The 72,089-nt window shown below is 42.9% G+C and overlaps 1 protein-coding gene and 2 pseudogenes across 9 annotated transcripts; 1 reads left to right on the top strand and 2 right to left on the bottom strand.

The window, feature by feature from the left end:
• Positions 1–11,216: 11,216 nt before the first annotated feature.
• LOC120065300 (arginine-glutamic acid dipeptide repeats protein-like) lies at positions 11,217–28,720 on the bottom strand. Of its 9 annotated transcripts, none has more exons than XM_039016187.1 (17): positions 28,570–28,720; positions 27,192–27,240; positions 26,761–26,885; positions 26,158–26,257; positions 25,802–25,900; positions 25,371–25,451; positions 22,937–23,090; positions 19,447–19,527; positions 19,041–19,234; positions 18,612–18,779; positions 18,268–18,381; positions 16,725–18,025; positions 16,350–16,551; positions 14,954–15,674; positions 14,372–14,530; positions 14,031–14,211; positions 11,217–12,355 (listed from the first exon to the last, which is right to left on the bottom strand). In XM_039016187.1, exons 1-17 carry the CDS (start codon positions 28,593–28,595, stop codon positions 12,322–12,324), a joined length of 3,789 nt encoding a protein of 1,262 aa, XP_038872115.1. In that variant the 5' UTR covers positions 28,596–28,720; the 3' UTR covers positions 11,217–12,321. The 9 variants fall into 9 exon arrangements, with proteins under 9 accessions (XP_038872115.1, XP_038872119.1, XP_038872113.1 ...); XM_039016191.1 differs by having other exon boundaries at positions 14,372–14,509; positions 28,570–28,719; XM_039016185.1 differs by having other exon boundaries at positions 14,031–14,229; positions 28,570–28,719.
• A 393-nt stretch (positions 28,721–29,113) lies between these two features.
• LOC120065303 lies at positions 29,114–35,997 on the bottom strand (annotated as a pseudogene).
• Positions 35,998–50,519: 14,522 nt separating this feature from the next.
• LOC120065304 lies at positions 50,520–54,399 on the top strand (annotated as a pseudogene).
• The last annotated feature ends 17,690 nt before the right edge of the window (positions 54,400–72,089 follow it).

The raw sequence follows: 72,089 nt of genomic DNA on the forward strand, positions 1-72,089 counted from the left end.
GGAGATGTTGTTTCCTACCCTCACCACCTGGGGGCGGCCCATCAGGAAGTCCAGGACCCAGTTGCACAGGGTGGGGTCGGGACCCAGGGTCTTGAGCTTAATGACGAGTTTGGAGGGTACTATGGTGTTAAATGCTGAGCTGTAGTCGATGAACAGCATTCTTACATAGGTATTCCTCTTGTCCAGGTGGGTTAGGGCAGTGTGCGAGTTTAATGACACCAACCTAAGTGTATGTAAACTTCTGACTTCAACTGTATATAGAGAGCTGTGTGCCTTTCCAAAACATGTCCTATCAATTGAATTTACCACAGGTGGACTCCAATAAAGTTGTTGAAACATCTCAAGGATGACCAATGGAACAGGATGCACCCGAGTTAAATTTTGAGTTTCATAGCAAACGGTCTGAATACTTATGTAAATACGTTTTCTAAAAACCTGTTTTCGCTTTGTCATTATGGGGTATTGTGTGTAGCTTGATGAGTTGTTTTTTTTATTTAATACATTTTTAGAATAAAGCTGCAATGTAAAAATGTGGAAAATGGGATGGGGTCTGAATACTTTTCCCGAATGCACTGTATATATATATATATATATATATATATATATATATATATATATATATATGTATATATAGACACACTGCCATTTTATGAAATAAGACACAAATGACTCATGTGAGCCAGAGATCAAGATAACCTGACTGACCTCCTCCCACTGCTGCTGGCTTTCGCAGATTCAGCCATTACTCGCCTTAAGTTGACATTAATAAGCTACATGAGGAGTCGGCAACCTTTCTCACGTGGAATGCCAATTTATCTTAACATTTCTACCGATCTACGTGCCAGTTCTATCCAAATTAAAATGATACAAACCTAAAAAGTAACTTCTATTGCCATTGCCAACTATGTAAAAATAGCCTACATAAAGCCAACAAATAAAAACATTGCAGCCTGCAGGTAGAAAATATCCTGATGAAAATAAATATCCTGATGAAAATAAATATCCTAGAAATCACATTGGCTACGCATGGTCTGTCTGCAACAAACTTGAAACATTGTAAAATATTCTGGGCAGTCAGAGTTTCCCAAGCCAGTGAGATCGAGACAGACACAGCTGTAAGCTATTTTGTGCAAGAGATAAGAGCTCATCAGGTAGACCTATTTTATAACGTTTCAACTGGATCAGAGCATGACATTTTTCCCTTTCACACTGAGTGGTTATCGAAAGGGACAGAGAGCTGGGAAAAAAATTCTAATACATTGAGGAAAAATTGTCATTCTCAATGGATGTAAAAACAGACTTTGTTTGCTTGCTGTTTGAGGTGAAGAAAACATTACTTTGAGAAGCTGCACAGCTCATTAGTGGTGGTGTGTTAAGCCAAACATAAATACTATCCGATCCCCAAATGGGAACATTTATATACCTACATTTGCGTGCAGGCCAGGTAGCCTATAGGCAAACTTCTGTGTAAGCAGGTGCGCGTCCTTACTCAACATTGACAGAAACGCTCCAAACAAAAGACAATGATTAAATTGACAAAACTTGTAAATGGAATGAAATAAACCAAAACTTGTTTCTCACAAGTGCATCATAGGTTGTGCACTCTGCAAACAGTTTCCACTTTGACAATGAGAACTGTAAAAGACTGGAATAATAGTATATTGAATGCATTAACAAAACTTACCATAACCAAACAAACATTGTAGATTAGGAATTAATGGTAAATGTAGGCTACTACTGGTGATATATGTAATTGGGAATTGATAGACAGTATCAAGGCAAACAATTCACACAATGAAGTTATGAAACAATGAATGTGCACAAATTGGTTGGAGACCGCATTGGAAAGAGACTTGCATTGTGCATTTTATCCACACCCCTTCTTCTTGGCCTGTTCTATCCCCACGGCTTCCGCAATGGATTAGTTCACTGAGAAGGGTGCGAATCAGACAGGTGTCTCTTGTGCCATATATATATATATTTTTTTTGCAACAAAAAAAAGCTTGGTTGACCAACAGCCTTTCGACTAATTGGGTTCAGCCCTAATCTATACCAGGGCGCATTGAATCTGTTCTGGTGGCTCGTAATGGCCCTTATTCAGGCAGTTACCTGTAGGAGAAGGCTACATGGCGAATGGAACAGCTGGATAGGGAAAAATGCTTGAGTCGCGCAAAAGAGAATATAACATTGCGGATAAAGTTTGGAATGACACAATTTCATGTGTACAACATCTTAAAGACCTATATCACTATACTGAGAGCTTTGCCGTTTCTAAAAGGACGTATTTGGGTGCTTTTGTAGCCGTTGTTTGCCCCCATACCAAACAAGGATAAGGAAGCATTTTGCTGTTTGGGTTAAGTTTCTCAAAAACATGTGAAATCACAAAAAAGGTGTCTGGACCCTTCTATAATATACCATTTACATCGAAAATAGAGATTTGGTTGAAAAAAGAGAACTTATACTTTAATGATTAATCTGCTGGACATGAAATGACGTCTATTAACTTCCATCTGGGCTGTTAACAAAGACTTCACTCACCTGTTAGCTACACTTAAGGACCTAGATCAATAAGGAAATGGGGATTTCTGTAACACTTTCCTTTGTCACAGTTGACAACGTAAAGGAAACAATGACAAGAACAGACAGAATGCGCAAGACAATTTAAATGTCTAATGTAGAATAACGTAAATGTTAACACAACCAAACGTTCAACCACAAAACAAAAACCAAGATGGTAATGTTTAAGGGTTGGTTGGCATAGTTGAATCAATGAAATTGAACACATGTTCAGTAGAAGATTAGAGAAGCAAGTAATGAAGAAAGTGAACAAATAGTCTTATCGGTAATGTGTATCTCTATGTAATATTTGAAGAGCGATGTTCGCCTTGGTATTGTACTGACCTCAAGGAATCAATGTGCCAAAACCTTTTGTCAAATTGATACAGGCTAATCGGACACGTAAGCCTATCCTTTATCTTAAGGGTGTGCAAGCAAAACAGAATACCAACCTAAACATTTTCAAACGGTCACCCTATGTTTGAAACCGAAACATTTATCGTTGGCATCTTTTCCTGTAGGTGCATAACAGAACCAGAGAGAGGTCTGGCACACACAGGCCCCGGATCCAGTGCTCGAAAAGGAGATTGACCCTTCCTCCGGCGAGGACAAGCCAGAGTGCTTAATCTGTTTCAACACCTACGACAATGTCTTCAAGACGCCCAAGCTGCTGGACTGCACCCACACCTTCTGCCTGGAGTGTGTCACCCGGGTCATGGCCGTGTCTGTGGAACAGGAAGGGGGCCAGATCCCTTGCCCCCTCTGCAGGCACCCCACCTCCCTCCCCGCCAGTGGCCCCCCAGCCCTCCTCACAAGTCTGGAGGTGCTGTGCCGGCTGCCCACCCACCTGCAGCAGGAGGAGAGGGTGTGGCTGGATGGGAAGAAGCTGTGTTACTCCAACCCCGGCAGCCCTGACCTTCTCCATCCGGACGGCTCCTCCACCTGTATTTGTATCAACATCGGGATAATCCAGGAGGAGGCTGCGTCCAGACAGACTGAGGCTGGCAGAAGGAGACTCGTCTGGGCCAGACGATGCCTCTGCAGCCTCTTCTCAGACTGGAAGCGGCTGGTGCTGATCGCAGTGCTACTGATCATGCTGGTGTGTGTCATGTGGCTGCTGCTTTGATTAGGTGTTCAGGAGTCTTATGGCTTGGGGTTAGAAGCTGTTTAGAAGCCTCTTGGACCGGTACCGCTTGCCGTGCGGCAGCAGAGAAAACAGTCTATGACTAGGGTGGCTGGAGTCTTTGACAATTTTTAGGGCCTTCCTCTTACACCGCCTGGTATAGAGGTCCTGGATGGCAGGAAGCTTGGCCCCAGTGATGTACTGGGCCGTTCGCATTACCCTCTGTAGTGCCTTGCGGTCGGACGCCGAGCAGTTGCCATACCAGGCAGTGATGCCACCAGTCAGGATACTCTCGATGGTGCAGCTGTAGAACCTTTTGAGGATATGAGGACCCATGCCAAATCTTTTTAGTCTCTTGAGGGGGAATAGGTTTTTTCATGCCCTCTTCACAACTGTCTTGGTGTGCTTGGACCATGTTAGTTTGTTGGTGATGTGGACACCAAGGAACTTGAAGCTCTCAACCTGCTCCACTGAAGCCCCGTTGATGAGAATGGGGGCGTGCTCGGTCCTCTTTTTCTTGTAGTCCACAATCATCTCCTTTGTCTTGATCACGTTGAGGGAGAGGTTGTTGTCCTGGCACCACGAGGCCAGGTCTCTGACCTCCTCCCGATAGGCTGTCTCTTCATTGTCGGTGATCAGGCCTACCACTGTTGTGTCATCGGCAAACTTAATGATGGTGTTGGAGTTGTGCCAGGCCATGCAGTCATGAGTGAACAGGGAGTACAGGAGGGGACTGAGCTGCATCTGTTTAGATATATGCTCACTATTATTGTGTAAGGCAGTACTGGTGTAAGGTAATGGGTAATTATACAATTGATCCTGTCCTACCTCTTCCACTTCAGAGTGGCTTATATTTATGGCACTGAAATGTTACAAGTGTGGAAGGGCGCCCAGACCGTGGCCCGTGCAGGGCCCTACATGTGACCAGCAGCCAGAATCACTGCTACAGGTCTATTTATAACATGGGTAATGGCCAGGCCCCACTCTGACTCTGACACACCACTGGCAGGAACACACACACACACAGCATGTCACTGCTGCAGGACAGTCTGGACCTGGATACTTTATATTCATGCTACAGGTAGGAGTCCGTTCTTGCTGAATAGACACTACACATTAGCATGGAACACCTACATCACACATACTATAGCCTACAATACAGTTCCCATACTAACTGAATGGTAGAGGTGTGGGCCTACTTATGGACTGGTGTTGTGCTTATGACAAATGCTTCCACTAGCTTAAAAGGCATCACAGTGCACACAACAATGCACAGAACATTTGAACAGACAGCCCATTTTACTTACATTGCAAAAAGAATGATGGAGGCCACTGTGTTCTTGGGGACCTTCAATGCTGCAGAATTATTTTGCTACCCTTCCCCAGATCTGTGCCTCAACACAATCCTGTCTCGTAGCTCTACGGACAATTCCTTTGGCCTCATTACTTGGTTTTTGCTCTGACATGCACTGTCAACTGTGAGACCACTTAGACAGGTGTGTGCCTTTCTAAATCATGTCCCATCAATTGAATGGACTCCAATCAAGTTGTAGAAACATCTCAAGGATGATCAATGAAAACAGGATGCACCTGAGCTCAAAACCTGTTTTCGTTTTGTCATTATGGGGTATTGTGTGTCGATTGATGTGGGGAAACATTTAATTTAATCCATTTTAGAATAAGGCTGTAACGTAACAAAATGTGGAAAAAGTGAAGGGGTCTGAATACTGTATTGTACAGTCCAGGTGTGTAAAGCTCTTAGAGACTTACCCAGAAAGATTCACAGCTGTAATCACTGCCAAGGGTGATTCTAACATGGGTTGAATACTTATGCAATCAAGATATTTTAGTGTTTCATTTTTCATGTATTGTATTTTACAAATGTTAGAGTTTTTCTTCCTTTTTGTGTAGATCGTTGACAAAAAAATTACAAATCAATTTTAATCCCACCTTGTAACAACAAAATGTGGAAAAAGTCAAGGTGTTGTAAATACTTTATAAAGGCACTGTATGGAGGGAATGGTTCAGAATATTAGGGATCAATGAAAGAAAGCCATATAAATACACGCATATTCATCTCCTTTTCAGCACCAATTGGTGGTTAAAAAAATACTCTGATCTTGTATATTTATTTAGGGCTAGGAAAGTATTTATGAATAATAATAAAAACAGGCTTTCTCACTAAATATATTGGTGAATCAAAAGTACAGTGGTTTGATTAATCCTGAAAGTTGCCATATTCAAATTGTTCAACTCATTAAATATTGGAAGGTGAGAAAAGTGAACAATAGGGGTTGAACAGTAGTCCTATAAATCTTCCCGAATAATCCCGATTCCTCACTAATCATGGAACTGTGATGACAATGGTCCAGTCATGGTGAACCGTGCGCCAGGTTTAAACTGCTAGTATGGTCTGAATTCCAGAATGATTCAAATAGGCTACACGTCCCAAATGATTGCACAACTTGTAATACGTTAGCCTAATATGATCCAATATTGCTTGCGATCCTCAGGAACAACCACACAAAACGTGACAGGTGAATAAATGGTAAACAAACAATGTAATGAAATTATGCTAAAGTAAGGAAATCAATTCTAAAGTCAGTGACACTTATAAATGTATGTGCGATACAAATAGAAAAAAATACAGTGAAAAGTTTGCTCATATAATTAAAACATTCTAGAAATCATAAACCAACTCAGGTAGGTTTGATGCCATACTGTCTTTTGCGCCTGGCTACAGAAGCCTACAGATTGGGTCTCCAAATTTCATCCCAAATTATAAGGCCAGTATTACATAAACTTCACTGTGGAAAAAGGTGATAAGTTGATATGCTTCAGTTTGCAGCCAAATGACTGGTTTCACATTTGTCTACAGCGATCATATGGTAAAATAGATTTAAAGCAATTGTCATCTATAATTACAATCCCCTTATCCAAACGGTTTACTCATTTACCTAGGCTCTTATCAATAGCTCTTATCCAGTTGTAAATTACAGTGCATGGAGAATGGTGTTATTTCTATCGGAAAAAATTAAGTAGATGTTCCACTTGGAACCGACAAGTTGCTCGACCTTATTCATCGTGCGCAAAAGTGGTGGAATTATGAGGGAACTAAATCCAAGTCAGAATATGGCGTATCTGTAGACACACCTCTGACACATCTTCATTTCTTTGATCTCCATCCCCAACAAGTAGATGGTGAATAGCATGCTATTCTCATGGTTAAATTCAAGGTCAGAATATGCATAGAGAGAAACGTGCATAAATAGCGTATTACGTTCCATTTACGCGCACTTAACTTGGGTTGGAATCCCCCTTAGTGTTTATAGTAAGCAGAGCATGTTATGATATTGTAGATAGGTGGAAGGTTACAGTAGTGTGGCTGCCCAACTCTGATCACATGACCGGTTTTCCAGGAGAGACTGCTGAGCAGATCACAGAGGAGATCTCAAGGAACCAGGATGTAACAAATGATCTGGGTTCAGTTCCAGAATCTTCTAGCAACAGGTGCATAGCTAACAGAGACCCCTCTGGAGCCTGTGATGTCTCATATAATGTCTCATATATCAAAGGATTCGATGGAGAGCTGTCAAGAGAAGGTGGCACTGGTATATTAAATGCCATCTCAACACCCCTCACTGTGCCACTGCCACCCCAGGACCTGTACCCAGGACAAAATGTCACCCAGGAGCAGCTGGTCTGCCACACCGAAACAGTTATATTATGCAAGAGGGACGCCATAAAGGTGCCAAGGGGAGAGAGAGAGCGCTGGTTTGTGACCGTGAACGACAGTCCAGCGCTCATTGTTTTTTAAATATTTTTTTTTGTGTATTTATTATTTTCTTATGTATAAAAATTGCATATAGATAAGTTGACACTATGTCTTCAACAACACATGTATAATTGTAGCCAGGATGCCAGTATGTTTCTGCTCCTGCCAACTCCTGCCATGCCAGGACAAAAACAGAACTGGGACCAGGCTAGTATAATTGTGGGACAGATTCAAAATACTGTAAATAACTCTCTCTGAACTATTGTTCAGCTCTGCTGGCAAATGTGAGTACCATATCTGCCATCCAGTACCTTTGATGCTATGTGGTGAAGAGAAGGGAAGCTGAAGACCTGAATGATTCAACTGAGGACGAGGCATGATATGTAGCTATTGCTTCTAGGGGAACATTTCCAGACATTTTCACTTGGGGCCATAGCAGTGTCAACAGTTTCATACAACGAAGTAACACTAACAACCATTTATATCTCAATCACAGTAGTAATTGCCATATCATAACATAGTATTTACTGGGAGTACAGTAGTAGTAAAGTTCACAAGTATTCTAATCCACATGGGGTGGTTTTCCGGGTACAGATTAAGCCTAGTCCTGGACTAAAAAGCAAGCTTAATAGAGAATCTCCACTGAAAGTGCTTTTTAGTCCAGGACTAGGCTTAATCTGTGTCTGGGACACCGGCCCCTAATGTTTTACTCAACGGGAAACTTGAGCTGGTCAATTATATATGTTTTGACAGTGAGATATGTTATAATTTAGTGATCATATGTTCAGTGTGCAAACATTTCTCAGATTGCATTAAACACACCTACATAGCAGGGCTAACATTTTTCTGTGATAACAGAGGACCATAGAGACGATTAGACTGTACAGTATGTCGATGTCACTTTACAGCAACATGGTAAGCATGACTATGTGGTGTCTTCATGTGTGTAAAACAGAGTATTTGGTTCATGTAAAATGCATTTGTAGTGATTTAATTCAGTCAGCATTTCAGTTATTTAGTTTTATCAAGAACATTTGGAAGGCAACCAGAGAGCCTATTTTTGATAAATGTGCAAAGTAAAATCAATGCCATTTGAATGTAGAAAGTCTATGTGGAGAAAATGGATTTGTCAGGGTTAAGTGTAAGTCAAAGATGTCAGTCAAGCAGGTAGTTTATGTTAATGCTTGGAGAGAAGCCACACCATGCCTTTGCTTTGTCATGCATGCAAATGGCAGAACTTTGTAAAATATTGTGTGCATGTAAAAGGGATTCAAAAAATTATGTGAATGTACATGGTCAACAAACATAGTGTAGGCCACTTCTATGCAAAGATCATATCAAATACACTATATATACAAAAGTATGTGGACACCCCTTCAAATTTGTGGATTTGGCTATTTCAGCCATACCCGTTGCTGACAGATGTATAAAATCGAGCACACAGTCATGCAATCTCCATAGACAAACATTGGCAGTAGAATGGCCTTACTGAAGTGCTCAGTGACTTTCAACAAGGCACCATCATAGGATGCCATCTTACCGACAGAAGTCAGTTCGTCAAATTTCCGCCCTGATAGAGCTGCCCCGGTCAACTGAAAGTGCTGTTATTGTGAAGTGTAAATGTCTAGGAACAACAACAGTTTAGCCGTGAAGTGGTAGGCCACACAAGCTCACAGAACGGGCCCGCCGAGTGCTGAAGCGCGTAAAAATCGTCTGTCCTCGGTGGCACACTCACTACCGAGTTCCAAACTGCCTCTTGAAGCAACATCAGCACAAAAACTGTTAGTCCGGAGCTTCATGAAATGGGTTTCCATGGCCGAGCAGCCCATGATCACCATGTGCAATGCCAAGTGTAAAGCTCGCCACCATTGGACTCTGGAGCAGTGGAAACGCGTTCTCTGGAGTGATGAATCACGCTTCACCATTTGGCAGTCTGGCGGACGAATCTGGGTTTGGCGGATGCCAGGAGAATGCTACCTGCCGCAATTCTTAGTGCCAACTGTAAAGTTTGGTGAAGGAGGAATAATGGTCTGGGGCTGTTTTTCATGGTTTGGGCTAGGCCCCTTAGTTCCAGTGAAGGAAAATCGTAACACTACAGCATATAATGGCATTCTAGACGATTCTGTGCTTTCAACTTTGTGGCAAAAGTTTGGGGAAGGCCCTTTCCTGTTTCAGCATGGCAATGCCCCCGTTCACAAAGCGAGATCCATACAGAAATGGTTTGTCGAGATCGGTGTGAAAGAATTTCACTGGCCTGCACAGAGCCCTGACCTCAACCCCGTCGAACACATTTGGGATGAATTGGAACGCAGACTGTGAGCCAGGGCTGATCGCCCAACATCAGTGCCCGACCTCACTAATGCTTGTGGCTAAATGGAAGCAAGTCTCAGCAGCAATGTTCCGACACCTTGTGGAAAGCCTTGCCAGAAGAGTGGAGCCTGTTATAGCAGCAAAGGGGAGACCAAGTCATTAATGCCCATGAGTTTGTAATGAGATGTTTGACGAGCAGTTGCCCACATACTTCTGGTAATGTTGTGTATGTTGTACATGTCATGACTTGCATGACGGATTGTACTTCCAAAGCGTTACGTTGAGTGAAAAGAAAAACATTGGAGAGTTAAGTCCAATTGAAAGAATTGATACAATTTGTTATGTGCTTGTTGTTGTGTAATTAATTAATTATCTAAATGATGGTCAGCCCAAACAAATCATTCAGCTGTAGTAAATTACCATAAGATCTCAATTACATTTCCACCAAGGGCTCTGTCGTTTACAAAACATAATATCATATTGTGCACCTATTAAAGTAACAATGTATTTCATCATTATTCTGCATGATTATTAAAGGCTAATGTTAACATGGTCTATGCAAGGCTCTGAATGGTTTTATCAGCAGTGGAAAGAAAGGCCAAATAATATCTGCCATATTTGACAAATGTGAAATCAATATCAAGAGCAACACTAGCACTTTTCACCTTAGACAAGTTTAATGAACCTCTATAATATACAGTATGGTGTTGTGTGCAAATTGATTGAATAACTTCAAGAAGCTATTTGTCATTGTTAAGCAATTCAACTTACCATACATCTCTTTGACTCAGTCTCCATTTATTATTGCACAGGTCTGAATGTGGGGTCTACAGTCCCATGTGCTTGGGACTAGGGACTCTATTCAATCAGATCCACTTTAGCTGACACCCGCATAGCGAATGTTTTGGTGGTGTCAGAGATTGAACTGTGTTAAAGCGGTCAAATCCACAAGCGGCTCCTGGAATTATACCTTTGCCATTGGCAAATGCACAAAGTCGCATAAAGAGAAATCCCATGCAGTCTTGTTTTCAAGTTCGAACACTGGAATGTGAGAACACTGGAATGTAATCTACACCTCGATTAGGCTGATAGAAACCCTCATTATTTTGTTTAATGATTTTAAATTTGAGCGTCATTATTTCTTTATAGCCTTCACTTTCTCGTTCTGAAATTCTAACACGAGTAGGATGGGTGTGGCTTCGTGACAATGATCAAGAGCAGCTGCTCACTGATTTGACAGCTCCAAAGCAGCTATACCACAGACACCGCCGGTTAACGCTTGATCTGATTGATTCGAAAGTGATCCTACTGAAACAACAGTTTCACTAAGGAAGGGTGAGGATTGCCCCCTATTGGCCTATTACTGTTACCACATAAACAATTCCCCAAAAGGTCCATCCATCCATCCATCCATACATAGAGGGTATAGTTTGAACAATACATTTTATCATGTTATTGCAGAGTTATTTATTCAAATAAATATGCAATGCATACACTTTGTTTTTCCATATTATTTCACATAAATATTCAAACAGGGTTTGTCCATGGTAGAGATGCCAAGGTTTAAATGCTTTTTCTGTTTTGTCTAACCAAAACAATATTACTATCTGGATCCACTGTTCTAAACACCGTTTTATGTCAGGGGTGACAATAGTGATACTCCAATTTATAATTGTCTGTGTTAACTCACTTTACTTTATAACGCTATATACTCTGTGTGTATAGCTAAATAATGTAACTTTATTGTGCCAGCTTCCAAGTCAAGAATTCACTAATATTCATAATAATCATAGTTAATAATATAGAATATTGAACATGTATTATTTACAATCTAAAAAATGTTACTGTGTGTCAGACGTAGGTTAAATTGTGAAAACATCTTGAAATATATAAAACTTTAGGGTTTAGACAAATATTTTGCAGATATAGAATAAAATTAATCTACTATGCTTTTTTTGTTGTCTAATCACACATTAGCAACGCTACTCTAAGTTCTGATGAAAATCGAAGGGAAACAGGCATGCAAGGTTATTACAGTCAATCATCCAAACATATAATATCAAATGGCATTCTGTACAAGGAGATCAGTCAGACTGTTTAGAAAGTAAAAGGATAGTCACCCCCTAATCAAAGTTTGTCAGATGTTTTCATAACTTCAAAGGTGAGCTATATTCCACACCATCTATTGTGTAGATCCTGCCCGCTATATTGCATTAGGAGAAATCTAAAAGCTACAAAATCCATATTAAGTGGAAAAATGTGTAACGTTTTTAGACAAAAAATGGCATGGAACTGAAACTATGCTAATCTTTTATAACAGACCATTATTGAGATATGAAATACTCTCACAAACTTTCGATGATTTGGGAGTAAACTATCCCTTTAAGTGCTGAGCAAGAAACAAGCCTTATGAGCCACAAAGATTCTTAACTCTCAATTACATTTAGACTAATAAAAAAAGATCAACTAAGATTAGTTGTCACATAATGTATTTCAAAAGTACACAGCATTACTATCTCTTTATGCATTTCCATGGTGACTCACATCGTCAGGTGTCTCACGATGGTTTGTCACCTTCTTTCTTCAGACGGCTGTGGAGGAAAATAACATTAATAAACTAAACTCAGCAAAAAAAGAAACATCCCTTTTTCAGGACCCTGTCTTTCAAAGATAATTTGTAAAAATCCAAATACCTTCACAGATCTTCATTGTAAAAGTGTTTAAACACTGTTTCCCATGCTTGTTCAATGAACCATATACAATTAATGAACACGCACCTGTGGAACGGCCGTTAAGACACTAACAGCTTACAGACGGTAGGCAATTAAGGTCACAGTTATGAAAACTTAGGACACTAAAGAGGCCTCTCTACTAACTGAAAAACACCAAAAGAAAGATGCCCAGGATCCCTGCTCATCTGCGTGAACGTGCCTTAGGCATGCTGCAAGGAGGCATGAGGACTGCAGATGTGGCCAGTGCAATAAATTGCAATGTCCATACTGTGAGACGCCTAAGACAGCGCTACATGGAGACAGGACTGACAGCTGATCGTCCTCGCAGTGGCAGACCACGTGTAACAACCCTGCACAGGATCGGTACATCAGTACATCACACCAGCGGGACAGGTACAGGATGGCAACAACAACTGCCCGAGTTACACTAGGAACGCACAATCCCTCCATCAGTGCTCAGACTGTCCGCAATAGGCTGAGAGAGACAGGACCTCACCAGACATCACCGGCAACAACGTCGCCTATGGGCACAAACCCACCGTCGCTGGAACAGACAGGACTGGCAAAAAGTGCTCTTCACTGACAAGTCGCGGTTTTGTCTCACCAGGGGTGATGGTCGGATTTGCGTTTATCGTCGAAGGAATGAGCGTTACACCGAGGCCTGTACTATGGAGCGAGATCGATTTGGAGGTGGAGGGTCCGTCATGGTCTGGGGCGGTGTGTCACAGCATCATCGGACTGAGCTTGATGTCATTGCAGGCAATCTCAACGCTGTGCGCTACAGGGAAGACATTCTCCTCCCTCATGTGGAACCCTTCCTGCAGGCTCATCCTGACATGACCCTCCAGCATGACAATGCCACCAGCCATACTGCTCGTTCTGTGCGTGATTTCCTGCAAGACAGGAATGTCAGTGTTCTGCCATGGCCAGTGAAGAGCCCGGATCTCAATCCCATTGAGCACGTCTGGGATCTGTTGGATCGAAGGGTGAGGACTAGGGCCATTCCCCCCAGAAATGTCCGGGAACTTGCAGGTGCCTTGGTGGAAGAGTGGGGTAACATCTCACAGCACGAACTGGCAAATCTGGTGCAGTGCATGAGGAGGAGATGCACTGCAGTACTTAATGCAGCAGGTGGCCACACCAGATACTGACTGTTACTTTTGATTTTGACCCCCCTTTGATCAGGAACACATTATTCAATTTCTGTTAGTCACATGTCTGTGGAACTTGTTCAGTTTGTCTGTTGTTGAATCTTATTATGTTCATACAAATATTTAAACATGTTAAGTTTGCAGTTGACAGTGAGAGGACGTTTCTTTTTTTGCTGAGTTTATTCATGTTAGTGCAATAGTTCATCAATAAACCAAGATCCCACTTTTGTCTACTGATTTATGATATAATATTAGCTCATCAATAATCAAGATCCAACTTTGTCTAGTGATTTAAATTTTTCAGTAAATGCATAAATGAAAGCACTGTGTTCAGGTAAACTGTTGTTGTTGTTGTTATTGTTCAGAGTTGGTAATCACCTCACCTGTAGTAATCCTCCTGTCCGGGCAGAGGCCCCCCGTGTTGTAGGTGGTGGTGTCCGTGTAGCCACTGCTGCTCCATGGCCAGCCTCTGCAACTCTGCTGACTGGGCGTGCATTGCCTGGAGCTGGTGGGCTGCAGACATCTGGGGGATGGGCCCCTGGAGCTCACGGGGGTACCCTGCTCCTGCAACAGCGGCATAGGCTGTTTGGATGTTGATCAAGGGGCACAAAACATCAGTGAGTCTTAGTCACCTCACAATCACAGAAATATAGTCTGAATACAGTGAATTGAAGGTGTGTGTATTCCCATATAGATAGTCAAGGTGAATGTTATTGTTCCTCACCAAACAGTGGGTGTCGCAACATGTCATGGTCGTGGGGCAGGTCGTTGAGCAGAGGGTTGGGGATGGGGCCTCCAGGGAAGGGGAAGCGGGCCAGACGGGGCCCAGGAGCCAGGGGATCCAGAGGGTGGGGCCCATTACCTGGGTGACAGTAACACACATCTAATGAGGCAGGAGAACAAACAATATATAAATTAACACATTTCATAAACATCAGTTAATATTGGGCAGGGGGACGAACAGTGCACACATATCAACTGATGACTACACTGGTAGGTAGACAGTAATACAGTGAGGGGAGTCAGCCTCTTCTCTCAACATTAAATAAGACTATCAAACAACATTAAATAAGAATATAAAAAATATATATATAATACAAATCAACTGTTCTTGTTTTTAAAACAATAATCAATGTGCGTACAGTACACACACATACAGTACACACATACAGTACACATATACAGTACACATATACAGTACACACATATACAGTACACACACATATACAGTACACACACACATACAGTACACACATATCCTGAAGATGAAACAAGACAGAATATAATTGAATAGAAGTGTCCTTACCCTCACCTTGGTTGAGTGGGTCCTGCTGATGTAGGTGCAGGTGTGAGTGGATGTGGGAGTGCTGGTGGTGATGCGGTGTGACGTTGAGCATCTGCAGCCTGGCGGCCGGGTCGTTAGCCACAGATGCCATCCTCTCAGCATGGAGCCTCTCAGCAGTCAGTCGCTCAGCGTAGCTCAGCTCCGGACGCATCTGGGGCCCGGCCAGGGCCAGTGCCTGCCTCTCCCTCTCCAGGTGGTTCTGCATGACCGGGTGGAAGTGGCCAAAGGGGTGGTGGGGCGGCCCAGCGATGTGCGGCAGGGCCAGGGCTCCATGTCTGGCAAAGTGCTCCATGGGGTTGGCTGATGGATGCATGGTCTCCATCTCCGGGGGCTTGACCTCGAAGCCAGGCTTCATCCTCTCGCGGAGCTCCCTCTCCCGGAGGTTACGGAGCTCCCTCTCTCTCAGGCTGGGCTCGGCGGCGTACAGGCCAGGCATGTGGTATGCCAGCAGAGGGTCCCCGGGGGACAGGGACACGAAGAAGGGGTGGTTGCGATTGGTGGGGGACATGACGTGGGGTCGGGCGTACTCACTGAGGGTGCGCAGGGCCGGGGTGTCGGGGCCGATGTAAGGGGGCACAGCGGCCACACTGGTGGGGGGCTGCTCGAAGGAGGAGCGCATGTGGACCTGGCCGGACATTTGGACATCACTCATACGGCTGTCGTGGGACGAGCTGGACGCTCTCTGGAAGAGGAAGAGGCTCATTTAGGTGGTTCAAATTTGCGAGAAAACAATGTATAGAGTCCTACAGGTATCCAAAACATCCAACTAATAACATTGTTGTACTAGTATATAATAATCAGTGGTGTAAAGTACTTAAGTCAAAATACTTTAAAGTACTACTTTAGTAGTTATTTTTTTTGCCTCTGATCTGGCGGACTCACTAAACACACAGATTATGTCTGAGTGTTGGAGTATGCCCCTGGCTTTCCGTAAATTTCAAAAACAAGAAAATGGTGCCATTTGGTTTGCTTAAAATAAGGAATTTGAAATGATTTATACTTTTAATTTTACTTTTGATACTTAAGTATATTTTTGCAATTACATTTATTTTTGATACTTAAGTATATTTTAAACCAAATACTTTTAGACTTTTACTCAAGTACAATTTTACTGGGTGACTTTTACTTGAGTAATTTTCTATTAAGGTATCTTTACTTTTCCTCAAGTATGACAGTTTGGTACTTTTTCCACCACTGGTAATAATATCATTGATAACATTGTTGTACTAGTATGTAATAATATAATTGATAACATTGTTGTACTAGTACGTAATAATATCATTGATAACATTGCTGAGATGCATAGATATCACGTCAGTTATGTCAAAGAAAAAAAGGAACAGGGAATATTACTCACAGCATTTTTGTCTTCCTGCCTCTCTCGTTCCCTCTCCCTCTCTCTGTCCTTCTCCCTCTCTCGGGCATTGTGCTCAGCCTCTCTCTTGGATCTCTCCACAGCCTCCTCTCTCTTCTTGGCCAGCTTGGATGAGGCCAGGGGAGTGAAGAACAGGTCTGTTCTGGAGCACGAGTTGTAGCCACGGTCCAGGTGTTTGAAAAACCTGAAATGAATCAAACAGCAAATATAGCAATCACATAACAATATTGTTTGAGAACATATGTAATTCAGATGAACAACATCTGTTAACATTTGAGAAACACAATGGCCACAATTAACTGTGTAAAGGAGGCCCATCTTACAGGACTGTCTGGAGTGATGTCATGCAGTAAGTACCGTGCTGATTGGCTGGCATGACTGGCGATGTTGACAACCAAAGGTTCCGGTGAGGGACTTCTGGGTGGAGGGGGCGGACTCTCAAGCTCCTCACATTCATCCAATGGCTCCTCTTTAATCTGGACATGTGACCCTCCAATGACAATGGGGTTTCCAGGCGAGGGGCGCAGGGAGGGGAAGGAGGGCTGGAGACTAGGGACTGGACCCATGGTAGAGGGAGAAGAGGCAGAGAGGACAGGGTGCAAGGCTGAGGGGGCAGAGCAGGAGGGCAGGGAGGAGTGGGGGTGGGAGGAGTGGGGGTGGGAGTGGCTGCCTCTGCCAGGGAGGTTCTGCAGCTGCGTGAGCACGGGAGGCTGGGGTGGGAGTCCCTGCTGCATGGGCAGGGACTGGGGCATGAGCTGGAGGGGGGGGGGGGGGGCACCGGGAGGGTGCTGGTTGGGCAGGGAGTTGAGGGGCTTCAGTGCCGGAGGAGGGGGCAGGTTGGACGGCATCTGCGGGAAAGGGGGAGCAAGGGAAGAAGAGAGGTGTGGTGGCTGCTTGTGAGATGGAGGGATGGGTGTGGTTGGGGGTGGTTTGATTTGGGGCCCGGAGGTGAGGGGGAGGGCCTGGGGGAAGAAGGGTTCCCTGGGAAAGTGAGGAGGGGGTCGCTGGGGGTGGGGGCACTGGGTGGGAGCACCATGGAGGGACAGGGGCTGGGTGGGAGGCAGAGAGCCAGGAGAAGGAAGAGGACCCTGGAATACAGGAGTTGGAGGATGGAAGGCCTGTCCCAGTGGAGGAGGGACGAGTGAGGGGCCAGCGAGAGGGTGAGAGGAGGGGGGTGGGGGTCGGTTGTGTAGGGGACTTGTCTGATAGCTAACTGACTGACCAGCCTGAGCAGAGGTGGCTGAAGACTGGGGAGGCTCTGGGGAGGGGGTTGCCTGGGCCTGTACCTGGCCAGGCTCTGCAGAGGGAGAGGTACCCTGGGGAGGCAGGGATGTGTTTGAGCCTGCAACCTGTGGTGGAGGAACAATCTGTGGGGTCTGTGTTTCAGCCAGGGCAGCAGCAGGGGCACTGACGGTCTCTGCTGCTGCCTGGTGGGCACCCTGGAGGTGCTGGGCAGAGGAGTCGGAGTCACTCTCGTTGCCCTGGCGAGGGCTGGGGATGCTGGGGGAGGAGGAGCGGTTGTCCTGGTCGATGTCTTTGGTGTCGCTGCTGCCGTCGTCCTGGGCACTGCGGCTGTCTGAGCAGCTCTCCTCCTCCACCTCACCCCCCTCTGCCTCAGCCTCTCCATCGCCCTCCGACCGGCACTCTGCCTGTTCACCCTAAGAGGAGGATGGAGACACAAGGTTAGAATTGTTGGTCAGGGGAGGTTCTCATCATGCTAATGTTACCCAAAAAGAGCCACTGGATAGATCTAGTTACACCCAACAATGTAGCTCAGTGCAGGAAGATAAGACATTAACTAAAGAATAACGAGGCAGGCTGGTTTAGATCATTTTGCTTCTCTCTGATCTTGCACCTTGTAGCTGTCATTGCTTTCCTATTGTCTTACACTCTGTCTGACCTGCAGTGTCTTCGTCCTTTTAGTTGGTGTTCTCTCAGGCTCCTCTGGGTCCTGGGCTGCACTCTCCCTGGAACGTTTAGTACTCTTTGGTAGGGGCGCCTCTTCCTTTATCTTCTGTTAGATGGAAGGAATATAATTCACTTATTCAATTCAGTTCTACATGAATATACAACACATTAAAAAGTATTTGGACAAAGGGGAAGCCTTGGTCTGAATGGCAGAAATACAACTAGATGTTATGATTGTATATGATATTAGGTGTACTTAAATTCACAAATGCACCATTACTGTGCATTCAAATCTATTTCCCTAACTTCAAAAATAATATATGTGTGTGACTGTACCTTGCCAGGCTTCTTTGTGTTATCAGTCTTCTCTAAACAGGAGGTTCTGGATACGTTGGAGGTGGAGCTAGCTCCACTGGGGGCGGGAGAGGGATGGCTACTGGACTGCTGGTCTTCACTGGTAGGAGAGCCGGTCAGCCTCTTGTGGCCACTTCTTAATGAAGACAACTGGAGAGAGATACAACTTAGAGTAAGTATTGAAAGATATTATAACAACAATTGAGGGAGAAAGATAATGATGAGGGTGGTAGGGAAAGAGAGAGAGGGTGGTAGGGAAAGAGAGAGAGGATGGTAGGGAAAGAGAGAGGGGATGGTAGAGAAAGATAGAGAGGGTGGTAGAGAAAGAGAGAGAGAGAGAGGAGTGTGGGTGGCAGGGAGAAAGGGAGGTATACACAAGATGGGGCTAAGATGGGCGGTTCCCAGGCTTACCGGTGTTCTGCTGCGTCGCGTCCTCATGCCATGCTTCCCGTTGCCCTCCTCTTCCTCTTTGACAGGTTTGAACATGAAGGGAGGGTCAGCAGGCTTAGGGCCAGGCGGCAGGCGGCCATGTTTGTTGTAGTAGGTACGACAGGTGGTACACAGGAGGATGTTATCCCGGCCTCCGTGCTGCCAGTCCTTAGAGGCTGAAATTAAAGCATTGAATGGAATAAACTTTATTGATCACAAGAGGAGAAATTTGATTTGTCATCAACATAGGACAGAAACATACAGTACATCAGAACCCATTGAACTGAGCACCGGTGGCTGGTGGAGCAAGTATGATACATGACATCAATGCACACCAATAGAATCAATGGGGGAAATAAAGAAACGGAGAGAGTTAAGCGATACTCACTGGTTGTGGCACAGTGTCCACAGGTGCCTTGCTCGCTGTCTTCACTGTCCAGGTCGTCCTCACTGGCTGAACTTATGTCCACTACAGGATTGAGAAGAGACCAGATTAAAGACTATACCCACTGCTATTCATTCAGACAAAGACTATACCCACTCCTATTGTGTTATCTACAGTTACTGGACTAGACGATAGAAACAGACCCTTAGTTTCAGAATGGGTGGCAAGGAATAAGTTAGTGCTAAATATTTAAAAAACTAAAAGCATTGAATTTGAGACAAATCATTCAATAAACCCTAAACCTCAACTAAATATTGTAATAAATAATGTGGAAATTGAGCAAGTTGAGGTGACAAAACTGCTTGCTTGTCATGGTCAAAACATACTGATACAACAGTAGCTAAAATGGGGAGAAGTATTTCCATAAGGCGCTGCTCTACCTTCTTGACAGCACTGTCAACAAGGCAGGTCCTACAGTCTCTCTAGTTTTGTCGCACCTGGACTACTGTTCAGTCGTGTGGTCCGGTGCCACAAAAAAGGACTTAGGAAAATTGCAATTGGCTCAGAACAGGGCAGCATGGCTGCCCCTAGAATGTACACAGAGAGCTAATATTAATAATATGCATGTCAATCTCTCCTGGCTCAAAGTGGAGGAAATATTGACTTCATCACTACTTGTATTTGTGAGAGGTATTGACATGTTGAAAGCACAGAGCTGTCTGTTTAAACTACTAACACACAGCTCAGACACCCATGTATACCCCACAAGACATGCCACCAGAGGTCTCTTCACAGTCCCCAAGTCCAGAACAGACTATGGGAGGTACACAGTACTACATAGAGCCATGACTACATGGAACTCTATTCCACATCAGGTAACTGATGTAAGCGGTAGAATCGGATTTAAAAAAGAGATAAAAAATACACCTTATGGAACAGTGGGACTGTGAAGCAACACAAACAAAGGCACAGACACATGCATACACACATATGACAAAATACGCACTATACACACACGTATACATGGATTTTGTGTTGTAGATATGTGATAGTGGAGTATGGGCCTTAGGGCACACAGTCTGTTGCGAATTCTGTAATGAATGCACACTACCGTTCAAAAGTTTGGGGTCACTTAGAAATGTCCTTGTTTTTAAAAATAAAAACAACTATTTTGTCCATTAAAATAGCATCAAATTGATCAGAAATAAGGTGTAGATATTGTAAATGTTGTAAATGACTATTGTAGCTGGAAACGGCTGATTTTTAATGGAATATCTACATAGGTGTACAGAGGCCCATTATCAGCAACCATCACTCCTGTGTTCCAATGGCACGTTGTGTTAGCTAATCCAAGTTTATCATTTTAAAAGGCTAATTGATCCTTAGAAAAACCCTTTGCAATTATGTTAGCACAGCTGAAAACTGTTGTTCTGATTAAAGAACCAACAAAACGGGACTTCTTTAAACTAGTTAAGTATCTGGAGCATCAGGATTTGTGGGTTTGATTACAGGCTCAAAATGGCCAGAAACAAAGAACTTTCTTCTGAAACTCATCAGTCTATTCTTGTTCTGAGAAATGAAGGCTATTTCATGTGAGAAATTGCCAAGAAACTGAAGATCTCTTACAACGCTGTGTACTACTCCCTTCACAGAACAGCGCAAACTGGCTCTAACCAGAATAGAAAGAGGAGTGGAAGGCCCCGGTGCACAACTGAGCAAGAGGGCAGGTACATTAGAGTGTCTAGTTTGAGAAACAGACGCCTCACAAGTCCTCAACTGGCAGCTTCATTAAATAGTACCCGTAAAACACCAGTCTCAACGTCAACAGTGAAGAGGCGACTCCAGGATGCTGGCATTCTGTGTTCTTTTGCCCATCTTAATCTTTTCTTTTTATTGGCCAGTCTGAGATATGGCTTTTTCTTTGCAACTCTGCCTAGAAGGCCAGCATCCCGGAGTCGCCTCTTCACTGTTGAGACTGGTATTTTGTGGCGGCTTAACTTATCCTTTCCCGCAGCTCAACTTACCCCATACACAGGGTAAGTTGTGCCAAGAGACCAGTTTTTTTTGGACATGCTATGTTTTCAAAACTGTAATGTTTACATTAATTCTGATTATTTCCAGGAATACACATCATCCTGAAATATATATATATATGCTCGTCAAACATCTCATTCCAAAATCATCTGCATTAATCTGGAATTGGTACCCCCTTTGCTGCTATAACAGCTTCCACGCTTCTGGGAAGGCTTTCCACTAGATGTTGGAACATTGCTGCAGGGACTTGCTTCCATTCAGCCACAAGAGCATTGGTGACGTCAGGCACTGATGTTGGGCGATTAGGCCTGGCTCGCAGTCCGCGTTCCAATTCATCCCAAAGGTGTTCGATGGGGTTGAGATCAGGGCTCTGTGCAGGCCAGTCAAGTTCTTCCATACTGATCTCGACAAAGCATTTCTGTATGGACCTCGCTTTGTGCACTTGGGAATTGTCAAGTTGAAACAGGAAAGGGCCTTCCCAAAACTGTTGCCACAAAGTTGGAAGCACAGAATCGTCTAGAATGTCATTGTATGCTGTAGCGTTAAGGGGCATAGCCCGAAAAATGAAAAACAGCCCCAGACCATTATTATTCCTCCTCCAAACTTTACAGTTGGCACTATGCATTGGGGCAGGTAGCGTTCTCCTGGCATCCGCCAAACTCAGATTTGTCCGTTGGACTGCCAGATGGTGAAGCGTGATTCATCACTCCAGAGAACGCATTTCCACTGCTCCAGAGTCCAATGGCGGCGAGCTTTACACCACTCCAGCTAATGCTTGGCATGGCCCATGGTGATCATGGGCGTGTGTGCGGCTGCTCGGCCAATGGAAACCCATTTCATGAAGCTCCCAACGATCAGTTCTTGTGCTGACATTGCTTCCAGAGGCAGTTTGGAACTCGGTAGTGAGTGTTGCAACCAAGGACAGAATATTTTTTTACGCGCTTCAGCACTCAGCGGTCCCATTCTGTGAGCTTGCGTGGCCTACCACTTCCCTGCTGACCCGTTGTTACTCCTAGATGTTTCCACTTCATAATAACAGCACTTACAGTTGACTGGGGAAGCTCTAGGAGGGCAGAATTTGATCAACTGACTTGTTAGAAAGGTGGCATCCTATGACGGTGCCACGTTGAAAGTCACTGAGCTCTTCACTAAGGCCATTCTACTGCCAATGTTTGTCTATGGAGATTGCATAGTTGTGTGCTCGATTTTATACACCTGTCAGCAACGGGTGTGGCTGAAATAACCGAATCAACTAATTTGAAGGGGTGTCCACACACTTTTGTATACATAGTGTATATCTTTGTTACAAAGAATACAATATTTTCCTTGACTGAGTGATGCTCAATGTAAAAAACGTCTCCACTTACCCCACTATCCCCTACTAGTCCTAATCTGTGTCCAGGAACCCGGCCATAAAATAAGCTAAATCTTAGAGGAATTGAAAACCCCCGGCACTCACTGGATTGGGACTGGGAAGGTGTGTTCACAGTGGCAGCAGTGGCACGAGTCTTGGCCTTGCGTGAGGACGGCTGTCTACGGTGCTGACGGTACGGCCGCGTGCCTGCAGCCTCAGGCGTCTTCTTCCAGTGATAGTAGAATGTGATCAACTCCCCCTGCCAACAACACAACACGTGATTTAAGAAGAGGGCACAGTGTGCAGATTCCAATGAAGATACAGATAAAGATATTGAATGTGTTGCTGGAGTGTGTTACAGGTTTTGGTTTTTCCAATTATGTTTTGAGGATGGACTTTAGCACGTAGGGCGCGCCAAATGATGTCACATCGTTAGTGTCATGTCTCTGACTTGTCATTAAATGAAGACATTATTTTATCAAATCAATTCTCTGTAATTATTATTATGTGATTAAACTAATAAGGTACATTTAATTAACTAGGAAGTCAGGGCACCACGGAAAATTTTCAGATTACTAAATTATAATTTTCCAAATATAACTCTTCAGATTTTAATATCTGATCAATTATTCTTCTATTAATTAATTATTATTATTACCTTCCGTCAGTCTCATCTGAACGTCGTAAAATTCTTGGTTATCTGCACAAACCCAGACTCTACTATGAATCATCCATACAAAAAATTGGCTCAATTATTTATTTACTAACTAATTAAACAATTACAGAATATACAATACATAATAACATTGTACAGTAAATACCATCCCTAGTGGACTAGACACAAACAGTTTGGTTATAACACGATAGATTCAGAGAGAAGAGAAGGGGGTTTTGGAAGGAAGACTAAGGAAGATTGGTCTCTATCAGACCTGGAAAGCTATTCTCACATAACTACATATGCCACTAACAATAGCCCATTCAGAAAAGCAATGCACCCTATTTAACGTGAAGCTGGCTTCGATAGTTGAGCTGGTGATGTGAGGCTCTGGTTTGCCCAGTCGATGTCGCCCTCGTCCTTTGTGGAATCTTCCGGGTCATCGTGTGAGAGGTTCACGTGCTCTGAGAAGTTCATCTCACTCTGGAGATGCTTCCTCGTCGGTCAGTGTTCTCGTACTAGATTTGCGCATATGTTCAGCTGTAGTCTGATATATGTTAGTTTAGTATGCACTTCTTCTTTAGGTGATCAATAGTTCAGAGTTCATATCATTTCACGTGTGGAGCAAGCCCTCACGTTTCCTGGCCTGTAGAGTTGAAATTAGCCCTTTTCAACGTGGAGGACAAGTCCTCCCGTTATTTGGAACTGAGTTGGATTTTCGTCACGGAGGCTTTTATTCAAGAGTTGAAAAGGGGTTGGTTCATCATTTCCAACCAATGTCTATTCACTTCGGCGTGGCTACTGACTTAGTTAAACTTTACATGGGAGGCCAATTCTCTCATTTTAAAGGTTAACATCACATCCTTTCACAAATAGTTTCATCTTACTCATTCATTTTATACAATAATTAGATGCAAGCCTCATAACTGAGGAACCTGTATAAACAGAGTTAGGGTAATGTTGCTGTATTGTCTTTCATGAGGTCATAAACATGAAACAAAACGGACCAAATCGTAGCTGGCTTCTCCACCGACCGTTTACACATTCTCCAATATAGGAATATTGTTAAATTCTCAAATTCTGGGATGAGATAGAAATTGGCGGGAGAGTTCCTTTGTTCTACTGTGACCTTCTCTCTCCCATACGGCATGGTCAGGGAGACACGACGTGGTTGTAAAGTCATAAAAACTGCCCCCCCCCTCCTGTCACTGAAAGGGCTAGCGTCATGACATTAGTCAGTATGTGTTACACCTGTGCTGATTGCGGTCTCGTTAGTCAGAAGGTATTTCACCTATGCTGGCCCAGGTGATATTTAAGAGTGGCTGGCCCAGTGCCCCAGTGGTCTTGAGAGATGTGGAGGGTCAACACCTTTTAGTTGGCTCTCCCTATTTGATTTCTAGAAAACATTACTTTGTCTGATCTTCCATGTTTTCGTCTTGCTCCACCTTTTTGGTTCGCCTCCTGTCTTTAAATTTGGTATAGGTTTTTCTTTTCTTTGTCTCTTCTTGGGCAACATTTAGTGGACACTCGTGGTGGGTGGCTTTTAGGTTCCAGTTGTTGTTGCTAGTCAACTTTTAGTGGACACCCCCAAGAGTGTCTTTCAGAACCCCTCCTAAAACCCCACCTGTTTTGTTTTGGTTGTTGTCAGTGACTCTTTGTTAGTTCCCCGTTCTGTTTGAGTGAAATTATTTGGTTTTCTTGCTGGGGAAAGTAACAAGTACATCAGCAAATATATCAAATAAGAAGGAACCACTGACTGCATTACAAACAGTTAGGTCTGTTGATTGTGTGTATAGTTATGTCTAGTTATATGTCTGTTATGTCTAGACAGACATACGACACAGTATGATAGTAAAATATATTACACCAGGTGTTTTCATTTACCGTTTTCTTGTTGGGCAGCAGCTCTTTGCGAATCCTGAAGAAATTCTTGCCGTACTGTCTCAAACCTTTGATGAACCGCTTCTGTTGATTGTAAAGAGATTGTGGGTGAAATAAAAACAAGCAGTCAACAATATACCATGCAGTGTAAACGTGTTTCATATTGTTTCACTATTGTCTATGTTACACAATGGCCATAATACGTATTGGAGTAAACCGATGTAACCACAGAGCAGCCCTAACAACACATAGGGCCATATTCTGTCTTGAGCGCTTAACTAAAATATCTGAGCAAATCTCACGTTGACATCAATGAATGATTTATGCAAAAGTCAGAGTTACAATGCTCATCTCAATTATAAAATCAGGCCCAAGTGCCTAAAGTTAAACTTTGTCTTTGGACCTGAAGTAAGCATGGTGCAAGGCTGCTTTACCACATCATCTTCTGACCAACATTTCTCAATGAGTTTGGGCACAGGTTTCTTCACTAGGCGCTGGAGAGCTTTAGCTGCGTCGTAACGGCTGGCGTGTAACTGTAGAGGGAGGGAGACAATCAAAGATCTACTGAGAAGGGTTCAAGATCTTATTTGTAACAATATATTGTTTTTGCAATTGTACACTATATTTTTTTATAAAAACATTTCTTTACAATGTTTAAAAAAAAAAAAAAAAAAACTTAATTACATTTAACTTGAAAAAATTATAAATGAGAACGTGAAAATGAAAATGAAATGATCTCATTGTTCTATTTCATATTCCCATTTAAATGCAGAAAAGTATTCCTGCCCACCATGTTTAAAGCGTTGAGTGTGGTGTCGTCACGAGAGGCCGCCAAACACCCGTCCTCTGTGGATCCTCCGTCACACATCCCTGCAAACGCTGCCATGCTCCTTCAATCAGGAAGAGACAAGGAAGATAAATACATCCTGCTGTGCAGTCAGTCAGGATGACAAGCATGACAAACATTATGCACTACAGTCGCCTACAGAAGTGTTTTTAAATTACATTATCTTTAACAATAATGACCTGACAGGCTAGCTAGAAGAACTCTGATAGGACAAGTCTTTATACTAAATGACAACTAAAAACCAGCAGCAGTCAAACTGAAACGATTATGTTCTACACACTACTTAATGACCATAATAATGCACTTCACTCTTACTCTCAACACCAGTGTTATGCAGGGCTGACAGACATCAGGTTTGGTATGAATCCCATCCGTTTTTAAATCTGACAGGGTTGCACCATTCATCACACAAGAGATACACTACGAGTGCAGCCTGGTCCCAGATCTGTTTGTGCTGTATACCCAACAACAACCACAGGAGTTGGCTATACAGCACAAACAGATCTGGGACCAGGCTAATATGAGTGCTGCTGAGTTGACACTAACCTGGCAGCTCTGAGGTACATGAGGAGGTCACAATCATTGACCCCTGGCATCCACACCAGCTCTTCATTCTCTGTCTGAGTCTGAACACCAAACACAGGGCGTGGTTGCAGCTCAGGGAGCTTAGCCTGCATACACACAAATAATACAGACAGATAAATACCATGTTTGTCTCACTGTCACAGACAGTTGATTACAGTGATATGAGATATGCACCATGTATTTCACAAATACATGTCAGGTTATGACAGCGAGATAGTTTATGACATACTGTATGTATCACGAGGCTCTCAAATTTTGCAACACTAAACCAATGGAGATTGTTTAAGACATAACGGTACTGCTATATGGTAAGGTCTAATGTATTGCCCGTCTCCAATGGGCAATACATTAGAGAGGGACAGCCTGCTTAAAGGGGGTTAATGGACTATTACCTGATGACTTGATCCCACTCTGATCTCCCCCTGCGTGCTGTTCAGGCTCCTGGAAGTAAGGATAATTCAGTTATAACATATAAATTAGATATTACATTGTTATATTGTTTTTGTACATAGTATCTATGTTATATTTGCAACTGATTTGAACAGAATAAAAACTAAAATCAATAAACATTTTATTAGAGAATCATTGAAAATGAAAAGGCGTAACGCTCGCTCACCATTAAAAACTCATTGTTTTATTCAAGTCACATGTTGACAAAATGTCATTATCAATTGTAGTATCAATCAAGTGAACAGTGTAATGGCAGGTAGGTAGCCCAGCAGCTAAGGAATTGGAGCATTAGCAGAAAGCTTGACTGTTTGAATCCCGAGCCGAGCGCTAGAAGAGGGGATTTGATCTGACAACTGAAGGGCTGCTGGGTTCACATCTTAACAATCCCCTACCGTTGGGCCTTTGAGCAGGGCCCTTAACCCCACAACATGCTCTTCATCCAGGGGCGCTGCACTGTAGCTTGACCCTGTGCTCCTCTCAAATGTGTGTGATGTGTGCTATCAAATTTCTGTTGTTTGCTGTAACATATGGACAGTTAAATTGTATTGCATTGTAATGTTTATAACCATATAGCAATGTTAATGTTCTGTTCTAAAACAGAAAAAAACTAGTGCTAGATACATCCCTTTTTCTGACATACTAGTGCATGCAATATGCAAAGGAATTAAACATATTTAACACAAATCACAAGGCAAAATCTTAATCCCTAATCCTAATCTAAATATTTCATATTACTGGGTTAATCTTGCATTTCAATTGGACAGCGGTTTCCTTTAATCCCGCCCACCCATCAGTGAAAGCCAATCTGAATGCGGCTATTACGTTCCCTCCAAACATTACATAAACGAGTCCTGTCTCCAGCCACTTGCAATGCTTATCACACTTGCCTTTTTACAAAATAAGCATAGCCTGATGCGTGTTGCTTTGAAGCGTATAATAACGCATACTTTACATTTAAAATAAGCATCCTCACATCGTCATTGTCTATTTACGTGGCCCGACAGTCTCGCAAAATGGAGTATTGACATAAGTCTTTTCCCGGGAGCCGAAGTGAAAATCGACAGAAACCACAACAAATCTGTGACAGCTGAATTGACACAGATGACAGTAATCCACAATGCACCGCGTGATCAATTAAATATATCTAGATACTGAAATATTTTATCCGTACGATAGATTGCTAGCTTTAGCTACATGGATCGAGCTAACGCCATCGCGACCATTGCAATTGCAAGTATGTCATAAAAATGGCAAGGTAAACAGACATTTAAAATATTCGCGTCTAAAACAATGTAAAAATGTACGAGGCAACGCCATTACCTTCTCGGACTGAACAGGTCGTCCATGTCGGAGGCTCTTAGTGTCGTTTTTAGGTTGACACTGCCAGCGTAGTGGTCGATACAAACTATGCTATTCCATACTACTCAAAATGGAGGCTAAGAGACGATTTTTTTCCCCCTAGCACTAAACTGTGCAATGACCTCAGCCCCACGCTCAGCATTAAAAGTTCCGCTCTCCGTAGATATAACGGAGCATGTGCCGCGGTCGCTAATAGGATAATCTACTGTAGTGTGTACAGAGCCATGCCCCAGAGAGCATCGATACCAAAATATAGAACCGCTTCGAACGCAGACATTATTCAGAGCGCGAGAATACTGAACAGGTTCACACCTGGATACATTATCCAGCCCAGACCAATATTCCAGGAATACATATTTCAAGAATAAATTATAGAACAATGGTAGAATAGTCACACCTGTTACCCTTATAATACATATGCTTGACAATCAAAATGTACACATCTTGCAAAAAAGTAATGACAACAGGGAAATGGTTCAGTTCCAAACAAATGAGTTTATGCAACTGCCTCTATAGCCATAGGTACAGCCTTTGTACTGTCCCAAACCAATGGTTATTTTGGTTATTTTGCTCTATTGAAATATGAAGAATAGCAACTCAACACTAACCAAAATGTGCCACCACCCCAACAAAAAGTGTCAGAATTGTAAGTAACTAGTCTCCACAGACACCTTGTGATTCTAGGGCAGCAGAATGTATGTAGACTAGGGTAGGTAATGTATGCATGTCACCAAAACCTATGGTCTTGGAGTGTAACTTCACATGTGCCTTTCTAGCTGCCTTGACGTGTGTGTAACACTTTCTGTTTGTTCCGTAAGCTTCTTCAGCGTGTGCAAGTAATCATTGGAATGTTTGCTAAACCGTTATGTGCAAGTGTGTGCCTATATGCCAATGAGTATGTGTCCATTGCACTCAGTTAAGCCAGTGGGTTCCTGAAGTTCTTCCCAGCAAAGACAGCCTTGTCTCCCAATTCCTCTTCAATTCTGAGAGGAAACAGAAAATACAGTTTAGCATTACAAAGCAATATTCAAAACATAGTTATAATGAAGTGTATAGCTTAGTCTGCAGTTTATCTTCAGTGTCCATACTATGTGATTGTTTGTCTGTCTATTCTAGTTGTAGCAGCACCAATTAACCTAATCAAGTTCTAGTACATGCAAATTATTTGGCAAATAAAGGTGATTCTGTATAATGGTCAACTAAAATTATACATTTCCCCAATGGTTATGATGCCATGCAGGATTACATGGGTAAAAACCATGATCAACAAGAAAATAAATCCAGCAGAATAAAAATGACAAGCATCACAACATTGATTAGGCTGTAAAGGTCATGAACCCTCACCTGAGAATCTGGTTGTACTTGGCCAGACGCTCAGAGCGGCAAGGAGCCCCAGTCTTAATCTGGACAAACAGACAGGGGCAACATTACATAGCAATAATGTACAGTAACTAAAATACGGTAACAATTCATTTAAAATCAATCATAACAATGATTCCTTTGGGCAGCCCCTTACCTGTCCAGTGCACAGGCCCACCACCAGATCAGCAATGAAGGTGTCCTCAGTCTCCCCAGAGCGATGGCTGACCATCACTCCCCAACCACTGGACTGGGCCATCTTGCACCTGGACAGGGGAAAGAGAGGACTCATGACGTGGTTAGAAGTTCACACCGTTGGAAAATTGCATCATGCGAGGCTCACATTAGACTTACAACTGGCAGGTTGTTTGCCTTGACATAACGGTTTGTTGACAGTCATGAAAATATCAATTTAATGCTCATCAATGTATAGTATAATTACATAAACTCCTAAATCTCAGGTATTTTCTCAGGTCTGCCCCCCCCCCCCCCCCCCCCCAAAAAAAAAGGCAGGCAAAAAACTGAGGTCAGAGTTCCTCTTGAAGTCACTATGGAGTAAAGATAGTGGGTGAAACTTACACAGCCAGAGACTCCGTCACAGAGCCGATCTGGTTGACTTTAAGCAGCAGGCAGTTGCAGGCCTTGTCCTCCACGGCCTTGGTGATGGGGTTGGTCACTGAGGTCATCACCCACCACCTGGATCTCCGTGCTGCCGGTGAAGTTGAACCACGTCTCCCAGTCGTCCTGGTCAAAGGGGTCCTCAATGGACTGTCACAGAGGGGACATAGATCAGTGATCACCGAGAGGAAAGTCATAGTCCTGTACGTTAGAGTAGACTAAACCATAGAATAGGACATTGTGTTTTATTTCATTTGCCAACCATAATATTTAACTTTGCCCATCTCCATTGTAGTGTAAACTGATTCACTGAATTTGTGATAAAATACAAAGCTGATCCAGCCAGAGACAACATTACATACTTTTGAAATACTCAAAGGTAAACAAGGACAAGACACCTGGGTAATCCTTGCAGAAGCTCTTGTAGAGGTCAGCCAGCTCATCAGGGGTGATGTAACGCTCTGGGTCATCAGGAGACTTGAAGTCCAAGTCATATTTACCATCCCTGTAGAACTCAGAGGCTGCCACATCCATGCCAATCACCACCACTTCGGTGTATCCTGCTTTGCTGATGGCCTCTTGATCAGCTCTAGAGCTGTGGAAAATTAAACAGATGTTCATTTGTTAGAATATGGTTTTATACATTGGCAACACCTTGTGATCATGTGGGTACTACACATTAGTGGCGGAGGTGGTGAGTTTCCCGTAGAAAAAGCTGCATCCAAAAAAGTACCAAAATATACTTTATATGCTGAAAATAAAAAAATATATACTTTATGTGATCAAAATAAAAACCCTATGATCACATCTGATACCTTCCTTGTTCTCCAGGATGTTGGGAGCGAAGCCATCCTCATCTCCCACATTGGTGGCGTCCTGGCCGTACTTATTCTTTATGACGTTCTTCAGGTTGTGGTAGACCTCAACCCCGATACGCATGGCCTCCTTGAAGGTGCTGGCACCCACCGGTAGGATCATGAACTCCTGCATGGCCAGCTTGTTACCCGTGTGAGACCCACCATTGATCACGTTAAAGGCCTGGGAAATACAGAATCGAAGATTTTTATTTGATTTCATTAAATTAAAATATATTGATAGATATGGATGGAGAAAATGAACTACACGACAAGCTGTAAGACAAGGCATGTGTGAACGTGTTTTGATAGACAGTATTTTACTCTTACAGTACTGACTTTCACACCCTGTACTCACCGGCACAGGAAGGATGACCTCGGGGTTCCCAGCAAGATCAGCGATGTGACGGTACAAGGGGACACCTTTCTCTGCTGCACCAGCCTTACACACCGCCAGGGAAATACCCAGGATGGCGTTGGCACCAAACTTGGCTGATGTGCCAAAAATAAGAATAAATGCAAGTGAAATTGACCAAAAATAACCTCATATGGGGAAAATATTGAGTTATTTAGCCGACAGAACTCATTCAGTGTGACTTACAATCAATGCATTTAACTAGCTAAAACATGTCCTCTGCATTTTAATCTGAAACAATTTACACTTGTTCTCTGTGCCATCCATGTCAAGCATGATCAGATCAATTTTCTCCTCCTCAACCACAGACACATCCTGAGATGAATAACAAACAAGTTAAGCACATAGCATTTAAACTGAGGAACAAGGGCTGCCTTAACTACGAGTATGTGGCAGAGTGGGCACTAGACCTGTTTATCTTTACCAGGTAGGGAAACATCAAGACGAGCAAAGACAGCATTCCATGTCATTGTACATCAACTTTCAAAAAGTATTATTCCTACAGTACCTGACCAACGATTGCAGGTGCAAGTGCAGAGTTAATGTGGTCCACGGCTTGTGAGACACCTGAAAGGACAATGAAACATTACTGACTAACAGCCTTGCTACTCTGCAGCCATCGGGCATCCGGAGTTGCCATCAGCCAGAGGGATTGCTTCCGGTGAAATGAATGAAAGCTTCTCTACTGCACGTGTTGTGCTCACGTTGTGTAACATCCAATGGCAGCATAGCATCCAACCGCAAGAACGAGAGAGATTCAATTCTCGATGGCTGACACGCACATTCATTCCATCTTGTGAATTGAAATAATGTGCTCTGTAGCAGGTAGAACATCACATTGATGTGACGCTGATGGCAAAGCAACGCATGCAGTGGAGCTGAAGTGTAAGAAGCATTGACAATTGGGGGATTTAGAAAGTAGCAATCCAAGCAACAACCCAGTATGCTTTTTCAGACACTAAAACAAATGGACCTCAGTCAGAGCACCATTCAGTTTTTTAGATTGGTGAATCATGCAACCATTACTGTGACAAAAGATTAACTTCACGCACAAGGATGCGTTCAGAGAAAACAGTTCTGCTTCTCTGAACACACAGCATTCACTACACTTACTATGCACACAAAAATATAGAAAAGCCTTGGATAAACAATTATGCTTTTTTATGTAAGTGAGCACTATTCTGTATTTTTTTCCAGTATGTCAAGGCACAATGATAAGCACTCAAAGGCAACATGCTTAACTTGTACACTGGGATGACTAAGTTATTTGACACTTGCAATTCACATGAGCATTCAGTATGTCGAGCAAATCCTCCATGTGTCAATTGTTAAATCAAGAGCAAACGCACTGACTTACCCTTTTTTACACCTGACTGAGGAAGAAAATTGTCAGGAGAATAAAAGAGTAAAGACTGTAGGTAGCACGTTTATAGAGACCTCCCTGAAATAGATTCCATTATAATCATATTATGCAGTTAGAATATATTAACCCCAGATACACACCTTTCCCAAAGTAGCGTGACTTGTCATTGTCCCTGAGCTCCACAGCTTCATAGATACCAGTGGAAGCGCCACTGGGTACAGCTGCTCTGAACAGACCTGGGAGATAAGAGTGACAGATATAAAATAGTGTTTGTCATGAAAAGTTGGACAATCAACTATAGCAGTGGTTCCCAAACTGAGGAACACAGGGTTAGGCCAATAGCAACATTTACCTTTGTCAGTGTAGAGGTCCACCTACAAGTAGGGTTGCCACGAGAATCTAAGATCTCCTGGGCATGAATCTTCAGGATGGACATGGTGCTCGACCTTTGGAGGAGAAAAGTCTAAATATATTTAAGACTGCTAACCAGAATTTGTATCAGTCCTATAAACATGATACTTTAATGTCCATTGTGCAAACTCTAGAGCCTTAAAATGTGAATCAGCATGTTTATTTCACAGTGTATCAGTCATTTGAGGTATCAATGTTTTTCACATACCATCTAACCTTAGGTCAAGCCAATGAAGGCATGAACACCACCCCAAATGGCCTTGCTATATCAGAGGCCCTTTGTTGACTGCTGAATACAAATCTACTAGGTCCAGTAGAACCTATTGCTATTTCAGTCAGTGGTGGTTAAAAATGACTTTCACTGCATGAAGAGTCCTTTTCCTAAAAGTGTCCTTTCTGGTTGTGAGCTTAGTGGTGCTAGCAGTAGGTTATCTGCCTAATTGGATTAGCTACTGTCCATCTCATTAATTACATTGCACTGGACTAGACCGAAGCAGTGGTAAGGCATCGGTCAAGGCTAGAAGGACTACTGAATGTCAGACGACGTCTTGACAGCCAAACCCCAATATGTATAATTCTGAATGTTGTAGGTCCTCTATTCTTGGCGTTGACATTGGATACATTTTTTCGAAAGATACCTACAGGGATTTCAAATCATCCGATTGACATGAGATCCCCTAGTAATCCTGTCAATGGAACATCCCTTGAACTTGGTGCAAATAGTCTCGTACGTGGGTTGAGAATGCAAAGTAGTAATTTACTGTATCTTGTATCATCAGGTAAATTGACTAAATGTTGTCTCCAAAGGGGTTAGCTAACTTTAGAACTCTAATCAAACTTTAATTGAAATGTTGTAGTAACTTTAAAACTTTGCACGGATGAAACATGACAGTGGCTAGACTAGCTAGCGGAAACAGAGGGGAACTTCTGTTGAAAAGTTACAGAAGGGTTAGTTATAAATAAACAGAAGTATGTGGACACCTCTAAAAATAAGTGGATCCGGCTATTGCAACCACACCCATTTCTGACAGGTGTATAAAATAGACCACACAGCCTTAGACAAACATTGGCAGTAGAATGGCCTTACGGAAGAGCTCAGTGACTTTCAACGTGACACCGTCATACAATGCCGCCTTTCCAACAAGTCAGTTTGTAAAATTTCTGCCCTGGTCAACTGTAAGTGCTGTTATTGTGAAGTGGAAACGTATAGGAGCAACAACAGCTCAGACGCAAAGTGGTATGCCACACAAGCTCACAGAACGGGACAGCTGAGTGTTGAAGTGCGTAGCGAGTGAAAATCATCTGTCCTCTGTTGCAACACTCACTACCAAGTTCCAAACTGCCTCTGGAAGCAACATCAGCACAAAAACAGTTTGGGAGTTTCATGAAATGGGTTTCCATGGCCGAGCAGCCGCACACAACGCTAATATCATCATGTGCAATGCCAAGCATCGGCTGGAGTGGTGTAAAGCTCGTTGCCATTGGACTCTGGAGCAGTGGAAACGCGTTCCCTGGAGTGATGAATCACGCTTCACCATTGGCAGTCCGACAGACGAATCTTGGTTTGGCGGATGTCAGAAGAACGGTACCTGCCCAAATGTATAGTACCAACTAAAGTTTGGTGGTGGAGGAATAATGGTCTGGGGCTGTTTTAATTGGTTCAGGCTCCTTAGTTCTAGTGAAAGGAAATCTTAAAGGTACAGCATACAATTACTTTCTAGACGATTCTGTGCTTCCAACTTTGTGGAAACAACTTTTTCAGCATGACAATTCCCCAGTGCACAAAGCGAGGTCCATACAGAAATGCTTTGTTGAGATAGGTGTAAGAACTTGACTGGCCTGCACAGAGCCCTGACCTCAACCACCTCGAGATGAATTGGAACACCAACTGCTAGCCAGGCCTAATCGCCCAACATCAGTGCCCGTCCTCGCTAATGCTCGTGACTGAGTGGAAGTATATCCCCGCAACAATTTTCCAAAAGTGGAAAGCCTTCCCAGAAGACTGTTATAACAGCAAAGGAGGGGGGGGGGACCAACTCAATATTAATGCCCATGATTTTGGAATGAGATGTTCGATGAGCAGATGTCCACATACTTTTAGTTCTCTTTGGTAAAGGTCGAGGAACAACTCAAAGCTCTGTCTTCAAAACCGGAAAACACACCTTGCGCTTCGGTTGTGAAAAGCACCTGCAGATCCGTGCTTTAATATTGTCATAACAATGGTCATTTTCTTACATAACAGATACATGTGGTTAGTCACTTACCTTTGAATTAAAATAGAAGTCAAGGTGAGAGGAAGGGCAGTCTTTCCTGGATAATGCCGACGAGTTGTGCGTTAAGTTCTGGGAGGTGGAGAAAAATACTTCCACTCTGTCCTTTTCTGTGTTTTGCTCTTATTCTTCTCTGGAATCATCAACCAGAGCTCTCCACCCCGCCCTCTATAGTTTAGGAGTAGGGCCTACATTTCATGAGTTTGTGCTTTTGATGCACTGAGAGTAAATCATAAATCAAAATCAAAAACTAGTAAATAAATACTGTATCTGGGCTGACATAACATGTCATCTTCAGTACAGATAGTTATTTGGCCTATACCCCAGTATACTTTGAGCCTTTGCCTACATTAAGTTGAGCACAAAGTTGAACACAAAGTCAGATTGCCAGTATTCCAATTCTCCCACAGGACAACTACATCTGCTAATCTACCTGTTCCCCCAACCCCTCTTACTCACTCCATCTTCTTGAAACCTACATCTCCCCCTTTCTTTTTTCTGACAATTTGTAACATTTGTGCTTTTACTCTCATACCCTCAATCTTCCTCTCTCCATTCTAGAGAAAATCTTCTAATATAATATGAAACTTATAGGCAAACAATCTTGAAGAAATAGAAACAATATTGAACGAAAATGGAGGAAAGAAAGCTACTATTCCCCACCCAACTCCAGAAGCCTAATGAGATTTGTTTTTCCTCCCCAATGTAATCCCATAAAATTAGGAATTACAGTACTAGGCTCTCTATCAGAGGAGGCTGTGGGAGGAGCTATAGGAGAATGGGCTCATTTTAATGGCTGGAATGGAATTAACGGAACGGAGTCCAACATGTGGTTTACATATGTTTGATGTGCTACCGTTCCATTAATTCCATTCCAGCCATTATAATGAGTCCGTCCTCCTATAGCTCCTCCCACCAGCCTCCTGGGATCTCTATGTGTAACCCCTGGTGGTATGCAGGCCTACTGTATGTTGCTCAATACATCGTTAACTCTGGTTGCTGTGTGAGTGTATACTGTATGTGTGAATATACATTTTTCACGCAGGCTCCCTGGCTGTGGCCCAATATCTTACAGCTGGCAGGCACAGCATTCTGTTTACTCTATACTGTAATCTGTGTCTTTTATGAGTTGTACAGAACCAGGAAGTCGTATATGGTCTTGCCAGTCAACATGGCTTTTTACAACATCCACTTTTATGCAATATCTTATTGTTTATCAAAGACAAAATGTGTTGTTGGTCAAATGTAAATGGACTGAAATACTTTGTATTTGTCTTTATGAGAATGATGAAACCACATCACATCAGGGATAAACGTACAGTACCTTCAGGGCGGTGTGTTTGTGTGCCTTGGTACCCATGGTAACGCCATCGTAACAGGATTCCCTGAGCTGAGCTCACCATCCCCACAGGGTCTGTCTGTTCCCCCTTTCCCCCTCTGTCTGTCTGTGTACCAGTAGCTGCATCATTCCCACAACCCCTACTCCACCTGTAGCTGGAACATGACATCTGTCTCTGAGTGTTGTTCTTTATGTAGCCTATTGTGTATGAATGTAGAGAGGTACCTGAATATCTGAGTGAGGTTACAGGATTGACAATGTTTGACAATTAGTTTGTGGTTTAACCACTGTGCAATCAATGCAAGGCAGATGTCCTGAGTAGGAAGTTGAATCAGCCAGTTAATTGGCTTGTTTGGTTGCTGCTTTGCTTCCCAGATTCACCTGGTCCCATGGGCTCTAGTCATTTGAACCACCTGTACTGCCCCACCTGGTGCACAAACACCTGGGGCCCAATTACCTGAGAATGCAAGTCAGAGCACAGCCTTGTTGCTGGGGTGCATGTGTCCTCTGAGGATTACCCCATGCCCACTCACACCAATTGGAAGATCTCACAGTCTTTGTCCGCTATTATACAATGGACTGGAGTTCAATATTAGATCTAATTAAATATTTAAATATACAGTATATTGATTGAATAGTTTATCCAAAAAAATGAACTCTGATATTAGTTACTAGTTATTAGTGGCTGGTTCTGTATTGCATATTCGTGGTTTTAGGTGAGGTGAGATTAGCTGTGTGTCATAGAACGTCATCAACTGATCTTGAGCAAATTATTTTTAATTGCGTTGGTAAATGCTGTCCCTTGACTTTGGCACCCTGTAAAAACACTTTAAATTGACAAAAACATGACAAATAATACATGTTCTGTTTCATTGAACTGTTATTTAATAAGAAAACATTTGTAAGTCCTTTATACTACAGAACATATATTTGTATGTATTGTCAAAACGACTGGGTGCTAGCAAATTGGCTTTTCCCATTGGTGATGTGCAGATGTCAGAGGAGGCTGGTTAGAGGAGCTATAGGAGGACAGGCTCATTTTAAGGCTTGAATGGAATCAATGGAACCGAGTCAAATGTGTTGTTTCCATGTGTTTGATGTGTTCGATACCATTCCATTACAATCAGCCTGTCCTCCTGTAGCTCATCTCACCAGCCTCCTCTGGTAGAGGTGTAGTGACATGTTTTGGGGATTTAGAGACATCTATGTATTATTTTGAATGCTAGACAGTAAACGCAACTATTTAATAAAACCAAAAAATGCATACTAGTATAATGTATGCCCCTTGGTTTTATGTCATTGGTGTTACAGCCTTGATTACAAAGATATACAACAACCTTGAGCATAATTTCAAGTGGCAAAATGTTATCGGGGGAGGAATCTATATTAAACAAAATAATTCTCTAATCACACCCTTTTAGTATGTTCTAAATTATTAGTTGATTTAGAATGGGAAGATGTACCCAAATACATTTAAATTAAATAAAAACTACAGAAAACGTAAATCATTGTTTTCCCCAAAATGCCATGCCCAAATGCCACCATAATTCAAGAACGACCCATAAACTTCCAGTCGGGGTTAAAGGTTTGTTCTTAAAAGTAAAGCTGGCCTGGCGGTCATTTCAGGACCACCATGTCTATGACTCCATGGGTGTTTGTCAGTAATACCTGCAGTATTTACAGCAGTGTTCATATAACCCTTTTCCTGGGGTGCAGGCTTTTGCTTCAGCCCAGTACTAGTTCAGCACACCTGAGTTTAACAAATCAACTAATCATCAAGCCCTTGATCAGTTGAGTGAGGTACTGTATGTTAGTACAGCCTTAGATAATATGTATAGTTACTGCTTTTGAGAATATATATAGATTAGAGAGATGCATGTATAGTAGACTGACCAAGAATGTACTTTTACCTCAAGCTTTTACTATTACTTATACCTTTTAAGGTGTTACACTCCATTAGGAGTTACATTATTATGTTATTTTGTATATCAATGCACTTTGTTCATTCATTTTACTCTTTAACACAAGCTCAGGTCAGGGGTAGAAAGGTGTGTTTGAGATGAGGAAGAGAAGCCCTGCCGGGGCAGGGCGTGGTTCTCGACTGTAAAGCTGATGTCATACATGCATGAACACACATACCCCAGTGAACTCTCAGTAGGCTGGCCCGACGAATCACAGCAAAGGAGACGCACGCACCTGCTAGGTGCTTGGTGCAAGGTGATTGGTTACACCACAGAGAGACATTGGGGTAGGGCTGGTAGGTGTACATGTAAACCAAAACCTTTACAAACTCAGACTCTTCGCATTAAGAGCTTGTCCAGGTAACATCACCACCACTCCGGGGTCCCTCAACAATGGACATCACCTCTACCTCTGGTGTCTGCCTTTCTGCCTTCCTTTGACATCTACTGATTAACTGATCTCCTGAATCTCGGAGGCCTCTCTGCCTTTTGAATCTGACCCAGGCATGCAAGAAATCATTCGTCCTTCAGCAAGAGGAGGAAAGAGGGAAGAGGAAGAAAAGCCTGTCTAGCAACAAGACCCGGTAACACAATAGTATCTCTTGTTATGGCTTCTGGCTCTCTGGCTGCTACAAGGAAGGATAGGGTAACTTGTAATTATAAAACTAAAGTTTTTAAACAGTACTATCTTTGTACTAAGTTTTCTTAATTACTATAACCCGGTTTTTACACAAGGGACTATTTGAAATACTTTATAAGATCACTATCACAGAATATTATTTTAATGGCAGTATGCTGATATTTTCCTGTTTTACTTCAGTATTTATCTGTAATATGATTTTTCAAATGGAAAATAAGTCAAGATTTGAAGGGTGTTTGACTGAGATGGCAACAGATAAGAGACACCTGTCATCACTGAGGAAAGCCTCTCTCCCTAGCTTGTGCTCTAAACAGAGGAGAATGATGGTACAAAACAAGAAAAAAATCTATCCTTTGACTAGACAAACCAGTTAGGGCACATAGGTCTAAACAGAAAGAGTCTTGTCAAAAGTTTCTAAATTCTACTATGTGATGAATTGACTTTATGTTGTTGTTGATATGCTGTAAGGAGACAGTTTCTCTTTTCAATTATTTTGTATTCTACACAAACAATTGTTTGGCTCCAGATTTAAAGGGGGAAAAAAGTGGAGAGTGAAAGGGCCTCTTCTTTTCAGTGTAATAGATGTAACTGACATGCTTGTCTTCTCTAATAATAACTTCAAAAGGGTCTGGTCAGGCTTGTTCTTACTTGTTTTTTACTGGTATGATTAGAGATGAGACTAAATAAGAGTTTTCCCCCTCCTCATTCAAGTTCTGTATGTCAATAGACGTAGAGTAGTACATTAAGTTGTGTAGTTATTGGCCTAAACTAAAGTAAGAATTCGCTGCTCAATCCGAATCTCTGGTTTGATAATTGTTGGTTTATAAAGAACAGTTGCAGTCTTGCTTTGTTTGTGCTATTCCTTTACTTGCATAGGCCAGCAGTTAATTACTTAAATATAAGCAACAATGGATATCACGGTTGGGAATGTGGAAGATACAATAGGAAAATGCATTAAAACTGTAGCTGATACTACTGTATACACAACTAACACCTGTCATCTACAGGTGGTGATAATGTCATTTTCTCAAGAGGTCATTGTTGCTAGGGCTTTTTAGAATTTCTTCCTGCGAGAATAAGATACATTTTGTGATGTGGCAATGTGCCTAGCCTCAAATATATGTGTTGAAAGTGTATACAAGTTTAATGGCGTTCACTGGTGAGAGGTCAGGTAGTGGATTGCATGGATTGGTTTTGTGTGGTTAAGACCATGCAGCCATTTTGTCTGAATGACTAAGCAACCGGTTGAGTCCTTTGTTTAATTTCTGTTTGTTCACGCATGCAAAGCACTCAGGGTAGGCGGTGACCATGCAGATGCTGAATTACCTGTTTGGCTTTAAAGCAAAGTAGATTTTTGCATCTATGCATACAACTGGATATGATGTAAAGTCATGACTATACTTGTGTCACTTGAAATGTATCAATATACTGTAACTACAATTTAGAGTTTAATTAGATTATTCAAGAAAACAGGTCTTTGTTGTTAAAAGGTCATGTAAAACCTATTGTAAAGGTTTACTCCGGAGTATTGAAAACATCATGTTTCATAAAAGGAGAATATAATGTCACATCTTCCTTAGCCCCAAAAATGGATTAGGGACTAGACTAGGGATGAGCATCAGATTATTATCTGATAGATGCCAAATATATACATTTCTTGTATTTCAATTGCTTCCTTATTTAACTGTTCTTTCAGCCTCCTAAAATATGATTTCTCTCTTTTCTCTCCCTCTCTCCTTTTCTCCTTTAGAGGGCCTGTAGTGCTGGTCTGTCTACTGAAATGCTGCCTGGCTGAAGACTAGGAGGGAGCAGGGCATGTCTGTGGGTTTTGCCTTTCATGGGGTCTTGAATGACCAGAGAGAGACTGGATGTGACTCTCTCTCGGGCTCCAGGGGGAAATTTGAGATATTTCCCCTCTCTTTTCTCCCTCTACAACTCCTCACTTTTTTATTTTTACATTCTTCCTTTACTGCTCTATTCACAATGGTAAGATTACAGGTGTTGCTGTTTGATTTCCTTCTCAGTCCCCTCCCTTTTTACCCTCCTACATACTCCCTCTCCCTCTTTTGTCCCACATTTTTACCTTCTCCCACCGCCATTCAACCTTTCCCGCTCTCGCAACCAACTAATCCCATGACATTTGCATCAAGTAATGTTTGCTTTGCTTGTTTCAGAGCAAAACCTTTTCTTTAAGTTTGTTCTGACAACAATGGAGGCTATATATTTTGAACATGAAGAAAGAATTCAAACAAGATTTTACTTGTAGACTACAATGAATTAAATCAAAACTCTACTACTGAAAGTAATGTGGATACGTTTCATAAAAGGGCAAATGTAATCAGACATTATGTATTTGGTGAAATAACACAGACCAATTTTGAAATGCTACAATGGTGCAGGAACAGTGTGAATTGTGCACAGTGCATACAGTTTGTACATAGGATGTTATGTAATGTATAATGTTTGCCGAGAAGTGTCATTGAGGGCATTCAATGTTGGTGGCAGTTTGCCAATGTGGCAATGATAAGGTGATCTTGAGGCATATTAGTCGAGACATGGGAGTAATCATCTTCTGAAATTCCTGCCATTGTGGTACTCTAGAATACTACATTACCTGCGTAATAGTAGCGTTTTGATATAGCTGCGGCCTGACTTTGCGAGGGCCCAGTGGCCTACCTTACTTTGTTTTAGCTAACAGCGCAGGTGCATAACTTCAAGGAATCTTTGTATAACCACAGCCTCTTAAATTATAGTTTATGTTCTTGGATCATAAAAAGCCCAGTTGTGATGTGTTTGGATAATTATTAACAATGACTTAGCCTACTGATGTGGTTGCAAAATTATAGAATAAAAACATCAAAGAAATCCGACAGGGTTTGGTAAACACAGCAGGTAGTCAGTGCTTTTCTGGATCCACCTGTATGGTAGCCTCCTCTATTTACACTGTCCACATCTGTGCTGCTCTTGTAAATGAAATATTGATATTTGGATGGCCATCTCCATCTTACGAGGTAGTTTTGGATGTTATAACTCCCTCTAATACTGCCTGGTAATGATGATGATGACCCTCTGCAGGCACCATAGACAAAAACACATAACACAGAAACACAATCCCACTTAGCACTGTATTTTCTTAGCCCTTGATCCTGGGTAGTAATATCTTATGAGTTGCTGATAGGTTTGAGTAGTATTCTAAGGGTTGTGTAGACGTAGATATGCTCTGAGGTTGGATATAGTTAGTTATGTGCTTTTGGTGATCTTCCCTTTCTTTGGCTTCCAAAGCACGTCTTACCTGACAGTGCTGGGCTGTACACAGGTGTTCTAACACTGTCTGGTAATGATGTCCCCTGAAAGCCCCTCAAACAACCACACCATCTCAACAACCAATATAGGTGCAACGGCACTGTAGCATACCTGAAGCAGGACGTGTTCACAGTTAAATTGTTTTTTACTGTTTGGAAATTGTTTTCAGTCAACTCTATGTTTTAGAGAGAGACCCTCTATGTTTGTAGGCATTTCCTTTGTTCAGGTGTAGACTCTAAGTCACGTGAACTCCAGTTCAAAGTTCAGAACATGGAAAGATGGAGACTGTAGTCGGGTAGTTTTTTTTAAAGGACCACATATGTGAATAAGATGATGATGGAACAACTGGCTGAAGGAAGCATCCAGAAGAGGTGACACCAGACTTTAAAGGCTGACAGAGATAGTCCCATAGGAAAAGAGGATGAGGTAATAGTCCTAAAGGTAATAGTCCTAAACGTCGTCTGTGGTGAGCACCTTCCGCCTAACCCCCCATTTGTGAAAAATAGTTCCTCCCTGCCTCCTGCCCTTTGTGTAGATTTTCCACCCCACCCAGTAGTTAAAGAATACCAGTGAAATGACTGTTGCAGTAATAGCCACTTCCTCTTCCCCTCCCCCAGTCAAAGCTGAATCTGGGCCTTTGTTGGCTCGTGATTGGTCCAGCGGCCCTACTGTACCTGCGTGGCATATTGTGCAGCTGACACCTGAGATCTGTGTGAGAAAAATAAACACAACGACCTCTATGGCTCTCCTGCTCTCACTTTCTCTTTATTTCTCTCTCTGAAACTGAATATTGCATTTAAACTAAAATGAGAGGTTGATTCACTATCGTTCACTATTGTTCATTACTCTCAACCAGTTATAACTCTCAACCTATTGCCCTATTCAACACCATTATGATTGTCAAGGTAAAGTAAAGGTATACAAGGAAACAGAGTTCTCAAACGGTGTTTTCTGTAACAAGAGGTTGGCTGTACAAATTAGTGGAAAGCGGACACAAAAGCATGAAGTGATGGAGGTGTTTGTCAAGGGCTGTTCTTCTGAGTTCTGGTTTAACAACACACAATAATTTAATCACAGCTTTGTGTACTCATTCTGAACTCTCTGAAATTGTAATGTCATCATTTATTTGCATGTCCCTTTAAAGTTAAAATAATTTAAAGATTGTGTAATATTGCCTTATGACAAAGAATCTGCTCCAGTTATAAATGTCTTACTATAATTGTAGAAATTACTATTACCTCCAATACATTTGTTTAACTTTTCACCACTGGCGTGTTGCTATTAACTATTCCAATTCTCCAACTTATTTCTGTCTTCTTTCTTCACAGCTTGTCTGTCAACAAGCTGCTGTAGCTACCAAAGACCCTGGCTACTTTCCTCTGATGCTCCTACCTAGACCTTATAATTGTTGTCTTACCAGACAAGTTTAGATCTAGCTACTCTGTCTAATACTGTCTGGTAATGCCGTCCATTACAAGGTGTCTCATCACTCTTCTTCTGTCAGTTTCTTGGACAATCTGTACAAATCAACTGGTATCAGGTCATGTGATGTCTTTTTCCCTCAATGATTTTTTCCATAACTGGCTTGTAAGGTTTAATTGCAGGTCAAATAAAAATTGTGTTGAATTATGTCATTGTATGCAATATCCCTAGTCAAAAAAATTCTATAGGATCCCCCCCAAAAAATATCCAATTAGAATCCCAAAGAAAATTCAATCAGATTTTGGAAGCTATCCAATAGGATAGGATTTTATCCCATGGGATAGTACCTAGTACCTAGGACAGAATCCTATAGGAGTCCAATAGGACTGGTTCCAAAATCTGATAGGATTTTCTTTTGGCTTCTATTATTGACTAGGGTAACTTGTTATTTTATAGTTTTTTTTTTACAGGACAGATGTAAGTACAGATATGGAGACAGATATAGAGAGGGGTAAAGTAGTTAAGGGCACAGACAGTCGGCCGAGCCAGGGCTCGAATCGCTGTGCTTCTACACCTGCATTGCTTGCTGTTTGGGGTTTTAGGCTGGGTTTCTGTACAGCACTTTGAGATATCAGCTGATGTAAGAAGGGCTATATGAATAAATTTGATTTGATTTGAGTCTAGGAGGAGGCATATGTGGTCCAGATTTGGGAGCTTAGACTGCTACACCAGACTCCAGCACACTGATAAGATTTTTCTATTAGATTCTTGTAAATAAAATCCTATTCAATATAATCCTATATTAGTCCAATAGGACTGGTTCCAAAATCTGATAGGATTTTCATATTGGCCTCTAATTAGATCCTTGTATTGGAATCCTATCGGATTAAACACTATACACTATAGTTAACTCGGCTGCTTAACACATGGAGCACCCGTGGACAGTGGACACGTCAACTATAATAACATCATAAGCAACCAATATTGAACTGCCTCCTTTCCACTTGAGATGCCGACCCCATAGTGGGGAACGCCGGCAATGTCGAGATAGGAAAAATTGGGAGGTGAGCACCTTCTAAGGATGGAGGGAGGGTAGGGGTGACAGCTCTGGGGGGGAAGGAGGCAGGGGAGGGGGTACAACCCTGGTAGGGAGGGAGGCAGGGAGGCAGGGAGGTAGGGAGAGAGTGAGAGGGGTAGGTACAATCCTGGTAGGGAGGGAGGTAGGGAGGCAGGGAGGTAGGGAGGCAGGGAGGCAGGGAGGGAGTGAGAGGGGTAGGTACAATCCTGGTAGGGAGGGAGGTAGGGAGGCTGGGAGGCAGGGAGGTAGGGAGGCAGGGAGGCAGGGAGGTAGGGAGGGAGTGAGAGGGGTAGGTACAATCCTGGTAGGGAGGCAGGGAGGCAGGGAGGGAGTGAGAGGGGTAGGTACAATCCTGGTAGGGAGGGAGGTAGGGAGGCAGGCAGGGAGGCAGGGAGGGAGTGAGAGGGGTAGGTACAATCCTGGTAGGGAGGGAGGTAGGGAGGCAGGGAGGCAGGGAGGGAGTGAGAGGGGTAGGTACAATCCTGGTAGGGAGGGAGGTAGGGAGGCAGGGAGGGAGTGAGAGGGATAGGTACAATCCTGGTAGGGAGGTAGGGAGGCAGGGAGGTAGGGAGGCAGGGAGGGAGTGAGATGGGTAGGTACAATCCTGGTAGGGAGGGAGTTAGGGAGGCAGGGAGGGAGTGAGAGGGGTAGGTACAACCCTGGTAGGGAGGCAGGGAGGTAGGGAGGCAGGGAGGCAGGGAGGTAGGGAGGCAGGGAGGCAGGGAGGTAGGGAGGCAGGGAGGCAGGGAGGGAGTGAGAGGGGTAGGTACAATCCTGGAATGGAAGGAGTGTCATTATCTTTAGGTTTTTCTTTTCCTCTCCCTATCCCAAAAGAAAGAGGGTAAACGGAACATTCTCTATTTGAATGCATAGCTGACTATTATACTGTATATTAAATGAAGAATGTTCATATCTTTGTGTTACTGTACCTAAAAATTTATTTTCATTATACTTTTTTTGCATATATGCAATGTAAATATGTTGTACATTCTAAGGGGAAAACCCCCCAAAATCTTGCGTTATTGTAAAATTGTATTTAGTATTGTATATAATATTGTAATGTATTCTAATTAAAAAGACAAGAAGTTGCATGAATAAGAATCAAATCAAATAACTCAAGTGAGTGTTTTGTTGAAAAATGTGTACTGTCAAACTCCAAATGAACGTGTAGCCTTGAATCACTCCCATATTGTGGTGGTGAATAAAACCTGTTGTTTCCAATAAAATAAAATATTGTAATTCATGTTGTTGTATTGTACTGGAAGAAATGACAACAAACTTTATGGGTTCAATCAAGAAAAGTTCTGATTTAAGACGTATCAAAAACCTATAGGATCCCATAGGATTCCAGTAGGATTCTGATAGAGCTGACACAACATCCTATAGTGTTGTGAAAATCTTATAGGATTTTATTGGAAAAATCACTAATTTTGGAGGATTTTTTGACTAGGGATGCCTTGAATAGTTATTTGTCTTACAGTGTTTTGTTGATTATGTTAAAGGTCTTCAACACAGTTTTTTGTGTGTTTTTCATTGTCATATTAATCATTATAAACGGCATACAGTGTAGTTTTCCACAACTACTAAAATTCAAACATGCAAACATATTTCTTACAGTGAAATCGTCATAGAGATAAATTAAATCACTACTCACTTTAAAGGTCAATTGCAGTTGTTCTTTTTTATCTCAATATCAAATAATTTCTAGCTAACAATTAAGTACATTGATGTGATTGTTTTCAATTAAAATTGTCAAAAATAAACAAAAATAGCTTCTTAGCAAAGAGCAATTTCTCAAGCAAGAATTTTGCTTGGACTGTCTGGGAGTGGTGAGGGGAAAACTGAGAACTAGCTGTTATTGGCACAGAGATTTTGAACTCTCCCATTGGTCTATTGACTAATTTAAACCCTGGTGATGTCACCAGGAGGCCAAAACTCCCTCCCCACCAAAACAGGCAAACATTTCAAGTGGTCTTTTCTAACAGCTCTTACACTAAAAGGGTATTATCATAATTTTCACAATTTCACAGTATTATTCCAACCTCATAGTGTGGAAATATACACCTGGTGGACAGTTTATTAGGTACACTCATCTAGTACCGGGTCAGACCCCCCTGGTCAGCAACAATGTTCAGATACGCTTTGGCGTTCAAACGTTTCTCAATTGGTATCAAGGGATCTAACATGTGCCAGGAAAACATTCCCCACACCATTACATCACCGCCACCAGCCTGTACCATTGACTCCAGGCAGGATGGGGCCATGGACTCATGCTGCTTACGCCAAATCGTGCCACTGCCACCAGCATGACGCAACAGGAACCAGGATTTGTCAGACCATGCAATGTTATTCCACTCCTCAATTGTCCAGTGTTGGTGATTGCATGCCCACTGGAATCGCTTGTTCTTGTTTTTAGCTGATAGGAGTGCAATAGCCCATCCATGACAAGGACCGACGAGTTGTGCGTTCTGAGATGCTGCTCTGTAGATCACTGGTGTACTGCGCCGTTATTTGCCTGTTTGTGGCCTTGCTTGATTCTTGCCATGTTTTTCTCGACCTCTCTCATCAACGAGCTGTTTTCGCTGACAGGACTGGTGCTGACTGGATGTTTTTTGTTTGTCGCATCATTCTCGGTAAACCCTAGACACTGTCGTGAGTGAAAAGCCCAGGAGGCCGGCCATGCCTGGCATGCCATTTTGCCCATTCTAATGTTCAATCGAACAGTAACTAAATGCCTTGATGCCTGTATGCCTGCTTTATATAGCAAGCTACGGCCACATGACCCACTGTCTGTAGGAGCTAAATATGTTCGTGAATGGGGTGGAGTACCAAATAAATTGGCCACTGAGTGTATATATAAAAAAAAGGAAAATCAGTTTTTGTATCTAGTTGAATTCTACTTTTTGTGCAGTAGGTGGCGGTAAAGTTCCATTCTGAACTCAGGCCCCCCATAAAAGGTCTAGGAAGATCGAAATCAAATAATATCAAATCACATTTTATTGGTCACATACACATGGTTAGCAGATGTTATTGCGAGTGTAGCGAAATGCTTGTGCTTCTAGTTCTGACAGTGCAGTAATATCTAACAATAATATAACAATTCCACAACAACTACCGAATACACACAAATCTAAATAAAGTGATGGAATAATAATATATACATATAAATATATGGATGAGCGATGACCGAGCGGCATAGGCAAGATGCAATAGATGGTATAAAATACAGTATATACATATGGCATGAGTAATGCAAGATATGTAAACATTATTAAAGTGGCATTATTAAAGTGACTAGTGATACATTTATTAAAGTGGCCAGTGATTTCAAGTCTGTATATAGGCAGCAGCCTCTCTGTGCTAGTGATGGCTGTTAAACAGTCTGATGGCCTTGAGATAGAAGCTGTTTTTCACTCTCTCGGTCTCAGCTTTGATGCACTTGTTCTGACCTCGCGTTCTGGATGGTAGCGGGGTGAACAGGAAGTGGCTCGGGTGGTTGTTGTCCTTGATCTTTTTGACCTTCCTGTGACATTGGGTGCTGTAGGTGTCCTGGAGGGCAGGTAGTTTGCCCCCGGTGATGCGTTGTGCAGACCACACCACCCTCTGGAGAGCCTTGCGGTTGTGGACGGTGCATTTGCCGTACCAGGCTGTGATAAAGCCCGACAGGATGCTCTCAATTGTGCATCTGTAAAGGTTTGTCAGGGTTTTAGGTGACAGGCCAAATTTCTTCAGCCTCCTGAGGTTGAAGAGGCGCTGTTGCGCCTTCTTCACCACACTGTCTGTGTGTGTGGACCATTTCAGTTTGTCCGTGAGGTGTACACCCAGGAACTTAAAACTTTCCACCTTCTCCACTGCTGTCTGCCAATGTGGATAGGGGGGTGCTCCCTGTGCTGTTTCCTGAAGTCCACGATCATCTCCTTTTTTGACGTTGAGTGAGAGGTTGTTTTCCTGACACCACACTCCGGGTGCCCTCACCTCCTCCCTTGTAGGCTGTCTCGTCGTTGTTGGTAATCAAGCCCACTACTGTTGTGTCGTCTGCTAACTTGATGTTTGAGTTGGAGACGTGCATGGCCACGCAGTCATGGGTGAACAGGGAGTACAGGAGAAGTCTGAGCACGCACCCTTGTGGTTCCCAGTGTTGAGGATCAGTGAGGTGGAGATGTTGTTTCCTACCTTCACCACCTGGTTTAGCGGCACGTCAGGAAGTCCAGGATCCAATTGCACAGGGCGGGGTTGAGACCCAGGGGCTCAAGCTTAATGATGAGCTTGGAGGGTACTATGGTGTTAAATGCTGAGCTGTAGTCAATGAACAGCATTCTTACATAGGTATTCCTCTTGTCCAGATGGGATAGGGCAGTGTGCAGTGTGATGGCGATTGCATCGTTTGTGGACCTATTGGGGCGGTATGCAAATTGAAGTTGGTCTAGGGTGGCAGGTAAAGTGGAGGTGATATCATAGTGATTGCGGCGGAGCGGTTCCTGGGGCCGAAAGATTACATGCAATATTACATACAATATTAGCACAAGTCCCTCCCACTTAGATCCTAGAGCCTGAGAAGGGAGATATGGAGAACTGCTTTGCTTTATCTTGGCCAGGTCTCAGTTGTAAATGAGAACTTGTTCTCAACTGGCCTACCTGGATAAATAAAGGTGAAATAAAAATACAATTAAAAAAGAAGAAGGAAGAAGTGGGAGTTTTGTTTGTTTTGGCAATGTACTATTTTTATTTGGTTGGATTAAGTTAGTTTCAATATTACGTATTCATTTATTTATTTATATATTTTATTTTGGTTTCAAACCGTCCAGTTGGTGGCGGCAATACACCTTTTTGAGTGTAGTCCGCCATAAAACCCACAGAAGACGAAGAAGAAGACGACGACGAAGAAGAAGAAACCGAAAACGACAAAGAAGAAGAAAACAAAGAAAAAGAAGAAGAAAACGAAGAAGAAAACAAAAAAAAGAAAACTAATTTCCTGCACATGCGGAGGTTACTTCTGGTTTCTACCACAGTAGCGGCAAGACAGTTTTCATCGATACAGCGCAAAATATTTGGCTACTTTGCAGATTCAGTACATTTATTTATACATTTGTTAAGTCATCATGTCGGGAATACCACCAGATACCTGGCAGCCACCCACAGTGAGCCTGGAGACAACGTAATCACCGGTAGTTAGCTAGCTAACGTTAGCTATTGTTTTGAATGAATGAGCAGCTAGCTAGGAGTTATTCAAATGCTAGCTATTCAATTATGTTTATCCAATACCAAATGCTATGTATTGCTGTCCATTGGTTAATTTAATATCCCATGGAAAAGGAATGCTCTTAGCTTAATTTAGTGTCCTCTCTTATGTTCCAGAATGGGTACAATTGTAGTGGAACTGTACTGGAGACATGCTCCCAAAACGTGCTCTCATGCTCTCCAAAAATGTTGCTGAGTTGACCATGAGAGGTTACTACAACAACACCAAGTTTCATCGAATTATCAAGGACTTCATGGTGCAGGGAGGAGACCCCCAGGAACAGGTGAGACAGATAAACACATACAGATGGTTGGGAAATTATTTCCAATGTTTTGTTCCATATTGTTCCACTACCAGGGGGGTGTTCAGCAGGACACAACGTTTTGAAATGTTCAGATAGAAATGTTATGTAGAACAAACATGACTCTCTGACTTGTAGAATAAGGAATCACATTGGCTCTCTTCATGAAATTTCTATCTGCATTGTTCGAAAACGTTTGGCAGCTGAATGTGGCGCTGGCTTTTGACCTCCTGAACTCTGCTCTTTTTTTGTGTTCAGAGTGGTGATACATTCAGAATGTTCCAGAGAGACATAAAATAAGACATTTCACTAAACTCTCTGAGGCTGTAAATCTGTTCATCAGATTCTTACTCCCTGTAATCTGCGTTGCTTATAGGCCGTGGTGGTGCCTCCATATTTGGCAAACAGTTTGAAGATGAACTAAACCCTGACTTGAAATTCACAGGTAACTATACAATTTATAAACAGGAGAAAACATGTCATAGTACCAAAACGTTGTATTTTTATGTTGCTCTCTACTGCTTTCTTATGGCGCCATCTCCCTCCCTAGGTGCAGGGATCTTAGCAATGGCCAATGCAGGACCAGACACCAACGGAAGCCAGTTCTTCCTTACCCTAGGGCCTACTCAATGGTTGGATGGGAAGCACAGTATCTTTGGGAGGGTGTGCCAAGGTATATCAGTTGTCAACCGCATCGGCATGGTTGAGACGAACTCACAAGACCGACCTGCCGATGACATAAAAATCCTCAGGACGACTGTACCCAACTGAGACTCATTCATACAACCAGCAACTGCTTTCTTATTTGTACATTCATTTTGTCATGATTTATGCCTTTGATTAATTTTGTTATTCTCAAATCAATAATGTAGCCTAACCATTGTGATCATTATCACTAAAATGATTATGAGTGACATGGTAGGAATGACACACTTGAGAATATGCCTGGTGTTTATCTAATGATTGCAGATAAATCTCATCCTGTAACTTGAACAGACTACCACTGGAGGGAGACAAACAACAGAACATACAGTAATGTTGGTCTTTTTCATAAGACAGTCACATGGTATAAAAAAAAAAGCCTACTCTGTTGTGGAAACATTATGTTTTGGTTATAATGTTTGGTAATCTCCCTATAGTTTGAGGGTTATCCAAGTTCACCTAGCACCTACCCTTAGCAGGTGCCAGGAAGTCATAAACCCTGCCAATTTCTACAATTTCTCACTTTAGAAGGTGATTTTAAACCTAACCTTAACCATACTGCTAACCTTATGCCTAACCTTAAATTAAGACCAAAAAGCGAATGAAAATTTACATGAATTTTTACAATATTGTGCTTTGTGTAGATGTTATTTATCTCTCTACTATTGCTCCAGTTGGAATGCTGTAGCCAGTTAGCTAGGCTGCTAGTGGGGTCCCCTTAGAGAAGGTAAGTAGAGATACCTACTGAAAACAACTTTTTTTTTCATGGCACAGGACTCTCATTTAACTGTTGTCTTCCATTAGAACTTTTCCTTTAGAACTTTTTATTCTTCGATTACAGATTGGCTTGTTAAATTGTTGCTCTGTGAGGGTTGCTTGGTGAGTGTGAGCAGTTCCTCTTGTACTGTTGAGGTCTCTTTGCTTGACGTAGGCTTCCAAGCCGCCTTCTAGCTGTGGTTGGTTGCTTTCTTTTCAAACCTGGCAGCCATTTGACCAGTTAGGCCATGGTAAGACTCCCAGATGTGTTCTGGTAGTGCACACGCAAACTTGATGGCAGCGCCACTGAGACAGAAATGCAGCCTATCTACTTTGTCTGCCTCAGTCGACCATACTTGTTGGCCAGCCTCTCAAATGGAAGGATCAAGTCCTCTTTACCATCGTATGTGGCAAGCTTTGCCTGAGGGCTGTCTCAATGGTGAGCTTCTGGCAGCAGGACTGTACGGGGCTGTGCTTGTTCCATTAGGGTGGCGAGTAGCTGAGAGGCCATCAATCTGAACATATCCATTGGAGTGGAGAGTAGCTGAGAGGCCATCGGTCTGCCCATTGTTCACATGATTTGTGAAGGAACGGGGGTTGGAGTATTAAGCCATTGCATTTGGCAGAGAGTAGCCATTCCCAGCGATGATGAATGGTGGACAATGTAGCTGATGCGTGACTTTGTGGCTGATTTATGTTTGTACATGGACGTGAAACAGCCAGACTAGACATCAGCCTGGTAACCCTGGTGTCCTGTATAGCCTGGGTCCAGAGAGTTCACCGGTAGGGCATATGGGTCCTAAGCCATTGTATTGTGCTATGGACCAATGTGATGGTACTACCATCACATTGGACCAGTGTGATGGTAGCGTGGCGTCGAGGAGCTGAAGCCATGTTGACGGTCACTGCTTCCACTGTGGGCAACACAGCATGTTGTGCATGTCGTTGACCTTGTCAAAGCCTGGTGGTATTCCTGGGTGGTTGGTTTTCAGGTTTTTCTCCAAGGCTTGGGGCTGACTGAAGTCTCCTGGGTACGCAGGACCACAGGCCTGGCTGTAGCAGTGGCATGTTGCACTGGTTTGGGTGGAAGGGTGACGGCTGTGCATCAACGACGGTTTCATTCCACGTTTGTAGTAAGGTGGGAATGGGGCGGCCCCCCTCCCGGTCCTGATCTCCCGACCGCCGTAACTGACCTCACCCAGATGTTTGCTCTGCTGCTCATCACATTAGTCTAGGCTCTTCTCCACTGTCTGCAGTCGCTGCTTTATATCCAGGATGTGGATTAGGAGTTTTGTCTCCTCAGAAAACTTTGAGTTTGAGCCTCTTCCTCTACAGACATCTTTGCTGTACTGAGCTTTAACAGTCCTTAGGTGAGTACATCAGCCTTTATTTCCTTAGGTATGTTATATTCTTTAGTCCCTTTAAAAAAAATCTATTTTGTTTTATTATTTGCTCAGCTTTACCTGAGAGAGAAAATAAATAAAATAAACAACAAAAAAATTTAGGTACAGAGACTGGCTCTGTGTACAGATGCAGGCACGTATACAATGTAGCTGATTCTGTCCAGGCAAACTTGAACTTTGTGGGTGTGTTTGAACTGATAACTTTTGTCAAGTTGTTAACCATCGATGGTCGCTGTCTTTCAAAGTGTGTTGCATTATGGTTATAAAAATTGACAAACTTGCGACTACTTGTCGACTGCATGAACTTTACAAAAATCATGTGATCAAAGGTCATGCAGTTTGATGTTCAAATTATATTAGTCACATGTGCCGAACACAACAACTTTACAGTAAATTGCTTACTTACAAGCCCCTAACCAACAATGCAGTTAAAAAAAATAAATGATTTTTTAAATATGAATAAGAAATAAAGTAACATGTAATTAAAGAGCAGCAGTAAAATGACAATAGTGAGACTATATACAGGGGGTACCGGTACAGAGTCAATGTGCGGGGGCCCCGGTTAGTTGAGGTAATATGTACATATAGGTAGAGTTATTAACGTGACTATGCATAGATGATCACAACAGAGAATAGCAGCGGTGTAAGGGGGGGAGGGGGGCAATGCAAATAGTCTGGGTTGCCTTTTCATTAGGTGTTCAGGAGTCTTATGGCTTAGGGGGAAGAAGCTATTTAAAAGCCTCTTGGACCTAGACTTGGCACTCCGGTACCACTTGCCGTGCAGTAGCAGAGAGAACAGTTTATGACTAGGGTGGCTGGAGTCTTTGACAATTTGTAGGGCCTTTCTCTGACACTGCCTGGTATAGAGGTCCTGGATGACAGGAAGCTTGGCCCTAGTGGTATACTGGGCCATTCGCTTTCAAGTCGCTGTAGTTGCTTGCTTCTCACCAACTGCACCATGCAGCCATCACCTTAATTGTGGGAGGCACTTTTTGTCAACCTATCATTAGGGTGTTTTTGTTTGACCCACGCAAATGTGGCCGAATACGTGACTGAAACAGGAACCAACTTTTCTGCGATTCTAAATCTACAGGGGATACAAATTAAAAGTCATATTCTAAACCTCTCGCTAACCAATGAATTGTACACATGTTATGTTTCCATTGTATGATATGGGGGTACAAAAAGGTTTATTTCGACATTTTATACAGACAAACTTTTATTAACAATAGCAGCTATGTTGACACTGCCAGGTTGATCTTGCTGTTTGGAAAACCAATACAGTGTCTGACTTTCGGCTGGTGCAGATGCACCTCCCCAAACTTTTACTCACTGACTTTTGTCGTGCTGTCCAGAATCCTTGGGATGTCCCTACCCTAACCCTTACCTTAACCATTTTACATTTCAACTTCAACTCCTTTGGTTGGGAAGCATTACCTTAACCATTTAACATGTCAACTTTAATGGGGTAGGAAAGTCCCAAGGATACCAGGTAGCACGGACACGCAAAGAACCCTCCTGGTGCAAAACATTTACTTCCTGGTTTCGTCAGTGACGTATGGAACCTTGCTATTGGGGATCCCTAGGGTGTATATACCCCATTGAAGTAAAAATGGTTACGGTAATGCTTCCCATCTGAAAGAGTTTGCATATATTATAACTATTTTTGGTCTTTGGCAAGGGTTTGTTCGGCTGTTTGTGTGCACTTATTTTTCTTCTTGAGGCAAGACGAAGTTCGGTAGCCAAGGTCTATGCCCCTTTGCCGGTGATTGGTCAACAGTAGGGATTCTTCAATGAAGTGTTTGTTGCAAGGGGCCAGGGTTCTGGGCTAAAAGCATGGTTTCGACTGCTCCTACAGTTTTGCTTCGGTACTGCAGTTTAACTGATGTCCGGCACACAGACAATTTCCAGATTTGAAAATTCCTGAAAATAAATGTATCACCTTTGTGAACTAAACATCCATTGAATTATTCAAATAATTGTTGCTGAGGCTGTATTTATTTTATTTTTTTCATCACTCACAGCCGAAGATATTGGGCTTGTTTGAATGGTAAGGCTGAAGCAACCGACTGCAGACGAATGTCGAGGAGTGAAGTCGGGGGAGGTGCATCTCTACAGCCAAAAGTTGGACACCGATGTAGTTTTCCAACAGAAAGGCTCAGTGCAACATAGCAGCGTTGCCATTGTTTATAAACCTTTTGTGAACGCTGCATGTAACACATCCGGTGTCAGGATAAATAAAAAGCAAGGTCTGCTAACTTTCTTTAATTATGTTTAATTACCGCAAACAATGAATGGCAAATGCAATTTTCGTATATACGGGTTCGCTGTATCACCACGCAGGGTTAACAGGGAACTGGCAGGAAGTACGTAAACAGCTGTTCTTATACCGTGATGACGTAGTTTCAACGCGTCTGTTGGCCTATCACAGTAGAGGCGGGGCGTGGTTTAGACTTTGCCCCGCCTTTGCTGGCCCTCGGATTTGTCCAAGCCCCTTCGCGCTTTCCTTTTGTCCACATCTGGTTGCTGGGTAGATTAGATCCGTCTTGTGTCTGTCGATTCTACACTGAAACCGTTCCTAATATGGTATTGTCCAGTATTCTAAACTCCTGGTTGGTCTAGAGAGATGCACCCCTCCCCTCTCCAGACTGTCCACAGCTTTTATGGCCTGTGTTGGTCAGTCCTTACACCTACACACACCCCCCCCTCTGTATTGTTTGTGTGTGTAACAAAACAATATTCATCTTCAACCAATATGCTAACAGCCTATAGGATTTATGTTTATGCACTAACACTTTTTTTGTGTTTACTTTTAACCCTTCTCCCCAATGTTGTGGTATCCAATTGGTAGTTAGTCTTGTCTCATCGCTGCAACTCCAGAACGGACTCAGGAGAGGCGAAGGTTGAGAGCCGTGCGTCCTCCGAAACACAACCCAGCCAAGCCGCATTGCTTCTTGACACAGTGCCCGCTTAACCCGGAAGCCAGCCACACCAATGTGTCGGAGGAAACACTGTACACCTGGCAACCGTGTCAGTCCGGCCTGCCACAGGAGTCGTAGAGCGTGATGGGACAAGAACATCCCTGCTGGCCTAACGACGCTGGGCCAATTGTGCGCAACCCCATGGGTCTCCCGTTCGCGGCCGGCTGCGACAGAGCCTGAACTCGAACCAGGATCTCTAGCGCTACTAATATACATGTCTCCAACCCACATATCAAACACTCACAAACTGTAAATATACTGTATGTGTATACATTGTACTATCAATTGGGGAGAGAGAGCCTCAAATATCACATTCATTTGTGCATATCCACTGTATACATATGAATCACGGCAAAGTTGCTTCCTGTTTCAGTCATGTCTTTGGTCCCATTTCCGTGTCAAACACAAATGATTGGTTGACAAATGGTGCCTCTCAAAATGCAGGCGAAGGCTGCAGTTGAAACATCATGACCTTTGATCACATGGTTGTTGTAAAGTTCATGCAGTTAAGATGTAGGTGCGTGTCGGACAATATTTATACCCAGAATCCAACACATTTCGCAAAGCGGTGACCAACGATGGTATCCGACTTTACAAAAGTGATCCTCTCGAACGCTCCCATTAACATTTCATATTCATCCAATGGGTGCGTTTGAGTGGTAAGCCGATTGTAGACCGAAGTCGGGAGGTACATATGCACCGACAGCAAGTCGGACGACTTCTGCTGTTTCTAGGATACGCTGGCATTTGCCTTGGTTATTGCCGATGAAGTGGATGATGGATGATAATTCCACTTCTACACAAAGCTGAACATGATCAACTTGATTCAAGGAATGAATATCCTGATAAGGAAATTAGATTCCAGCCCAAGCTCTTTCCAACAGTCACAAGGCTTGTTTTGTATTTTTTGATGGTTTTGTCAAAATATAACCAGGTAGTGAGTGTGTAGGCTACTAGAATGAGAACATATAGGTGTTTTTGCAGCATATGGCATATCCCTGTTTGCCATTAATTCATGCCCTCATTATTATTTGTGATTGCAACATGGATTTGTAACAGGTGATTAAATGGAGTCCACAAATATTCTTACTGTATGGTAATTGATTGCATGTCCGCATCACTCCACATAACTACAGCATGCAGTGTATTTACTTGAAACTTTGTTACATTTGTCAGTAAGCATGTAAATAACAGAATTTGATTCCATCACAAGGACAAAACACTCACTGTACAGAAAAGGATTAGACTATACATGTACATCGGTTCACATAAGTTGCTGGGTAAACAATTACATTTTACATTTAAGTCATTTAGCAGACGCTCTTATCCAGAGCGACTTACAAATTGGTGCATTCACCTTATGATATCCTGTGGAACAACCACTTTACAATAGTGCATCTAAATCTTTTAAGGGGGGGGGGGGATATGCCAAGCAGTCAAATGCACTTGGTATTGATCCCCCGACTGGTGTTGTGGGTACTTGTTCATTAAGGGACGGTTTCCTGGATACAGATTAAGCCTCTAAAAGTGCCAGTGTAGAAATCCCCTACAAGGTGTCGCCTACAATATGTATTAAATTGTATTCACACTTAAGACAATCAACAAATTTGAATTTTTTTGGTGATAATATTACAGAGAAGACAAATTGTAGGCTATATGGGACATAACATTACAGTAACATCTAGATCAGCGGTAGGCAACCCTGTTCTAGGAGTACCTCAGGTACTGCAGGATTTTGTTTCACCTAGGCACCACACCTGACCAACTGAGCTAATTGATCAGTTCAGTGATTGCCTAAATTCAACACACCTGGTCTTCCAGGCCAGTTAAATAAAAAACATGAAGTGCCTGCGGTACTCCAGGACCAGGGTTGCCTACACCTGATCTAGATAAATACATTAGCCATATTATTGCATATAGGATATTTCATTTATTTATGTTAGAAATCTGGATCACATATGTAATTACATTGTAAGGATTTAAGGATAAAAATGCATTAAGCTCTAAATCACGTGTCAAACTCATTCCACAGAGGGCCGAGTATCTGCGGGTTTTCACTCCACCCTTGATGAATTAAGGTCACTAATTAGTAAGGAACTCCCCTCACCTGGTTGTCTAGGTCTTAATTGAAAGGAAAAACCTGCAGACACTCCACACTCTGTGGAATGAGTTTGACACCTCTGCTCTAAATAGTCAACCACCCAATACAGTAAACATGCATCGATAATATCCAGTGATAGGTAGCGACATCAACCATTTATGAGCATTTAGTGCCTTTTGCCTAGTTAAATAAAGGTAAAAAATAAATAAAACATTTGCTTCCCCAAAAAACTAAAGAAGGTTGTCTTGCACAATGCTTTGGATCTGACTTCAAGTTGCAGTTGGTAAGGAGCAACTGCAGAAATTTCCAGTCGACTGCAGTCGAAAGTTCATGACCTTCATCACATGGTTGTTGTAAATGGCTTGCAAGTCGGACAACTTTTATACCCATAATACAACACGCTTTGAAAGGCGACCCGAAAGATGGCTGCCAGTGTGGCCATGAGTTGGGGGTAAGATGGTGGACAGGAAAGAAAAGAGAAAAGTGGAACATAGAAGTAAATATGGAATGGGGGAATGCACAAGCATTCTGGAAGATCTGATGAAGGAGAAGATGAGGGACAGGAAAAAAAGGAGAAAAGTGGAACCTGTTTTGAGTGAATATGGAATGGTGGATCACACAGAACTTGTGGAAGAACTACAGAAGGTAATTGAACGTGAGGACAGTGCAGGATGAATTAACTGCAGTGGCAGGTGCGGTGAAGACTGCTGAGTTTGAGCCTCGTCCCGATGGTGATGAAGAGGATTTTGGCCCAGTGGGAGTGGCATTTTTGGAGAGAATGGATCCTTTCCTTTTGGCTGATCCAAATATGGTGTCAGGTTGGGTAAAGAAGAGGTTTGAAGTGGAATTGTGTAGGTTTTATGCGATTCTGCCGCATCACACGACTGGGGGCAAGAACTGTGACTTGCTTTCCTCTCTGGAGCTGGGCACCTTTTGAAAGGAGTGATAACTGGAGTGGCGTTAAGTGTTGAGGATCAACTGAAGTTGAAGATTCCAGGTGTCTGACGCCCGCCGTTTGGAACGACGCTGACCCGGTGGAGAGCGTGGTGAAACAGAGAAGACTCTGTCTGTACTACTGAGTTTTGATGCATGAGTCTTTACCAGATAAAGTCAAGTTAGGATGTGTCATTTATCCTGTGGCAGCTTTTGTCCCGAATACATTACAATGTTTTAGGTGTCAAGCTTATGGTCATGTGGCTGCAGTGTGTAGGAGGGAGCTTCCTAGATGTGAGAAGTGTGCATGAGGACATGGGACAAAGGAATATGTAGTATCGGTGGGATAAGTTGTGTGTGTGTGTGTGTGTGTCTGTAAACTATAAACCCATATTGCTGGAGATCAGAGGTGTTCGGTGAGAGAAAGGCAGGTTGAGGTTGTCAGGATCAGAATAGTGCAGAAGGTGTCGTATGCTGAGGCAGTGAAGAGAGCAGTAGAGGAAGATGGGCCCAGGGTGAGGGATCCTAAGACGTCCTTCGGTAAGGTTGTTTTTTTTGGAGTTCATGGCCATGGTTGTCAATTGTACCGCAGGAATGGAACGTACAGTAAATCAAAGAGGATAGATGTTGTGGTGGCAGCTGCAGAGAAGTACTTGGGTGTGCAAGATTTTACTGCAGAAGAGTTATAAGATGTTTTGAATGATAGTGTCCCATCCTCCCAAGCTGCTGGCCTGGAGTATGGTCAGATAGGGCCAAAGTAGTGGAGTAGTGGTGACGTTTTACTCCTTAAAAGTCTATTGATGAACTTGTGGGTCAATCTAAGTAACATAATAAAAAAATCCATCAGGTTAAACTAGAGATGGGCTGCGTCTCCATCCACCGCATCCACCTATGTCGGCCTTCCGCATCTGCGGTTTGTCAGACCATGAGACATCCTGAAAACCGGTCTTCTCATGAAAACGTCTGTAGCGTCCGAAGGGTTTGGCGTCAAACTAATTTCACCACTCTATGGAAAGATGACTCACGAAGACGATGGTGTTCTCTGGGACTCATCTGAAGGTAACCCATACAAATGAATGGAAGTATGGAGGTACTTTTGTGCCAACAAAAATAAGGGGTTAAATGTGTCCAAATAAACAAATATTTCCTGAGCTATTTCCTTATATCTCCTTGATATAGGACAGACACTTCAAAACACACATTCCTCGCTTCTCCAGATCTTCGCCTCAGTTCCAGTCTGTTTGTGCCATCATGCCAGCTCCTTGTCACTCATGGTGATGCCAAATGTTTGGCTTGACAATGACAGCAATGGAGTTGTCAAGAGCACAAATCTTGGACCAGGCTAGACACACAGGCCTATTCCTCTAGCCAACTCACACTGCACCACAAACACACACCTTAACCCCACTACCTTTCCATGTCCCTCCCCTTGTTCCCCCCATCTTTCGGCCCTGGCCCTCTCGGCCCTCATTACACCACATCCTCTGTTTCCATCTAGGAGCAGTAACTGTGTGGGTCTCTCGGCCCTGCCCCTCATCAGGCTGGAACCTGTCCGTCATTCTCGGATCCCTGACCTCCCATTGGACAGCAGTCTGCTATTTGAGTTCCTGCTCTTCCTCTACCTGCTTGTGGCGCTGTTCATTCAGTACATCAACATCTAAAGGACAGTGTGGTAGTACTCTGACAGTCATCCTGCTGCCTCCACGTCTCTGGTGGGTTGTAGTACAGACACACACACACACACACACACACACACACACACACACACACACACACACACACACACACACACACACACACACACACACACACAGAACATTAATATCTACAGGACCATGTGGTGGTAACCCTATAGTCATCCAGCAGTCTCAACATCTCTGGTTAGCAGCATTACGGACACACACACTTGCACACAGACGCAAAAACACCCGCGCGCAGTCACAAACAAACACACACACGTACGCATGCGCGCACACACACACATACACACACACACACAGCTGGTTGATCAGTGCAAGTATGCCCCTCATACTTACAGAATGTAGACGATGACTGCAATGGACCAGCAGTCCACTGCCTTGCTGTAGGGTTTCTGAGACAGTACTCAGGGCCTGGCAGAGACAATAAACGTATGTTTTCATCACTTAATTCAGCATCATCATTGCACTTCAGCTTTGACATCATAACAAACTATATCACTGGTGGAGTGTGTTTGCTCTCAAAATAAACGGAATCATAGAAAATTGACATACACTCACACATACACATGCACTTGTACACTCACGCAAACATGCACTTCAGTTCATGCTCCTTAAAACCATAGCAACAATTAATTGTAATGCTGAATATTAGTTTAATACAAAAGGGAACAAATAGGTTGTGTCATTGAGTCCTGCTGCAGTCTCCCACAAACACCACCATGTTCATCTGAGGGGTCCAGACGTGGATCTCCCTCTGCCAGAAGGTGAGGGTGGACAGGGGTACCACCAGGGGTACCACCAGTGGGGGTACCACCAGGTCCTTCTCGTCAGCCTGAACACAACTACTCCCCCTGGGGACAAGAAATGGAGGTGTCACGATCGTCGTAACGTTGAAGAGATGAGGACCAAGGCGCAGCGTGATAACAATGCATTCTTCTTTTAATGAAATGAAACGAAGAACACTTGACAAACTAACAAAACAACAAACGAACGAACGTGACGCTATAAACAAATAGTGCTGACACAAACACTACACATAGACAATCACCCACGAACTACCTAATGAATATGGCTGCCTAAATATGGTTCCCAATCAGAGACAACGATAGACAGCTGTCTCTAATTGAGAACCGATCTAGGCAACCATAGACATACATACACCTAGACTAGACACTGCCTCATAAACATACAAAACCCCTAGACAATACAAAACACATACATCCCCCATGTCACACCCTGACCTAACTAAAATAATAAAGAAAACAAAGATAACTAAGGCCAGGGCGTGACAGGAGGAGAGGGGAGATAGAAGAGAAAGGGGTGGAGAGAGGAATGTGAAATGTCGATATAATGATAGAACAATACTGCCAGTTAAACAATATGTAAGAGACTGAAGACTGGACATACTTAAACCAGGAGTGGGCAATGTTAGCCCCAGTAATGACTAGCCCAAAATGTAATAACTGGCAATAATGTAATAGCTTTTTTTAATTTTTTTATCCCATTTTCTCTCCAATTTTCGTGGTATCCAATCGCTAGTAATTACTATCTTGTCTCATCGCTACAACTCCCGTACGGGCTCGGGAGAGACGAAGGTCGAAAGCCATGCGTCCTCCGAAGCACAACCCAACCAAGCCGCACTGCTTCTTAACACAGCGCGCCTCCAACCCGGAAGCCAGCCGCACCAATGTGTCGGAGGAAACACTGTGTACCTGGCCCCCTTGATTAGCGCGCACTGCGCCCGGCCCGCCACAGGAGTCGCTGGAGCGCGATGAGACAAGGATATCCCTACCGGCCAAACCCTCCCTAACCCGGACGACGCTATCCCAATTGTGCGTCGCCCCACGGACCTCCCGGTCGTGGCCGGCTGCGACAGAGCCTGGGCGCGAACCCAGAGACTCTGGTGGCGCAGCTAGCACTGCGATGCAGTGCCCTAGACCACTGCGCCACCCGGGATAATGTAATAGCTTTATTGTATTTTTAAAATGTATTATTATAATAATGAACTAAATAAGGAAACGCCGTCCAGCTGGCGACCGAAGTCAGCTTGCAGGCGCCCGGCCCACCAAAAGGAGTTGCTAGATTGCGATGGGTCAAGGAAATCCTGGCTGGCCAAACCCTCCCCTAACCCGGATGATGCCGGGCCAATTGTGCGCCGCCTCATGGGTCTCCCGGTCATGGCCGGCTGTGACACAGCCTGGATCAAACCCGGGTCTGCAGTGACGCCTCAAGCACTGCGATGCAGTGCCTTAGACCGCTGCGCCACTCGGGAGGCCCTGCTTTACTGTTATTTCGAATGTAATAACCATTCTCCTGGCCCATATCGGTAGATAGGTAGATGTAGTACCTCTGCCACTATGGTCCACACCAGTTTCCTGGCCAGCATCACAGTGATGAAAATAGCTAGATGGTAGTCGATCAGATGGATGGTCTGCAGAGATGAGACAACATAAACAGACTGAAGAAGTTGTGTGTGTTTGCTCAACAGAGAGGTAGAGGCAACAGACGTGTGTGTGTGTGTGTGTGTGTGTGTGTGTGTGTGTGTGTGTGTGTGTGTGTGTGTGTGTGTGTGTGTGTGTGTGTGTGTGTGTGTGTGTGTGTGTGTGTGTGTGTGTGTGTGTGTGTGTGTGTGTGTGTGTGACTGTGTGCGGGTGTTTGTACAATTGTGTGCTCATGTGTGTGTCTGTAATGCTACTAACCAGAGATGTTGAGACTGCTGGATGACTATAGAGTTACCACCACACAGTCCTGTAGATATTAATGTACTGTGTGTGTGTCTGTACTGCAACCCACCAAGCTGGTAGAGGAAGAGCAGGAACTCAAACAGCAGGCTGCTGTCCACTGGGAGGTCAGGGATCTGAGAGTGACGGACGTGATGAGGGGTGGGGCCGAGAGACTCCTAGATGGAAACAGAGGTAGTGGGGTTAAGGTGTGTGTGTGTGTGTGTGTGTGTGTGTGTGTGGTATGATAAGGGAAAAGAAGGCCGGGGCCAAGAGCCTCACAGTTACTGCTCCTAGATGGGGGGGGCATAGAGAGGTAGTGGAGTTAGTGTGTGTGTTTGTGGTGCAGTGTGAGTTGGCTAGAGGAATAGGCCTATGTGTCTAGCCTGGTCCCAGATTTGTGCTCTTGCCAACTCCATTGCTGTCATTGTCAAGCCAAACATTTGGCATCACCATGAGTGACAAGGAGCTGGCATGATGGCACAAACAGACTGGGACTGAGGCAAAGGTCTGGAGAAGCGAGGAATGTGTGTGAGAGTGTTTGTCTTTGCATGTTGTGGCTAGAACAGAACAGTGGAAGATATCTCACCTCTTCTGTGCCATACCTTCTTGCCCCTCAGGGAAAATATTTCAGGCAAGGTAAATTATGTCTACTCCCCAACAGTCACATCCCTGATTTATTTGACTAACCTAACCTCTATTATGTTAGAGAAGACGTGAGAGAAGATTAAAAGGCAGGTATCTTACATCACAGTCAGGATGGAAAGATATAAGATATGACCATCTTAACATTTTTCTCAAAAGGGGGTTGGATCAAATAGGCTTACACATTTAATTTTCCATGGTAAATAAGTGTGTGTGTGTATATCAAGGTTATTATAGTAAACGAAAACGGAAACTAAAATTAGAAAAACGATTTAGTAAACTGAAATAAAAAATTAAAACATTTGAAAAACTAAAACTATACTGAAACTATTATTTTACTGCAAAACAAACTAAAATAAAATAATTACAATCATAATTAAAATAAAAATTCTAAACTTCTAATGGTTTCAAGCTTTTTTTCTATTGGGGTTTTCAAGCTTCTGAATCCGGTGGGTAAATGCTGCCAGTTGATGCCGGTGTTTCAAATAGGTAAATAAGCCTAGTTTGTGCATCACTAGCTAACAGGGAAGCATTCCAAGGGCGATCACCAAGCGTGACGGGGCCAAGCTAGAGCAGCTTGTGAAGTCACAGGAGCCGTTTGCGATCCACACCGACCGACTTTAAACTGACAGCCAGTCGCTGTCTGATGTGGTGCCGTGCTTTCTCAACCTTTAGGCATACTTGCAGTCAATTACTGTTGCCAAACAGTTGGCACAGGTCCTCCACAAGTCACTGCATGAGTGCTTCGCATGCATACTGATTCCTCTGGAAGCCAACTTTGATCCAATCCCTCCAGCAATTTGCCAGATGGCACATCGCTCAACAGAGATGGAGCCACTGATGAGGAAAGCAGAGTCTTTTGTACAACAGCAAATTAGAGAGTACAGCCTTGCAGCAGCAGGACCCCAGGAAGATACTAGCACAATGAATCCAGCAAGCATCTAAAACATAGTGCTTCAGAAATATAGCTTCCTCGCATAGAAAATTGTCCAGCCAGAGGGTCAACCTGGCAGGGCATTAAGTGCTCTATGTGAGCTGCTGAAATACCTTCAAGAGGTAAATGGGGCATGTTTACAGAGTCACCTCTTCAGTTTTGGCAGGCAAGGAGCTGGCAAGCTGGTTGACTGTAGACTAAGATATTTGTTGTATTGCTTATGTTTTTGATGCTGTTGCAGATGTTTTTATAACCCTATTTGAAGGGGTTAAACCCTATTTGCACAAAGGCGGAGGTAGCGGTCCTGCTGCTGGGTTGTTGGCCTCCTACAGCCTCCTCCACGTCTCCTGATGTACTGGCCTGTCTCCTGGTAGCGCCTCCATGCTCTGGACACTACGCTGACAGACACAGCAAACCTTCTTGCCACAGCTCGCATTGATGTGCCATCCTGGATGAGCTGCACTACCTGAGCCACTTGTGTGGGTTGTAGACTCCGTCTCATGCTACCACTAGAGTGAAAGCACCGCCAGCATTCAAAAGTGACCAAAACATCAGCCAGGAAGCATAGGAACTGAGAAGTGACCGGGGTGTCTTGCTAATTGCCTATAATTTCCACCTTTTGTCTATTCCATTTGCACAACAGCATGTGAAATTTATTGTCAATCAGTGTTGCTTCCTAAGTGGACAGTTTGATTTCACAGAAGTGTGATTGACTTGGAGTTACATTGTGTTGTTTAAGTGTTCCCTTTATTTTTTTGAGCAGTGTATATATATACATAATCCAGGAGGATCCTCTTGATAGGGCTGTCCATATCGGCAGACTGTGATATGGCCCTTTCTTGGAGAGACTCCTTCCCCTCCAGGAGACTGTCAAACATGAGGACAACACCACCCCAACGGGTGTTGCTGGGCAGCTTCAATGTGGTGCTCTTATTCTTCTCACTTTGCTTGGTGAGGTAGATTGCTGCTATAACTTGAGGACCCTTCACATACCTAACCATTTCCTTGGCTCTCTTGTAGAGTGTATCCATTGTTTTCAGTGCCATGATGTCCTTGAGGAGCAGATTCAATACATGAGCAGAACAGCCAATGGGTGTGATGTAAGGGTAGGACTCCTCCACTTTAGACCAAGCAGCCTTCATGTTCGCAGCATTGTCTGTCACCAGTGCAAATACCTTCTGTGGTCCAAGGTCATTGATGACTGCCTTCAGCTCATCTGCAATGTAGAGACTGGTGTGTCTGTTGTCCCTTGTGTCTGTGCTCTTGTAGAATACTGGTTGAGGGGTGGAGATGATGTAGTTAATTATTCCTTACCCACGAACATTCGACCACCCATCAGAGATGATTGCAATACAGTCTGCTGTATCTATGATTTGCTTGACCTTCACTTGAACTCTGCATCCAGCAAATTAGTAGATAAAGCATGTCTGGCTGGAGGGGTGTATGCTGGATGAAGAACATTATGAAATCTCTTCCAATACACATTGCCTGTGAGCATCAGAGATGAACCTGTTGCATACACAGCTCGAGCAAGACATTCATCAGCATCTCTCTGACTACGTTCCTCCATTGAATCAAAAAAACATTGCTATTGATAAGGTGTCTGATTCATCATTTTCACCTCGAATAGAAGTAGAGGGACTTTTGTCATAGGTTGCTTGTTGTGAGCGCTGAGGGAGCATGTAGTCCTTGGCTCAGACAGTGTAGTAGTGTGGGCTCAATAGCATCTCATTAGTGTGCAAGATCTTGAGAATCAGCTGTACATGTGATGGAAGAGTGCACTGTACATGTGATGGAAGAATGTACTGTGCATGCAGAGGGTTGCAATTCCATTGAATTGAGGATAGTTTAACCAAGATATGCCACAAGACCTAGAATTGCCTTATGTGTATCCCACAAAAAAGGTTCATTGTTATAAGCTAACTTTTTTGATGAATTAAAGCAAAAGTCCCAAAACTTCCCATGGAAAATGTCTAGAAAAATTCTGGAAATTTACTGGAAAGTTTCCAACCCTTTGCAACCCTAGTCAGGGATACATGTGTAATATTACATAAACATGTGCCATGACTTCATTTGTTGCATTTTCTTTCTGTCAGATAAAAGTAAAGGTACTTGATTCTTCCTACATCTACTACTGACATTTAAAAAAGCATTGGATTAGTGTAAACAGAGTTTTTTTTAAATAGTATATTTATTGCACCAGTCTAGGCACTTATTATTTAATCCAAGTCACATTAGGATTGATTTATAATTGAAACCTAACCAAACCTATTGGCCAAAAGCCTGTGTTAGCATGGGCAGTGCCATTGAGGACTTTTGCCATTTTGATTTAGTCAACTGGGGGCGGGACTTCCAACTTCATTGGCTGATCCCTCCTGATGACCCGGTTGGGATGATCTGATGACCCGTTCGTAGTTGTGACAGCTAGTTCATCAGGAGGGATCAGCCAATGAACTGTATTCGTGAAGAAGAAAATGTACTATTTCAGAACAGAGATGGCCTCAATGGCGCAGCCCATGCCCTCACAGACGTCATCATGGCACAGATGCAGAGATGTTATGTCTATTCAAGTCTATGGTCCTGGCCCATCATCTTATGTATTACTGACCCCCCCAGTGGCAAAAGTGACATTCCCAAAAAACTGCTGTATTAAAGCTATTCAGATATAACGTATTGCCATGTTCTGTTGCAGATTCAAAGACAGATTAACTCATTTCAGAATGTATCCATAATCATGAATGAATAAGCACATTTATTTGACAAGAATGCACCTAGTCACCCACCAATCACATCCAACACCTGAATTCCAACAATTACATTGTTTTAAATAAATCAAAAAAGTTAACAATGCCTACATGTGTCTTTCATACATAACATATACACATCTGACTTGAAGTAAAGATTAAATGATTTATTCATCAATGCCACAAACCTGGGACATCGAAGATCACCATATGAACTATTATTACTATCAGAGAGCACACAGATTCTTCTGCTTTTCCATTTAAGGAATAAAACCAGCACAAATAAACCAAAATGTAAAACAGCATACTGTGATTTTGGTGGGTGAGTTACAAATGTTGAAACAACTGGATGTGTAAGGTAGGTTTCATATAAAATACTAGGTCAAATCCTGCAGAATGAAAAGCACACTTAACAGACTCAAAACAAGGAAGCTATGCCTAAATTCAGCTTTATCAACACCCTTCTTCTCAATTTAACAGGTCTGGGACCAGGCTAGACACACCAAAACCCTTTTAATGGTGTTACTAAGTCTAGATGTTAACAAATCAGGAGGAAAACAAGTGAAGGAAGCAGCATAGGGAAAATGGGTGAAGGTAGGGTGGGTTTATAGAGATAAGATGGAGAGTTCCAAAGGGTCCGAAGTTGAGGAACCATGGGGCATAAAAGACATAGTGTGGAATAAGGGGTAGCTAGAGGGATGGTTGGCCATGTAATTAACAAAATGGGGTGCTGGTGTAAGTCTGCTCCCCTTTTTATGGTCATTGTTACAAATATCTTCCCAAATATCCAGTAATACTAGGGGTCTCAGTGTATCCCTCAATGTCATTCCGTCTCAGTTGCAGCATTCAAATCGTGGTCATTGTGTGTCTGTGAAACACATCATTAAAGACGATGAGTAATAACAGCATTTCCACAAATTGAGCCATACCCAATACAAATTAAGCATCGAGGACAGCATTTTGTTGACAACATGGTGGTTTACACTATGTCTACTGTGTGAATGATGGAAAAATAAGAATTTGTTCTTAACTGACTTGCCTAGTTAAATAAAGGTTACATTAAAAATAATAATAATAATCTTACCCCAGCTGTAGGTCCATTTGTGTGTGTGTGGTCACTTAGGCCTGTACATCAACCAGCACTGCTTACAATGACAATGTTTTCACTTTTGGTGACTTTACTTACAATGCATATTCTATGAATATGACCATAGTGCAAGATTTTGCTTTCAAAGTGCTTCTTGACTGTCTTCTGGTCTGCCTCTATAAAGGTCAAGTACAAAATGGAGGAAATTAACAATCTGTGGCTTAGGTTGAATTCAAAGTTGACACCAGAAGAGGCTGGTGGGAAAACCTATAGGAGGATGGGCTCATTGTAATGGCTGGAATGGAATAAATGGAATGCAATGAGCCCGTCCTCCTATAGCCCCTCCCACCAGCCTCAACTTTCCGTCTGGAAGCACGCTTTTGACTGCACCTACAGTATGGCTTTGGTACTGCGGTTTAACTGAATCACAGCCGAGAAAGACAATTCCAATTGATGTTATTTGAAAATTCCTAATAAGACATTTTATTTAAATTAGTCTCCGATGACGATTTCTTAAAATCACTCACAGCCAAAGATATTAACATTTTATACTCATGCTCTGAGGTCATGAGCCCAGCTAGCCAGGGGAAGTGTCGGTTGGCTTGTTTAGCTGTCCACGTGCTCTGACAGAGTTGTTCGCACGATACTGCTTTCTGTCCAGCGCTAGTACGCAAGTGGAGTAATCCCAGTAAGAAACAACGAAACTGAGTATGCGAATGTGAGTAGATTACGTTGAAAACAAAGGTCGGCCATCTTGATGGCAATCTCTAGTTTTTATTAAGCAATACGAGACAACAAGCTACTACACATATAGATGACTGTACCACACAGGTACAGTTATAGCCTACACATGGAGAGGAACCTAAAGGCACATACAGTACAAACCAATACTACTCAATCGACAGACAGGGCAGGTGTGGTCTTGGCTGTAGTCTTCTGGTCCGCAGCTGTTCCGCTCTTAGCATACATCGCCTTTGAATCAGTCAACAATTTCAACTTCAACTTGAGTGGAGCATGCGTTATATATCAATACCATCGAAATGAATCCCCCTCCAATTGTACCCATAGTACAGAATAATGACTTAAAAAGGTGGACTTCTCCAGATCTGAATGGCAGGATTGCTTATACCTGATTACAAATCATAGGCTATCCCTGTGATTTGTTATGTTGATTATTTAAGTCAGGTGTTAGAGCTGGGCTGGGACAAAACCCTTCACCCACTACTGCTCTTCAGGATTTCCTGAAATTACAAACAGACCAAAGCAGGAGAATAGTGTTCCAGGTTGAAACAGCTTACCTAGATGAGAGGTGATAACTCAGGCACACCCATTGGTTCTGGAATAGAGCAGGTGCAAATAAGGTTTTCAATTTGGCATAAATGACACATGACAGTTATTCTACCTCGAAAACAAACGTGTGGATACCAATTCATTTAAAACCCACCTTAGCAAGTAGGACTAAATAAGGTTTCATAACCTTGCCAAGTTGGAACACAAATGATCTGCTGTCCAGAGGGTAACAACAAACAGATCAATGTCATCCTGCAGTAAAGTAAGCACACTGTTGACTCAAGAACGTTGAGGTAGATACAGTGCATTCGGAATGTATTCAGACTCCTTGACTTTTCCCACATTTTGTTACGTTACAGCCTTATTATAAAATGTATAGATTTTTTTATTTATTATCATCAATCTACACACAGTTTGCAAAGCTGTCATCAAGGCAAAGGGTGGCTACTTTGAAGAATCTCAAATATAAAATATATTTGGATTTGTATAACACTGTTTTGGTTACTACAGGATTCCATGTGTTATTTCATAGTTTTGATGTCTTCACTTTTATTCGACAATGTAGAAAATATTACAAATAAAGAAAAACCCTGGAATTAGTAGGTGTGTCCAAAAAAAAGTCCCAAAGAACATAGTGGCCTCCATCATTCTTAAATGGAAGAAGTTTGGAACCACCAAGACTATTCCTAGAACTGGCTGCCCGGCCAAACTGAGCAATCAGGGGAGAAGGGCCTTGTTCAGGGAGGTGACCAAGAACCCAATAATCACCATCTGTGGAGATGGGAGAACCTTCCAGAAGGACAACCTTCTCTGCAGCACTCCACCAATCAGGCCTTTATGGTAGAGAGGCCAGATGGAAGCCACTCCTCAGTAAAAGGCACATGACAGCCCGCTTGGAGCTTTCCAAATGGC

The sequence above is a fragment of the Salvelinus namaycush genome, chromosome 20, assembly GCF_016432855.1.
Source record: "Salvelinus namaycush isolate Seneca chromosome 20, SaNama_1.0, whole genome shotgun sequence".
Classification (NCBI taxonomy): domain Eukaryota; kingdom Metazoa; phylum Chordata; class Actinopteri; order Salmoniformes; family Salmonidae; genus Salvelinus; species Salvelinus namaycush.

Coding starts and splice junctions, on each gene's coding strand:
- LOC120065300 (XM_039016185.1), bottom strand. CDS start 28,595: ATGGACGACCTGTTCAGTCCGAGAAG. Junction 18,780..19,040: donor CGCGACGCAGCAGAACACCG/GTAAGCCTGGGA, acceptor ATCTCTCTCCAG/TTGTCTTCATTAAGAAGTGG. Junction 16,552..16,724: donor CATGCCAGCCAATCAGCACG/GTACTTACTGCA, acceptor GATTCATTTCAG/GTTTTTCAAACACCTGGACC.